The sequence below is a fragment of the Oreochromis niloticus genome, unplaced genomic scaffold, assembly GCF_001858045.2.
Source record: "Oreochromis niloticus isolate F11D_XX unplaced genomic scaffold, O_niloticus_UMD_NMBU tig00007819_pilon, whole genome shotgun sequence".
Taxonomy (NCBI): Eukaryota; Metazoa; Chordata; class Actinopteri; order Cichliformes; family Cichlidae; genus Oreochromis; species Oreochromis niloticus.
The window spans coordinates 25,477-97,565 of NW_020328784.1; the positions used below are offsets into that span (position 1 = coordinate 25,477).

A 72,089-nucleotide genomic window follows, 5' to 3' on the forward strand; every position below is an offset into this window, starting at 1 on the left:
AATCATACACTATGTTATAAGGGCAGTATTGCTCAAACCGCCTTGTTACTTTTCCCGTATTAATTCTTTTAATTTTCTCTTCTAATGAAAGTTACACAAATTCACTGTTTTCATTAATTAAAATGTCATCCAGCCACCAGAATTTACCATCGCACCTGTTCTCAACTGTCTTTTGTATTTTCTTGTCTTTCTTTGATCAAAAATTTCAGAAGACCCACTATTTCTTCTGAACTTCTTTCACCTACTCCCTCTCTTTTCTTTCCAGCTCCCCACATCCTCAGAAATTTCAGACCATATTCAAAGGTCCACACTATCTATTTGTCAGCTGGAGCCTCTCCGCACAGTCCCTGTTAAACATTGCTTCTAATCTCTCGTTGCTTCCATCAACAACACTTCTCTAAATACCAGAACAGTCTCCACATGCATGTGGAGACTGAAAAACCCGTGAGCCGATCGTGCCAACTTCGATTGTTTCCATACTATTTCTAATTTATTTTTAATTTCTCAATTATTGAAGAAAGAGTAATTATTCAACTTAATTTCTACTTGTCTCAGTTATGAACGGTTTCAGCCTGTTTTTTGTTCACTTCATAGTACAGAGACTGCACTCATAAAATTACCAGTGAACTTCTGATGGCAGCTGAATCTGTTTTGCTTAATATTCTCACTCTCGCTGATCATTGATCAGCCTTTAACACAATCCGGTTCCCTCCAGGTGCTCCAGCTGCCTCCCATAGTCCAAAGAGATGCAGTTAGTGAGGTTAGGTTAAATGGCCATTCAAAACTCACATCTAATCACCCCTCTCAACAGATTGTCCTCCACTGGTATCACTAAAACTCCATTCAACTCTTTAAACCTTACCTTTCAGACTACACTCACTTCGTTCAGCTGAAATTGTTCACATATCCGCTTGTCACTTCAGGTATGCCTGAGAGCTCTCCTCAGGTGCACCTTCTTTTTATATATTTTTCTTATTTTAATTTTGATATATCAATATCAATATCTTCAATATATATAACATAATTTTAAACTGCTACGTAGATGACGACCAGCTCTACATCACCAACAATCCTTCTTTGACCTTCTCATTTAGCCTGGAGAAATAGTTTGCTGCTTTATAAGAAAGCCCTCCGCAAAGCCAAAACATCTTACTATTCGTTACTGATTGAAGAAAATAAGAACAACCCCAGGTTTCTCTTCAGCACTGTAGCCAAGCTGACAAAAAGTCAGAGCTCTACTGAGCCAACCATCCCTTTAACGTTAACTAGTAATGACTTCATGAACTTCTTCACAAATAAAATTTTTATCATTACAGAAAAAATTACCAATAATCATCCCACAGATGTAATATTATCTACAGCTACTCTTAGTACCATTGATGTTAAGTTAGAAAGATCAATTGGAGAAAAAGAGTCTGAGTTAACTTCAATAATTAATTCCTCCAAACCATCAACATGTCTTTTAGACCCCATTCCTGCAAAACTGCTCAAAGAAGTCCTGCCATTAATTATTCTCCGATCTTAAATATGATCAACCTATCTCTAATAATCGGCTTTGTACCACAGGCCTTCAAGGTGGCTGTAGTTAAACCTTTACTCAAAAAGCCATCTCTAGACCCAGCTGTCTTAGCTAATTATAGGCCAATCTCCAACCTTCCTTTCATATCAAACATCCTTGAAAGAGTAGTTGTCAAACAGCTAACAGATCATCTGCAGAGGAATGGCTTATTTGAAGAGTTTCAGTCAGGTTTCAGAGCTCATCACAGCACAGAAACAGCTTTAGTGAAGGTTACAAATGATCTTCTTATGGCCTCTGACAGTGGACTCATCTCTGTGCTTGTCCTGCTAGATGTTAGAGCAGCGTTCGATACTGTCGACCATAATATCCTATTAGAGCGATTAGAACATGCTGTAGGTGTTACAGGTACTGCGCTGCAGTGGTTTGTATCATATCTATCTAATAGACTCCAATTTGTTCATGTAAATGGAGAGTCCTCTTCACACACTAAGGTCAATTATGGCGTTGCACAGGGTTCAGTGCTAGGACCAATTCTATTTACATTATACATGCTTCCCTTAGGCAGTATCATTAGAAGACATACCATAAATTTTCACTGCTATGCAGATGACCCCCAGCTCTATCTATCCATGAAGCCAGATAACACACACCAATTAGTTAAATTGCAGGAATGTCTTAAAGACATAAAGACCTGGATGGCCGCTAACTTTCTGCTTCTTAATTCAGATAAAACTGAGGTTATTGTACTCGGCCCTGAAAATCTTAGAAATATGGTATCTAACCAGATTCTTACTCTGGATGGCATTACCTTGGCCTCCAGTAATGCTGTGAGGAACCTTGGAGTCATTTTTGACCTGGATATATCCTTCAACGCACATATTAAACAAATATGTAAGACTGCTTTCTTCCTAAAATTAGAAATATCCTGTCTCAGAGTGATGCCGAAAAACTAGTTCATGCATTCATTACTTCCAGGCTGGACTACTGTAATTCATTATTATCAGGATGTCCTAAAAACTCGCCGGGGATTCCCATGATGCATTGAGTTTTTCCTTTCCAGTCACCTTTCTCACTCACTATGTGTTAATAGACCTCTCTGCATCGAATCATATCTGTTATTAATCTCTGTCTCTCTTCCACAGCATGTCTTTCATCCTGTTTTCCTTCTTTCACCCCAACCAGTCGCAGCAGATGGCCCCGCCCCTCCCTTAGCCTGGTTCTGCTGGAGGTTTCTTCCTGTTAAAAGGGAGCTTTTCCTTCCCACTGTCGCCAAAGTGCTTGCTCATAGCGGGTCATATGATTGTTGGGTTTTTCTCTGTATCTATTATTGTGCGATCTACTGTACAATATAAAGCACCTTGAGGCGACTTTTGTTGTGATTTGGTGCTATATAAATAAAATTGAATTGAATTTATGTACATTTGCACAATCCAATTTTGACATATTTCATATTTCTCTTTTTACTTGTTTTATGTTGATTTATTGCATGGTATCATGGCTGTTTCAGAGGAGCCTATAAATAAAAATGTATTATGATTATTAAAAAAATGTAGTTGTTGTACATGCACAGACCATAAATATGGAGTCCAGCTGTGTTTGATGCTGCTGGGCAGACTGACCACTGGGAACCTCTGAGCTCTCCTGGTCCACTCTGTGGAGGAACCATGAGGAATTGGTTGTCATTATATCACACTTACAGTGTGCTCAAGAAAAAACCCCCCACAAACATACACTTTGGTTGTTGAAATGTTCATTTGGCGGTTATAAGCTGTGGAGATTTTTGCTGCTTACCTTATTGAATTGAAATTTGTACGAGTTTCCCTGTCAGAGAGAAAAAATATCAATTATACAAATTATACTACAATGGCCTACTGCTTTTATTTTGTCACCTTAGACAACTAACCCAGAGGAACCTGAGCGGGTCAAGATGTGGGAAGAAAAATGTATTTTGCCCTTCTTCTGCACATCCTACAAGTCAGCTGTTAGATTTCAAGTTGAAGGAACATTTGGTAAAAGTTGAACCTCCTCTGGATGAATCCTGCACTCCTGTCAGATTTATCCAGAGAACAGCTGTCTGAAGATTACACGCATCACTCTGGTAGGAATGCTGCCAGAGTCCAAACTTCTTTCTTCAGATGGAAACTTCAGGGGTCTTCACTTTTTTCACTGCAGGAATCCACAACAAGAATCCAGAAACCTCCTTGAAGACAAAATTCTCAGCAGAACATGAAAGCAGCGCTCACGTGGAGTCACACTAACTAAACTATTCATGCTCCTCCATCCAGCAACACCTGAAACATGTAAGTGGAAATTCCTACCTACACTGTGTTTGAAGCAAAGCACAAAGGAGACACCTGCTGGAGCCGCTGCTACAGCTACATACCAGTTTATGTCATGTTTGATTAAAATGTTTATTACATTTTTAAATTCCTGTCCTTTGTTTACAAACCAAAGGCTTGTTTTTAAGAGACAGTTTAAATCGTATCGAAGGAATGCACTGCAGTTTATATCCAACAACATCAAGCAGTTAAATCAAAGAGTTCATGTTATTAACAGCTCACCTCTCTGCAGCAGACACAGGCTGGAGTTTAAAATTAATGGGACGATCTGCAGACGAGTCACTCTGTAAGGAAACAGAGCTGGGTCCAGGTTCAGGTCCAGCAGGTCTCCCATCGATCCTGTTAGAAGGAAAATGTGTTTTTCATTTGCAGCCATAGATACAGTGGCCCCTAGAGACAAAACAGGTACAAAATCCAAAACACATGCAAACTCCAAAACACTTGCAAACACCAAAACACGTACAAAATACAAAACACAGGCAAATTCCAAAACACATGCAAACTCCAAAACACATGCAAACTCCAAAAGACGTACAAAATCCAAAACACATGCAAACTCCAAAACACGTACAAAATCCAAAACACATGCAAAATCCAAAACACATACAAAATCCAAAACACATGCAAAATCCAAAACAGATGCAAACTCCAAAACAGATGCAAACTCCAAAACACAAAATCCAAAACACATGCAAACCCCAAAACACATGCAAACTCCAAATCACAACGGAAGTGCTCCAGGACGCTAGGGGCAGTGTTGAGCTTTTGATACCTAGTAACTACACAAGTCAGGAATTGCCAATGACCGGATTTGGGCTGTAACCCTGGGTCTGCAGCCTTAAAGGCCGTGACAGGCAGCATTTTAAGGCTGATTACGTCACAGCGACTTGACGAAGGCTGTCCCAATTCAAAGGCTGCTCGAAATGCGTCCTTCATTTCCCTGAATTTTAAGGATGGGTCGGCGTAGCCTTCATGGCCCAACATATCCCACACTTCATAGCGCAGTGGTGGTGTGGATAATTTTGCCGAAAAAAACGGTGGAAGCGGAGCGGCCGAAGAGTAAACTTTCAAAAGTAAGTACTGAATATTATGTCACTTATTTATGCGCAAATGTTTAATAATGAAGAACATTAAAACATTACTGTTGGCCACATGTCAGCAAAGTTATGTGACATTAGCGATGTTTGTACTAACTTGGTTTTAAAGCCTTTACTTCAAAATATACGCCGTTCAATAGTCGACCTTAATCTTACAGAGAATCTGATGATTTTGTGGATAATTAAAGTCAGTCATATATACGGTGGCCCTGAGAGGCCAAACGGACTGCAACTTCAGAAAACACTTGCAAAAAGAAAAATGCTGCAAAAAGAAAAATGCTGCAAAAGGAAAAACGCTGCAAAAAGAAAAACACTTGCAAAAAGAAAAATGCTGCAAAAAGAAAAATGCTGCAAAAAGAAAAATGCTGCAAAAAGAAAAACGCTGCAAAAAGAAAAACACTTGCAAAAAGAAAAATGCTGCAAAAAGAAAAACGCTGCAAAAAGAAAAACACTTGCAAAAAGAAAAATGCTGCAAAAAGAAAAATGCTGCAAAAAGAAAAACACTTGCAAAAAGAAAAATGCTGCAAAAAGAAAAATGCTGCAAAAGCACACAAAGGACAACGGAAATAGGAAAAAAGACAACGGAAATGTTTCTGGGGAGACAATACCCGGACGGACCAGTTGCACGAACCAAAACATGCTAACAAGTGCACTGGGAGACACTTCAAAGAAGTGGAGCGGCCAAAGAGTAAACTTTCAAAAGTAAGTTCTGAATATTATGTCACTTATTTATGTGCGAATGTTTAATAATGAGGAACATTAAAACATTACTGTTGGCCACATGCCGGCAAAGTTATGTGACATTAGCGATGTTTGTACTTTCAGCATTTACTTTGTTTTAAAGCCTTTACTTTATACGCCGTTAGATAGTCGACCTTAATCTTACAGAGAATCTGATGATTTTGTGGATAATTAAAGTCAGTCATATATCCACAAACACAACAAGCTGAAAGTCAGTGATGCTGCTCGGTTTGCAGTCCTGAATATGACGGCACAAGCAGGATTCACTGCACTGTTAATGTTAGCTATGTTATATTGCTGCCTCTGTTCGGTGGTGTCGAGCCAAACGGACTTTAACGTGTGTTTGAACGAGCTGACGGTTCACTCGTTAAGCTGAAAGAAAGATGCTTTAATCACAGGAGTCACACATGTGTCCACTGTACCATCTGGGAAATCTTCTTGTTTAGCACTCATAATAACACAAACACTAAATCCTCCTTCTCTTGTGCTGTTTTGTAGCAGTGTATACACCTGAGACTGTCACCTGTCTGTCTGTCCTGCACTCTCTCTCTGTTTCTTTCTCTCTGATTGTGGAATAAAAGTATGAACATGTATTTATAAGTTACACTTGTGTTTGAATCCTGCAGCTTATCACACATTTGATTTCCATGTGTGACGACTGCAAGTGTCCAGAGTGAGGACAGACTGAGGGACCCACTGCTGCACATCATCTGTGAGGCTTTGCACCCCTGATGAGCCACCAGGACAAACTCAGCAGTGTGTGAGGAAGAGGAGGAGGAAGAGCCAGCAGCAGCTGACAGATGGAGAGAATAGACAGACTGTTCCTGTTTGTGAAGGACTGCTAGAAAAGTTTAACATAACTAATTATCTGTCCTGAATCAGTCTTATTAGGTAATGTTCAAATAATATTATCATTCCAGTGTTTTCAGTGTGGGAGAAAGTACTCAGGGCCTTCAAGTTACACACTATGAAAGGCAGCAACAAGTTTAATGTTCAGAAACCTAAAGTATGTATCAGCAGCAGAATGGAGCTAAAAATAAATGTTTGTTTCAGTTCTATGAAGCTTTGAGTATTTTGGATTAGTAGCAGTTATGACATGGTCTGATTTTATCACCCAATAAAGGAATATTTAATATATCAGTCTACTCTTCATTCTATCAGAAACAGTTATCACAGCTCTTACATTTTCTTTTTACACATATATATAAGCATTGAGCCAAATTTAATAATGCCAACATATTGAAAGAACAACGTTTGTCTCTTATATATAATACATCTATATATACACTGTCAAAGATACTTGTCTTTGAGTGAAGATTTAAGGTGATAGGAAATATAAATAACTGCTACTTGCATCTTTGACCCAGAGCTCATATACAATACATATAATATTGTCCATATTATATTAACATTACCACAGTGAGATGACTTTAGTCTCATGAACAACATTAGCTAATTATTATTTACTAACTAATCTTGAAATGACTGTTCAGTACAGAAATGAAGCCCAACTATCATGTTTTACAGTCCTGTGGTCTCAACTAATCAAAGTGATGTCATGACAAAAATGAATGACCAACAAAACATTTTTTCTTCTTCATTTCTGTCACACAAAGCTGTATGAAACATTTCTCGCGGTTAGTATCATGGTTGCTAAGCGCGACGAAGGCTAGACCGTCCCATTTCACAAGCCTCTCACTTCCGCACTTCCCGTACGTAGTACGCGTAGTGTGCGTACTTCAAGCGTGCATACCCTGAATTGGGACACAGCCACTGTAACAGGTGGAGGAGAGGAAGCACAGGTGGATCCTCTGAGGAAGAGGAGCGTTCCTACAAAAACATGATCACATGACCAGAGGGGCGTGGCCTACAGTGGTACTAATAAAGGAACAGTCCACATGTTCCACTTTGAAGGCTCCAACAAAGCAGACCTGTGATCACTTTAACTCAGTATGATGGATTGTTTGGATTTGTCTTTGTTTCTCTGGCTTTTCTTGTGTGTCTGTGTGTCTTTGTATGTTGGATAGAGTCATGTGACCTGCCCAGGGACGACACATGAGCAGCTCAAATCTGGCAGGTTTCCATCTTCTGTTTTTATCCTGATGTCCATGAACATGAACTCTGTCCCTGTCAGATAAAAACAGCCGGTTACATTAAATCTGATCCAGTGTTGTTCTTCTTCTGTGGTGTTTGTGATGGAGCAGCTGCTCCTGATGTGTGTGAAGATGAAACCTGGGCTCCTGCAGCTTTCTTTGCTACAGAAAGTTACATTTAAGATGTTTAATGTCACATACAATGAAGTTTAGGACTCATTTAAACCAGCATGAACTAACAGTTGTATCAGGAAAGGGAAATAAATGAGATGTGAACACCAAGAAATGAGTGAAATGATGATGAAGAATGCAGAACTATAATTTAACCAAAACTAGATCCCCCAGAAACATCCTCAGAAATCCAAACCTTGTCTCTAAGACCCAGAAGTAACACAGTAACACTAGACTGTGGAAGCCACCACAGCCCTGCAGGACTGTTTGACAATATGGTCTGGAGTGTATTCACAGAAGGAACAGACTTGGAGGGCCACACATCTGCTGTACTCTCATACATCTGCACTGAGAGTGTAACAGCAACAAAGACTGTTAAAGTGTTCCCAAAGCAGAAGCCATGGCTCAACAGTGAGGTGCAAGCTCTACTGAGAGCAGCGCCTTCAGATCAGGAGACCAACAAACCTACAAAGAAGCGTCTGATCTAAAGGCATCAAAGAATCCAAACGCAGATTCAAACAGTGCATCGAGGAACACTTTAACACAAACCACTCCAGAAACATGTGGCAGGGATCAACACACTCACTGGCTACAAGGACAATCGCACACAAACAAACTCCCGCACATCACCTCACCTGACACCATGAAGCAGTTCTTCGCCCTCTTTGACCAACAAAACAGTGACACCAACACCTATCCTGCGTTACAGAGAGGGACGACGCCCCCATCCAGCTGGAGCAGCATCAGGTCAGAGCCACACTGACAGAGTCTATGCGAGGAAAGCAGCTGGTGCTGACGGTGCAGCCGGTGGAGAGCTTAAAGCATGTGCAGACCAACTAGCAGAGGTTTCACCACCATCTTCAACCTCTCACTGCTACAGTCTGTAGAAGGCAAACAGGTGGACAGAGGACGCCATAATTACAGCTCTTCACACAACCCTCACACATCTGGACAGTAGGAAACACGTACGTGAGAATGCTGTTTGTGGACTTTACCTTCAACACAGTTCAAGCCCACAAACTGGTTAATAAACTCAGCAACTTAGGACCCAGCAGCTCACTGTGCAGCTGGATACTGGACTTCCTGAGCAACACACCCCAGAACGTCAGGATGGGAGCCACACCTCCTCCACCCTCACCCTGAACATGTGTCCTCAGTCCCCTCTTATACTCACTTTTCACCCATGACTGTTCTCCAATCCACACCAGTAACACCATTATAAATGTGCTGATGACACCACCATCATAGGACTGATGGACAACAACGATGATTCAGCTACAGAGAGGAGGTTCAGCATCTGAAGCAATGGTGTGACGACAACAACCTGCATCTGAACACAGCCAAGACCAAGGACATGATAATCGCCTTCAGCAGAACAAAGCCATCTGAGCGCTCCACCCTCTACATTGATGGAGGAGGCAGAAAGGGTGGAGAGCTTCAAGTTCCTCGGAGTCCACATCTCGGCCGACCTTACCTGGTCCACAAACATCTCCCACCAGGTAGGGAAAGCACAACAAAGGCTGTACTTCCTCAGGAAGCAACGTCAAGCCCCAAAGCCTGCTAATTAATTTCTACTGCTCCACCATCGAGAGCCTTCTGACCTCCTGCTGCATATATATATTATGAGTGATTAAATATATATATTTAATGATCTCTCTCAACAAGGGCTCATTAAATTCATCCAACTTTCATCATTCATTAAAATTATAGGGACTTACTTGCAGAGACCCACGAGCTCCAAACTTGGTGCTTTATGATTGGTGCAGATGCTCTAAGCTACTATTAACCAATAAGAACCACGGGGTCAGGTGTCACTACAAGAACCTATCAGCCACCAACTTGTATATATAACTTTACTCACACTTGTAAAACTCTGTAAGTAGAATTCAATGGGGCAGAGTGACCTGAGCACAGGCCCACTCTGTGACACTCAGAGCTTTGTGGATATCATCTGCAGGTGCACGTACTGGGAGTATTGGACACAGTGCATGTGCAGCCAGCTTGCAGCCACGTTCCCACCACTTTAGGACAATGTTTACAGTAGACTGTAAAAAGGGGGCTGTCCACAGCCGCTCACTTCCTGACTACCCGTCCGTCTAAGGACACTACCTTGGGACGTAGGTAGGTAGTGTCCTTATGAGCGTCCTTCCCCTGAATTCGGACACAGCAAGAGTTTTCCATAAGATTTCTCCACCGTCAGGTCAGGGGTCAGCTCTGTCTCACACCCAGTACAAACCACCAGCATCACTCAGTCTGCAAGTGTCACATTAGTCGACTTTTTTAATTCGTATGCACTAACACAGACAGGTTTCAATATGTACACAAGGATCTCCACACAGAGCTACAGGAATTCATATGGACTGAAATACACACACAAAAACAGCTTTACTGCAATAACAGCTCCATAAGGTAACTCCCATTCCCAGCAACACACCCACTGTGTTTAAGGTGGACTGGATGAAGAGTTGCCAATAAGAACAGACAAACAGATGAAGGTGAACGAATGCTCAAACATGTGAGATAAAGGCTCTGTACTTGTGCTGGTAGATGTCTGGGTCTGGGCTGATGTGGTTCTGATGTACAGGTCATCCCATAGAGAGCCATGCAGCACCAAGTACCTCATCACGAAAATGATGAGGTACGTAGGGCGATCGTGGCTCAAGAGTTGGGAGTTCTCGGAAGGTTACCGGTTCAAGCCCCGGCTCGGACAGTCTCGGTCATTGTGTCCTTGGGCAAGACACTTCACCCGTTGCCTACTGGTGGTCAGAGTACCCGGTGGCGCCAGTGTCCGGCAGCCTCGCCTCTGTCAGTGCGCCCCAGGGTGGCTGTGGCTACAATCACCAGTATGTGAATGTGTGTGTGAATGGGTGAATGACTGAATATGTAAAGCGCTTTGGGGTCCTTAGGGACTAGTAAAAGCGCTATATAAATACAGGCCATTTACCATTTGATGCTGCTCCCTGATTGGACGGTTGGTTTCAGCTCTGCTCTCAGTCTTTGGTGAAGGTAGAAAGTGTGACTGGATCTATAGACTGGAAACAGAGAAACATGCTGAACATTTGAAGCTTTGCAGCAGAAATGTTCATGTTACAAATACAGCAGAGCTGATCTGGGATCAGTGTGTTCACACCTGCAGCTACAACAAGGTTTCAGGTCTTCACACGTCAGCATGTGAACTTTACTCTGACTCAGTCTGAGCAGTCAGACGGCATATTTTTAAAGTTAACACATCAACACACACAGCTGAGCCCCTCCCACCTGTGCTGAGCTTCAGGTGGAGCCCCGCCTCCTTCCAGGAAGCAGCTCACCTGTGTGTCCGTGTTTAGTGTCCAGGTGTGGAGTGGAGCTTGTTGTTGGTGTGTGAAGAAATTGTAAGTTTGCTTTGTTTCCTCCTTTAACAGTTTGTCTTTAGGAACTTTACTGTTTGTTCAGCTCATGTTTGAGTTCTTCACACAACAAACTGTGTGTGTTTATATTTCCGGTCTCTCCATTAAAGTCAGTGTGTAATGTTTTCCTGGCTAACATCAGCTGTTAGTTCAGCACAAATCTGCTGCTCCATAGTTCACGGTAACGGACTCACAGCTGGACCAACGAGGCCGAGTGTGTCCGCCACTCTGAGCTACGTTCGAGTTTGTGTACTTGTAGTTTGTACTTTGTGAGTTCACTCAGAGCACAGAGGACGCAGCGTACGTGATGACATCACAACTCAGCTGCAGTGTTTTACTGTCGCTGTGATTAATATTTACACACGACACCTGCAGAGCTCTGACGCTAAGCTAGCCAGACAGCATGCTAACGCTAAGCTAACGCTAAGCTAACGCTAAGCTAACGCTAAGCTAACGCTAAGAGCTCTTACAGACACAAGCAGGGGCGATTTTAGCCCATTTTTGGGGGTGCTTCAGCACCCCCAAAATGAATCAAAGCACCCCCAAAGATTTCTTACTTTTTTGACAATATTTGCTGTTTGTGGGACACACTACTAAAAATATAAAAAGCATACAGTACGTAATTGAAATGGAACATTTTAACAACAAAAGTATAGATAACCCCTCCCCCCTCCCAAAGTGGTTTGTTCCAGCTCGGCTCTCCTCTGCTCTTGGGGCCTGCTCTGGCTCTAGCGCGGCGCAGTTGCTGCCAGAGCGATGGTGGCTGAGACGCAGCGGAGCGGGGGTGGAGTGCCTGGATTAAAACAGGACATATTAGCAGCATTTAACCTTCAGTTACTCTTTATGTAGTTAGATAGGAGTCATGTTTGTTTTTAGCTGAAAAACCTTACACCCAGGTAACCTGCTGTGTTGAAAACGTGTTTCCCGACAATGTTTGCTACCCTACAATCCGTCCTACTCTGTAGTAACATCAGCGACATTTGACCGTCCTGTTGCTCCCATTTAAATGTATGTAGCCAATGTTAATCTAAAACTTAACATTGTCCGTAGCCTGCTGTTGTTACCACTGTCCTGTTTGAAATGTAATGAGAGAAACTGGATATTTTGTCCTATGTACAAGGTACTAACTAGCTAACTGGCTGGATGCCCATTAACCTTATAACTCCCGTTGTGTGTGTGTACAGAGAGACAGCCAGGTTCATATTGGATATGAGGAAGTTTTTTCAAAAAAAGAAGCCACATTCAGGTAAAAGTGTAAGATCAAATTATCCATCAATAAAGGATAATGTTGGATAAGTGTTTCAATATTTATATCCTTTATTAGATGTACATGCGGTTTGGTTATTTGCCTTTTGGTTGAAAGTACACTGAGAGAGGACTTTTTTTATTAGTGATCTTAATAGTATTTTTTTTAATCTAATTGAATACAATCTATTTGTGTGTGATTGTCAGTCCAAAGGGGGAGAGAGGAAAGAGGAGAACATGAGGAGAAAGTACAAGGTCAGGAAGAACCAGGTAAGAAAACAGACAGGGAACAGTGACAGGCACAACAGAAACTGTTAAACTGGCAAAGAAAAAACCCAACTAATTTTACTCATACAATCTGGAAGTTGTGTTCTCCCTATATTAAAGCTGCTATACAGAATCTGCAAAACAAACTGGGTTGTCAGCCTGGCACTGCATTACCATATTGAACTTCAGTCAGAGGAAGTCACGGTTGCCAAAAACTTTTTGAAGCTCATGAGTGAGGCTGGTGCCATTCCAGATATGTTAACATTGTACAATCTTCTGGATAATCAGATCTTCCCCACACTGAAAACTGTTATTCAGGTTGCCCTAACAAACCCAGTTAGCAGCTGTAGCTGTGAAAGGTCTTTTAGTGTCTTGAGTCAGCTCCATACCTGGCTTAGAAGGACCATGGGTCAAAGCAGACTCCAGCACCTGGCTGTGATGTCAGTTGAGAAAGAGATGCTTGAGAGACTTGACCACCAAAATGTGAGAGATTTACCAACCTCAAGGTGAGGTGACATAGGTTAAAAGAAAAGAAAAAATCTGCAGAGCCATAGTAGTATCTGCAGTAAAGATCTTTTCATACATTGTATATATTGTACCATAGGCCAAGGTGTCTCCATTTTTTTAATTTTGTAATAATATTTTGTACATTTCAAGGACTCTTCTATTTTTGGAGTGTATTTTTATGTATCTGTATTATATTATACATACACTTTGTGGGGCGACCGTGGCTCAGGGGGTTGGGAAGGGCACCTGTAACCAGAAGGTCGCCGGCTCGATCCCCGGCCTCTCTGTGCTGGTCGTTGTGTCCTTGGGCAAGACACTTTACCCTACCGCCTACTGGTGTCGGCCAGAGGGGCCGATGGCGCGATATGGCAGCCTCGCTTCTGTCAGTCTGCCCCAGGGCAGCTGTGGCTACAGCTGTAGCTTGCCTCCACCAGTGTGTGAATGTGAGCGTGAATGAATAATGTCATTGTAAAGCACTTTGGGTGCCTTGAAAAGCGCTATATAAATCCAATGCATTATTATTATTACTTTAAAAGTGAATCTCTGTCCAAAAAATGCACTCAGTTTACGTTTTACTCACTATGAGCATCATTCATTATTCTCCCGCAGTAATTAAGGTTAGGATATGTTTTTTTTTTTTAAATTCCAATCCATTCTTCTTTGGCAGTAGTAGTCTTTAGCAGCATTTATATAACCTTTATCAGATCTGATGGTTTTGTTACAGACTTTTCAAAAAAGTGTTTTGCTTTTCTTTCACAAATATGGGGATTAAATTGTGTTAAAATGTACAAAACAGTGATGTCATGTTTTGTCACGAGGACCCAGGCACAGAGAGACTTGATGAATTTAAGAATCTTATGACTTAATAAAGAAATTTGCAGACTTGCACAGAGAGGGTAAAATTATGATGTCTGATAATGGAGATGAAGACAACAGACGACGAGGACAGGGAGGAACAGGTTTAAATGCACCAAGGAGACAGTCAGAGAGAACTCAGGACAACTGGAGACATTTAAGGATGGAGGGACTGACAGAGACAGGGAAGAAGTCTCATCGTGACGAGTAAAGTTTACCTTGCCTGGATGGGCAGCTCTCTGGGTGCTCAGCACCCCCAAAGCTCTGATCCTAGAATCGCCCCTGGACACAAGTTAAAAATGTAATTGAGCACTTTGTGAATGAGAGCAGCAACAACAGCACAGAGTTAGTTGATGGTCAGATGGTTACAGAAAGAGCAGCAGACTTTGCAAATGATTATTTATTCCAGCTGTAACTTGACATGTAAACAGACTGTTGGCTCTCCTCAAACAGGAAGTGATGCTTCACTTTCAGCCTTCTGTGGATTTTCTTCAGTAAAAGCTGAAGTCAAACTGTCAACATGTCAGCACACAAGCTCACACAGGACAGCTTCATCAACATGGAGCTCTGAGTGTTTATTAAAGGATCATTGTGTGAAAGACGCTCTAACACAGCTGACTGCAGACTTTAGCTGTGAGCACACAGTGTCTCACATTTATATTCACTTTACTGTCAAATACACTCAGTAACTTTAAACAGCTGCTGTTATCAAGTGAAAATAGCAAAGATTTCAGGGCTGAGCCCCAGTGTTTCTACATCCTAGTGCAGGGGTCGGCAACCCGCGGCTCTTTAGTCCTTATTTTGCGGCTCCGGGTGGTTTGGGAAAATAGAAGAAGTATTTAGCTGAAGTGCATTTTATTTGTGTTTAGTTCTTTTTTTTAACTTGTAGTTCTAAATTGGAAGATTATTGTGATTTTGAAATATAAAAATAAAATTATGTCTCATTATTTTTTTTCATCACTCAAAATAAGCGTCATACTCGCGGAAGCCGGTGTACCCGCCGAAACGCCGTGCATTTATCGAGACTTTCAACCCCAGATAGGCCAATTATGGATCTTCAAATTCACATTATGTCGGCAGCTGTTCTCAACCGTGAACTATGTTAAAAACAAACACCGCTCACGCCTCACAGATGACAGCTTACAGTCCTGCGTAACGATGAAAGCCCCGATTTGCAGGTGCTGTGCGCCGAGGTTCGGGACCAGAAGTCTCATTGTAAACATATCACGGCAGACCCGACGATGTTTGCATGAACACGCTTTTCAGCATCTCTTTATTGACCAATTTTCACACATGGTTGCTGTACGCATAGCTTTTCAGCTCACAGCCCGACAACACAACAGCAGAGAGAGCTCACAACAGTTTTTGTTTGCTACATGGATCATTTTAGTTCAGCTGGGTGTCTTTCCTTTTGTTTTATTTCTTTAAGAGTTCAAAATGTGTTAATTACATAAATAAAATGTAATTTTCTCTGTAGCACTTCATGGATTTCATAAGCAACACACCTTAGTTGCTCTGTGGATTCTTTTAAAAAGCAGTTAAAAACCTTTCTGTTCAAACAAGCCTTTTGTTGATCTACGTATTTTATATTCTTTACATTATTTACATTTGATCTTTTACATTGTGTATAATGTCTATTGATTGTATTGTTTATTTTAATATTTGTGTACAGCACTTTGTGACTGCCTGTCTGTGAAAAGCGCTTAATAAATAAACTTTACTTACTTTAGTTGTCCGCACAAAGCACAAAAAACAATATATACAGTGTTATCTTCATTTTAGATTGCAAAAAGTATTTGCGGCTCCCAGTGTTTTCTTTTGCGTGGAAACCGGGTCCAAGTGGCTCTTTGGGTGTTAAAGGTTGCTGACCCCTGCTCTAGTGACACCTCAGAGAGTCACAACTCATCAAAGCTTCTCATTATCATCAGGACAGATTTAGGTCAACATCATTTCACATTTCTGAGTCATCATCCATCAAATGTTGACACATAGTGGGTTTGTCATTCTCTCAGCTGACACTGAGATGAAGCAGGAAAGAAGCAGCTGATATTTGGACAGCAACATGATGGAAAGGAGGATTTCAGCTGATGTGCACATGAATGATTTGTGTTTCCTCTGCAGGTGAAGGTAGAAAGTGTGTGTGAGCTGAATTGAGCAGCATGGATCAGTGTGAGGACAGAGAGGAGGGAGTCCCTCCCTCTAAAAGCACTCTGTGTGGGGAACATGAGAGCCAGACCAAAGGTCAGAGGTGAGATGACCATCTCTAACTGTCCATGACTCTTCTCCATGTCACAGCTGAGCACTCACATCACTGCTCCATCATTATTCACAGGAAGAAACGAGGAACTAAATGCAAACATGAACCTGAACCCAGCTCTGTGTCTTTAAAGAGTGACACGTCTAAAGATTGGCCACTTCGTTTTAAAGTCCAGCCTGTGTCTGCTGCAGAGAGGTGAGCTGTTAGCAACATGAAATATTTAATTTAACTGCTTGATGTTGTTGGATATAAACTGCAGTGCAAACATGTGTAAGTCAAACTCAAATCAATTTGACACTCGCCTCATTCACACATTTATACAAGTGTGTTTACTCTTTTCTTGTGAGTTTCTATATAAATGATAACACACTGTTAGTCGCTCACACTGCATCTTTCATTGTTAATCTCACCTTCAGTGTCACACAGACAGGATCTGATGAGCTTCTTGTTCCTATAATGAAGTGACTGATAAAGCTCCTTTCAAACATGAAGCAGTGATCAAGCTGCTGCCGACCACAGTGATGAATCTGCAGACAGCTGGATCAAATCAGAGGAGTTTACTACACCTTACTGACTGTGCTGATCTCACAGTGACAGCAAGTTTGTTCCACAGTGTTGATGCTGAAACAGTGAAACACAGTCCTGTGTTTGAACCCTGACCTTTGACCCTGTAACAGTCATTTATTCTCTGGTCTGAGGGTCTCAGCTTGAAGCTGCTGAGATATAAAGTGCAGCTGTAACATGTAGAGATTTGATTCAACTGGATTCTGCAGTGAACGTGAAGCTGCTGCAGTGGTGTGTTCACTGTCCTCAGTGTGTGTAGGAGCTTTGCTGCTGTGTGTTGTACTGACTGTAGACGAGACACTGCTGCATCATTTAGGCCTGAACACACTGAGCTGCAATCATGTGATCAGGAGGAAATGATGGTGTGGATCAGCTGATCAGGAGCATTGATCGCACTCTAGAAACCTTTGTAACCTGTACAAATGAGACTGAACTAGACTTCTGTTTGCTGCTTAACATTCACATGCTGATCAAAGATGAGCTCAGATTTCTATCAGAGTGTTTTCACTCAGTTGTTCAAGGAGGAGAGATGAGATTAAAATGTGATCAGGACCAACAAATACTCTTTTGTGTTCTTGGCAGAGATGGCACCACTTTTTTATCTACTGATATCATAAATTTGGATATCTGCCGAGTCTGATATAGTCTATTTTATAATCACTAAAACTGCTTTCTTAAAAATATATCTTGCTGCATTTTGTAGTCAAATAAAAAAACAAAACACTAAAGCTATTCTGTTATTCCTGTATGCAAAAACTACACTGCACCCAAAATATTTCACAGTTCAGCAACACTGATCTTTTTATATAAACTGTTAGCAAAACAAAGTCTAAGTATTTAAAGTAATATTCAAAAACTCTTTAAAAATGCAATTATATGCAGAGTCAACAACTCCTTGATTCTGAAAAAAAAGTGCAATATCAGCACGAAATAATAATAATAATTAAATTAATGGATGCATTTATATAGCGCTTTTCGAAGCCCTCAAAGAGCTTTACAATTCCACTATTCAATCACTCTCACACTCACACACTGGTGGAGGCAGCTACAGTTGTAGCCACAGCTGCCCTGGGGCAGAGTGACAGAAGCACCATCGGCCCCTCAGGCCAACACCAGTAGGCAGTAGGTGAAGTGTCTTGCCCAAGGACACAACGACCGAGACTCTCCGAGCCGGTTACAAGACGAACTGCCAACTCTTTGAGCCATGATCGCCCACGAAATAATAATATTCAACAAGTACACAAAAACAGGTTGTAGAATGGACCCTTTTATACATAAAGCAGAAAATAATAGACATTCAAGGTGGAAAGCAGTGCAAATAAATGCCAACACGGTTTTCCGGCATTCATCTTTTATCAGGATGGATGTCAGTGTGAGCTGCTTCTATCACATTTAACCTGACACTGAATGTTGCGTCATTTCTATACAAAACAACACAAGTATGAAAAAAAGTGTGTTTCACAGTTTTACTTGGAAAAAAAAAATCAAACTGTGCTGCAGGTAAACAGTTTGGTGGTTGGAATTAACAAACAAACAGACTCAGCAATGACAACACAGATGTCCGAGCTTCATATATCGGTTGTTAAGCTTAACAAAGGAACGCTTCACAAATATTCAGAGGTAAACTTACACACTTGGCTTAATATGTACTTTGAATGGAAAGGTACTTGATCTGTGAATGATGACGTATCACAAGTACATTTACTGAGAAACGGCTTTAATTTTAGAATCAAAGTTCAGTTTGAAAAACATTGAAGTCATTCAGGGAATTATGATCTTTGTGTTTTTACAGAGTTTAAAACCCAACAAAGAAGTGTCAGTGATCAGGAGTGGAAGGACTCTGGAGTATCATTTGTATTATTGTACTATTTGTACTACAAATACAGATGCAACAAGGGAAGCAGCAAAAGTGACTGAACACAGCTTTTAGAGGCTAAACTCACATTTCAATAATCAAAGTGGCCTCGTGTGTGTGTGTGTGTGTGTGCTCCACAGAGTGGACCAGCAGAGCTCAGAGGTTCCCAGTGGTCAGTCTGCCCAGCAGCATCAAACACAGCTGGACTCCATATTTATGGTCTGTACATGTACAACAACTACTTTATTATTAATATTAATAATAATACATTTGTTTATAGGTCCCTTTCAGGACACCAAGGACTCTGTGGACTAAATGACCAAAAGAAAACAAACTTTGAAATCAGACGGTGCAAATGTGATCACAGGGAAACGTTTTAAACATCGAGGCTTTAAACAAAAACCAAAGTGAAACAGGTTGTAGTCGAGATCAGTGGGAATGAAGCTGAATAACTGTTTCTACAATAACTTTGTCAATGACAGATATGATGGAAATTAGCAGCATTAGCACTTACTAATGATGTGAGTTGACACTGGGCTGTATTGAGATGACCACCTTAGGTGGTCCTCAACTGTAATGGAAACCAGTGGATCCAGTCCAGTGTGGCGACCTGTGGTGAGTCGATCTGAGCAGCTACTAATGGAAACGGGGCCATAGATGTGTTTGTGCTTAATAACAATGAATCACAGGATTTTTACATTACTGTTAAAATCTCATGTTGTTTGTTAAAGTGTGCAGTTCAGGGTGTGTTACTAAAACTGTGGTTTGCTCACTTTCCAAAGACCCAGCCCCCATAAAAAGCAGCCAATCAGCTTCTAAGAGTTACACACCCACACATATCAAGTTAACTCTGGTCTAACACACTTGGATTTAGCTTGAAGAAGGTTCCTGTACGAGGACTGAAAATGATTTAAAAAGCAGCCAAAGAACAACTCTGACACACCTTCATAAAGCCTGCAGAGCAAAAGAAAAACTAGCTGAAAGTCTGGCTGCTCTTATGAAAAGTACAGAGAAATTATGGGTCGCTCAACACTTTTGCACAATATAAGAGTTTAAATAAATCTAAAGAACAACTCAAAATCCTACAATCATACTGAGAAAATCATCTACAGCTAACTATCCAAGTGGATTTGTTTAAAGACAGCTCCATCTGCTGGTGGCCCTCTGCAGGTGCATGAAAGGGGCGTGTTTATAGTGAAAGTAGTAGAGAAAGTAAACCCCATGGGAAGGAGGAGGACTCTCAGCAGCTTCCAGCTCATATTCAGACATTTGACTTCTCACTGAAAGCAGCAAGTTTGAGTGTCTGTACCTTAATTAGAAGAGATAAAATGGCCATAGTAATTAGAGTTGATTGAGCAATGCTGTCCTTGTAATGTAGTTTATGATTTTGGACAAGTCCAGTTTTTCTATAGAGCCTCTCAAGTTGGTGACAGCAGTCAAAGTTCACGTGTAAACCAGAGCAGCAAATCAGGTCCAAATGTGTTGTTCACAGTGAGTGGGATCATCATTGGCTGCTATGTTAACATCCTGCAGCAGGATGTGTTTGGTCAGAGAATGGATAGATCACTAAGTCATTGTTGAGTTTAGGGGGATGGTAGACAGCTGGAGTAGGTTCAGCCAGTTGACACACAGTAGATAAAAATAACTGAAGGCAGGAGCAGACACCTGTATGACTTTCCACCTCTCACATAGATTATTGTCCCTGGGCAGAGCCACAGGGCTGGTAGATGTAAACAAACCTGGAGGAGAGGATTTATTCAACTGAGAAAAGTCACAGAGTTGTGTCTTGATGCTCAATCATCCAGGTAAGTAAATCCCAAAAAGGTTGATTCTGTTCATCTGGACGTTTTCAGTGGGAGAAACGTTTGATCATCATCAGGTGACGTCTTCAGTCTCAGCTGACTGCAGGTTTCCAGCCTTATAAACAGGACATTTGTATAATGACTGAAACCAGCAGCACTGAAAGAACAATGGACTGTGAGGTCAGTTCCTTAATCATTGGTACGCTGCAATCACAGCATTGTAAGATGGTGAGAGATGCACCCTTAGGCCCCTCCTCCATTCAGAGATGGTCTTTCCCTTTTCATATGAATGGCCTCCTTGACTCCGCCCTCAAACCAGCATTCATATTTACTCAGGACCCTCTGGATGTGAAGTTCTTCTGCTTCCCTGGCTGCTGTGTCTGTGGGGATGGTGTTTGTTCTGTGTTGTAGCGTCCTGATGACACCCAGTTTATGCTCCAGTGGATGGTGAGAGTCAAACCTTAAACACTGATCTGTATGTGTAAACAGAGTGAACCTTTAAGACCAGTTGGCTGTATGATCATCTCAGTCACTTATAACATCTCCAGGTTTCTGGCTTCGATCATCAACCTGTTGGTAGTTCAGCTCTGAACACCAGTGAAATGTTTCTCCCACTGAAATCGCTGCATTCATATGAACAGAATCAACATTTTGGGATCATGGAGTTGTGGACAAAGTCTCAGTTAATCAGATAAAGTCAAACTTATAATTGGTGACGCGATCATGGATGATATGCTCCTTGATCATAAAGAAGTGGATGTTGTGGAGACTGAAGTTCAGAGTGGTGGCTCATTCATAAAGTATCCTGTTCCAGCTGCTGGAGGACAACATCATCACTTTTGTGAAGACCGAGCTGAAGAAGATCCAGAAGGCTCTGAATCCAAATAAGCCTCAGTGCTTGGAGTTTCAGAGGGAGGATGATGAGCAGAGGAGCAGCAGAGAGGCATTTGTGAAGATCACAGTGGACTTCCTGAGGAGAATGAAGCAGCAGGAGCTGGCTGACCGTCTGCAGAGACGTAAGAGGATTTATCTAAAGATTTAAACTTTTGGATGAACATTTACTAATGTCAAAAGAGATGGAGAAACATGTTTTAAAGATTCATTCTTTTTGGATACTTAAGGTTTTAACCTGTTAGATAAATGAGACACTTATGACACCAGTGTGTTCAGTCATTTCTCAGTGGGTCAGAAAATGTCATCAGCATTTTGTAAAATATGATTGTTGAAGTTGTACTTTTATTATTATTATTCAGAACTTCCAGCTGCTGTTTGTCATCGTAACCTTAAATCCACCCTGAAGAAGAAGTTCGAGTGTGTGTTTGAGGGGATCGCTAAAGCAGGAAACCCAACCCTTCTGAATCAGATCTACACAGAGCTCTACATCACAGAGGGAGGGACTGCAGAGGTCAATGATGAACATGAGGTCAGACAGATTGAAACAGCATCCAGGAAACCAGACAGACCAGAAACAACCATCAGACAAGAAGACATCTTTAAAGCCTCACCTGGAAGAGATGAACCAATCAGAACAGTGCTGACAAAGGGAGTGGCTGGCATTGGGAAAACAGTCTTAACACAGAAATACACCCTGGACTGGGCTGAAGACAAAGCCAACCAGGACATCCAGTTCATATTTCCATTCACTTTCAGAGAGCTGAATGTGCTGAAAGAGGAAAAGTTCAGCTTGGTGGAACTTGTTCATCACTTCTTTACTGAAACCAAAGAAGCAGGAATCTGCAGCTTTGAAGACTTCCAGGTTGTGTTCATCTTTGATGGTCTGGATGAGTGTCGACTTCCTCTGGACTTCCACAAAACTACAATCCTAACTGACCCTAGAAAGTCCACCTCAGTGGATGTGCTGCTGATAAACCTCATCAGAGGGAACCTCCTTCCCTCTGCTCGCCTCTGGATAACCACACGGCCTGCAGCAGCCAATCAGATCCCTCCACAGTGTGTTGGCATGGTGACAGAGGTCAGAGGGTTCACTGACCCACAGAAGGAGGAGTACTTCAGGAAGAGATTCAGAGATGAGAAGCAGGCCAGCAGGATCATCTCCCACATCAAGACATCACGAAGCCTCCACATCATGTGCCACATCCCAGTCTTCTGCTGGATCACTGCTACAGTTCTGGAGGATGTGCTGGAAACCAGAGAGGGAGGACAGCTGCCCAAGACCCTGACTGAGATGTACATCCACTTCCTCGTGGTTCAGGCCAAAGTGAAGAAGGTCAAGTATGATGGAGGAGCTGAGACAGATCCACACTGGAGTCCAGAGAGCAGGAAGATGATGGAGTCTCTGGGAAAACTGGCTTTTGATCAGCTGCAGAAAGGAAACCTGATCTTCTATGAATCAGACCTGACAGAGTGTGGCATTGATATCAGAGCAGCCTCAGTGTACTCAGGAGTGTTCACACAGATCTTTAAAGAGGAGAGAGGACTGTACCAGGACAAGGTGTTCTGCTTCATCCATCTGAGTGTTCAGGAGTTTCTGGCTGCTCTTCATGTCCATCTGACCTTCATCAACTCTGGACTCAATCTGCTGGAAGAACAAAAAACTTCCCAGAAATCTAAAACAATAGATCCTACATTTTTCTACCAGAGTGCTGTGAACAAAACCTTACAGAGTTCAAATGGACACCTGGACTTGTTCCTCCGCTTCCTCCTCGGTCTTTCACTGCAGACCAATCAGACTCTCCTACGAGGCCTGCTGACACATACAAGAAGTAGCTCACTGACCAATCAGGAAACTGTTCAGTACATCAAGAAGAAGCTCCATGAGAATCTGTCTGCAGAGAAAAGCATCAATCTGCTCCACTGTCTGAATGAACTGAATGATCGTTCTCTAGTGGAGGAGATCCAACAATACAGGACTTCAGGAAGTCTCTCCACAGGTAAACTGTCTCCTGCTCAGTGTTCAGCTCTGACCTTCATCTTACTGTCATCAGAAGAACATCTGGATGAGTTTGACTTGAAGAAATACTCTGCTTCTGAGGAGGCTCTTCTGAGAATGCTGCCAGTGGTCAAAGCCTCCAACAAAGCTCTGTGAGTACATTTTAACTTATATGCTTGTTGGTAAAAAGCAAGTGCGATCAACTAAAAAAACTAACAAAATAACCCCCAAAATACAGTCATGAGTGCTGGTGTCTGAAAAGTCTATAAAGCTATTAAGTGATAATCAGTAGTCACTTTGTTCAACACTGAATACATGTCGGCATTTCTGAAATTTTTCTGGGTGGTTATTGATGTAAGTTTTAATCATGAACTCTTCTGAAACGATTACAAAATAAAGAAATTTGACACATTTTGTTGATACCAAAAATGTGTCAAATTTGAACTATCCAGTGTTCTTTTACTGCTCTGTTCTCTCTTCACTTCTCTCTTCTCTCTCTGATTGTCTCCACATGTTGCTCATTACTTTCCAGACAAAAAGAGAATGGAATATTCCTAAATGTTATATAATCTCATTACACTTGATCAAAAGTATTTTTTTTAATTGTTTTGCTGTTATTTTTCAGACTGAGTCTCTGTAACCTGTCAGAGAGAAGTTGTGAAGCTCTGTCCTCAGGTCTCAGCTCTCAGTCCTCTAATCTGAGAGAGCTAGACCTGAGTAACAATGACCTGCAGGATTCAGGCGTGAAGTTTCTGTCTGAAGGACTGAAGAATCCACACTGGAAACTGGAAACTCTCAGGTGAGATCAAACATTTTTTAATCAACTGGCAGAAATAGCAAATTAATAATAAGGTAATCCTTTAATAAGAGGAGATGTGGAGGTGTTCTGATGTGCAACATACTCTTATGTTGAAAGATTCTAAAACAAGAAGTAGTTCCTGGGAACTGCTTTCTGTTTTGTTGCTGTCTAAGTAGAAACTTGATGATGAAAATAGTGATGAGTTTGCAGAGTTGAATCCACAGCACACAACACAAATATTCTCACGCCTGACAATATGTACATAGTCATGGTGTTGGGTGCTGAAGATCATAATTAGAAATTTAATTGTAAACTTGGTGCTTTTAAGGGAAGCAATTTTAATTCAGTGTTTTCGTTAGTCTTAATTTTATGCATCTACTACCACTAAGAAGAGAACGGACATGGGTATCACTTTATCCAGCTTCTAATTCATAAATTCTGCACTCAGCTTTGCCGTCTCCAGTATCACTGAAATTCAGCCAGATGCTGCTCATTTTGTGTTTTCACTTTGTCCTGACACGCTTGCATTTAAACCTGTGTCTGTGTGTACCTGGCCTGTACCACTATGCTTGCTTTCTTCTGAACGTTTGCCCCCATCCCTTTCTTTAAATAGTGGCATGATCCCAGTCTGTCTCTTAATGTGATTGGCGACATAATGTGTCCATCAGAATAAAGTCCCAGCCCTGTTGGCATGGAATATCAGCAAGCCTGAAAATACTGTAATAACTGACATATCAAATTATCTCAGGGGCCGAATTTGGCCGACGGGCCATATGTTTGACACCCCTGGTTTAGACAGTTTAGCATTCTATCTTCTACTGAGTTAACTCCAAGCTAAGTATCAAACCAGCTAACTGCAGCCACAAGCTGCGACTGGTTTTCATTGTGGATGATGATGTATTCTCACACTGATCCTTCATGGTGATGCCGCCATCCACCCACTGGATTCACATCTTCACAGTGTTGGGAAGGTCACTTTTAAAATGTTTTCCACTACAGATTAGAGAATACATGCCCCAAAATGTATTTTGTAATGCATTCTGTTACGTTACTCTCACTGAGTAACGTAACAGAATACTTTGGATTACTTAATATATTATCATGCTTTTTACAGCTACATGAATGTACTATTGCTGTGTGATTTATTACTATTATGAAGGTTACTCACCATACCAATTCCAACTAGATGTTTAAATCTTAATATAAAATGAGTAACAGTAGGGAGGACATTAGGTAAGGCTGCACTTTTTGCAGCGATCTCGTATAGAAAACTATTCTGTGCATATATAAAAGACATCTGCGGGTCCGAACCGTAGCAAAGGGACCTCTGGCTAATATGTCGGGTTCATGTCGGGCTCGTAGCCGAAAACTAGCTTCACTTTGTTGTCTGGGTCAACTTTGCTTGCGAGAGAGAGGCGTTGAAAGGCTGCTCCAACTGAACTTATTGTTTCAGAGGAAAACACAAACACAGTGTACAGTCGAGTCTTAATAGCTTACTTACAACTGGGCTCATCAGGCACTCTTTTTGGCTGCAGTGGTTATTATTATATTTACATGCTTCCAGCTCCCGTTTCTGCTCGGTGACAACTCTTACTTTTCCAGTCCCCTTTTTCTCCCTCCTCTTGCTCACAGACACATAACGTGTATGGCTGTCCATTCTCCCTACAGCACGGACTACATTGCCATCAGCTCTCATTAGTTTTAGTTACTGTTTGTATTTTTGAGTTTATTTACTTCCGTCAGTGCTCCACTACATCCCTTTACTAGGTTCACTCAGGTGTTCCCCTCATGGTTGTTATTAACTTCCTGTTTTATTTTGGTAGTTATCATCTCTGGTGTCAAAGGTTTAGTTTTACTTCCTCCCCTGACATTGTCTACATGAGTTTTAGCTGTACAAGGTTTTATTGAGTGTTTATTGATTTGTCGCTTCTTTTTATTTAACTATTATTCTTGACTTATAAACAATTGATAAAAAGTATTTTCATTGAAATATCAAATAATTTTTTACAGAAACATTTCTACTAAAAAACATACTAAAAAGTAGAAATGTTTCTGTTTGGCTCTAATGCTGAGTCTCTTTTACAAAGATGGAACTGCAGCTAATCATGCTCATGTAGCCAGTTAGTAAAAAACCAAGTCACCTTCAGACACAGCAGACATTTAGTGATGATCTCACTGTATGTGGTCTTTTAGCGCCTCTTAGTGGTGAACTTGTGGAGTGGTGTTAGTCTGGGTGACGAGTGTAACTGTTGAGTGAGACACACCGAGCCTGCATGCTGGTAGCACCTTAGCCACAGCTCAGGTGGAGAAGCTCTCTTTGTTACATGTTATTGCGACAAAGAGAAAACGATTGTTGACAGATGGATTGTTGTTTTGTGTGTCTGCAGTCTGTCAGGCTGTCTGATCACAGAGGAAGGCTGTACTTCTCTGGCCTCAGCTCTGAGCTCCAACCCCTCCCATCTGAGAGAGCTGGACCTGAGCTACAATCATCCAGGAGACTCAGGAATGAAGCTGCTGTCGGCTGGACTGAAGGAACCAGGCTGGAGACTGGACACTCTCAGGTATGGAGAGAATGTCTGATAGAGGAGGAAGAGCTGGAAACATGTCCTGTGTCCTTCACTCACTTCCTGTTTGTTTCCTGCAGATGAGACATGAACAATTACACATGCAGGTAGTGCTGGGCGATATGACGATATATATCGTGTGGAGGATAGAAAAGTGTCTATCGTGCCATTTGTCTTCTGTCGTTTATATCGTACTAACCCAAATTTGATAAATTATTACATAAACTATATAATTAACCCTTTACAACCAGTCGGAGCAGGCACACTCTGTTTTACCTAACTATTTTTAAATCCCTGTAGAACTGTAGCCACGTAAGGTAGCGCAATAATTTTATTTGCATGTGAAACCGGAGGACTTGTACTTACATCTTATGCCATTAGCTTGTCCTAGGTCATGGTTTCCTTCCACATATAACTGCACATGTAACTTGCAAAAATTGCATAAGAAGCACTTGCAGCAACAAAAACATAATATTCCAAACTTGCAGCAACAAAAAGATAATATTCCAGAAACACGCTTTGCCGACGTTCATAAGACTTCCTACGTTGGCATATATGTCAGCGTGAACTAACTGTCCGCCATTACCTGCCCAAAACTGGAAGTGACGTCATTTTTGCAAAAAGCCTATGTTGGTGTTTTTAAAAGTCATGTTTTACTTTGTGCTTTCCTGTATCATTTCTGGGATGCTTAGAACTCAAATTACGCTGTTGGAAATACTTTATTTTGATGCATTATAATATTTATGTACATTTTTCCTGTAGTATATAAAAATTAGTGTATCTCAAAAATAAAACTATGAAGACACTCAAAATAAATTTCTCGTGGTTGGAAACTTTTGTATTTACAGTTTTGAGGAATACACCTCTTAAATTTTTTTTAACTAGAAATATATATAAAAACCAAAACAACAAGTTTTTGCAATTTATGAAGTTACTATTTACTTAATGTCTACATATTATTAAAATTTGGGCTATAACGGTTGTAAATATATATGGAAACTTGAAATACTCCCACAAATGGCACTACAGCATGTAAAAACAGAAAGATAAGCTCTGGCGGTCTTGGTTCTATGGTAGGTCTTAAAGGGTTAAATAGCCTGTGGCAAATATATTAGTGTTGTCTTCTAACTGTACATGCTCTTAACTTTATGCAAGAAAAAATAAAGTATTAAAAAAAATGATATTTTTCGTGAAGAAATTCCGTCTTGTGGTTTGCGAGCTGGTGCTGCTGTCCGTGCACCCGGATTTGCGACATACTTTATGGTAACTCCAAACAAAGACTGCACCCTCGGCACTCGCTGTTTACAGACTGCGTACTTTCTAGATGACCACGGGTCAGGTGGTATATCGTGATATATATCGTTATTGTGATATAAAATAATTCATATCGTGATAAATATTTTTTCCATACTGCCCAGCACTACATGCAGGAATATTTTCAGGGATAGACACACTAGTCTAGCTGGATAGTACATGGATATTTATGTACGGGGTCTCCAAGGAGCATTAATGATAACTGATAAGTCATGTTGAGAGTTTCATTAAAAGTGGACCTACAGTTAGGTCCATAAATATTTGGAAAGAGACAACATTTTGTAACTTTAGATACACTTTATTAGGTCACAGGTGTACCTGAGATAGTGGTCACTGTGTACCTATTAATGTGTCAGCCATGTGTATGTTTCCCATGCTGTATCTCCACAGTCACAGTGGCAGTCAGAATGATGAAACAATCTGTGAATCATTTCAGTCTGTGTGTGTGACAAAGAGACAGACAGGAGCAGCTAACATTTGGAAATGGAAGCTTAAATACTGGAAACTCTACATTCGCAGCTGAATTCACAATAAATTTGTTCTCAAGTGCACATTTAGCAGCTAATGCTAATACTGTTTTCCCTTGCTTTCTACAACTTGAGCAGCTATTGCTAAGTAGGCCACTTTGCTCTGCTAAGGATTTGTGTGACCATGATGAAAACTCTGATAAGCTAATGCTGCTAAGCTAATGCTGTTTAGCATTAACGTCACATCATTATAACGCAAGAGAAAAGGGTATTAGCATTAGCTACTAGTGCTTATTCACCCCAAATTACCTTTAGCTGCTAATGGCAGCCTACTTAGCATTAACCCCTTACTAATATAATGCTAATTTACATCAAATTAGCATTAGCTGCTCAAGTTGTTATAAGAAAAGAGAAAACGGTATTAGCATTAGCTGCTAATAATTATTCACCCCTAATTAGAATAAGCCGCTAAAGGCAGCCTACTTAGCATTAACTTCTCACTTCGTTGTTACCCAACAGAAAAGAGTATTAATATTAGCTACTATCATTTTTAATAAGTAAGAGAAAACATTGAGTGGCTAATTCTAAGTACGCTGTTGTAAATAGCTAATGCTAATTTGATGTGAGTTAGCATTATTGGATAATGCTAACTCACATCAAATTAGCATTAGCTATTTAAAAAGTGAAAGTAGTGTTAGCATTAGCTGCTGATATTGTTAAAAAGTAATAAAAAGTAAGATAAAACATTGCTATCAGTAGCGGATAATGCTAACACACATCAAATTAGCATGACCTAATAATGGTAGCCTTCTTAGCATTAACTGCTCATATTGTTATAATGCAAGGGAAAAGAGTTGGCAAAAACATTGTTAGCATTAGTGGATAATGCTAATTCACCTAAATTAGCATTAGCTAAGAAAATAGCATTAGCAAGAAAATATGGTATTAGCATTAGCTTCTAATGCATATTTCATCTAAAATTAGAATTAGCCACTAATGGTAGCCTATTTAGCATTAACTCTTCACATTGCAGGGGAAAAGTTAAGATTGAATTAAAAAAGTGTTCACATTAGGTCTTGTATTGTTACTTGAACAGTTTAGCCTTATTTCTGGCTATAAGCTGAATCTCACCAAGAGTGAACTGTTCCCCCTGAATGCTGCTGCACAGAAATATCAGTGTACAACACTGCCTTTTCGAGCTGTATCGGACAACTTTACATATTTAGGGGTTAAAATTACAAATCAATTTCATGCTCTTTTCAAGCTTAATTTTGACCCACTTGTGAAGAAAGGCAGGATTTAGACAGATGGTCTCTACTCCATCTGTCTGTAGCAGGGCGCATAAATACAATTAAAATGAATATCCTCCCAAGATTTTCTTTTCTTTTTCAGTGTGTCCCTGTATTTATCCCAATTTCCTTTTTTGTTAAATTAGACAAGATTCTCTCTGGGTTCATTTGGAACAAAAAAACCCCTAGAATACGCAAGACATATCTTCAAAGACCGAAAAAGATGGGAGGGATGGCTTTACCAAACCTTATGTTCTATTATTGGGCATGTAATATTCGTATTCTCAGGTACTGGCTACAGGGGGAAGGCATGAATAATGCCCCGGCGTGGCTGAGCTTGGAGATTTCCTCTTGTGCCTTATCCTCTTTACCAGCCCTGATTTATGCCCAAAAGCAGCCTCCGAGTGCAGGTTTTTATAATAACTCTATTGTCAAAGTTACCTTGAAAATATGGTATCAATTTCGTCGTTATTTTAAGTTGATCTTTTTTTCCCTTCAGTCACCTATTTTGAAAAATCCCTCTTTTCAGCCTTCGTTAGTTGATGGTGCTTTTTATTTGTGGTCCTCTTTGGGTATCAGGTCTTTTTCTGATCTGTATATTCAGAATACATTTGCCTCCTTTGAACAGCTATCTTTGAAATTTGGCCTTCCAAAAAGTCACTTTTTTCGCTACTTACAAATCCGGAGTTTTGTTAAAGAGAAATCCTCTCAGTTCCCATCTAGATCTCCTTGTCATGACTTTGATAACCTTCTATCACCTCCCCCTCCATCACAGAGCCTGATTTCCTGTCTGTATGGGAGAATATGTTCCTTTGGCAACTTCTCAACCTCAGCTATTAAAAAGGCATGGGAGCAGGATTTGGGGTGTGTGATTCAGGATGACTCTTGGGATAAAATTCTTTACCGGGTCCATGGCTCCTCACTATGTGCCAAACACGGGTTGATTCAATGTAAGATTTTGCACCGCGTACACTGGACTAAAGCCAGATTAGCTCAAATATACCCCAACCTTAGCCCTGATTGCGACCGTTGTCATCAAACACCTGCCTCTCTAATACATATGTTTTGGTCATGTCCATCCCTCAAACAATACTGGATTAATATTTTTCTGACTTTATCAAAGATCATCCAGCTAACCCTCCAACCTGTGCCCTTAACTGCTTTGTTTGGGGTTCTTCCCGATACAGTTGTCTTGCCGACGCCCCAAGCGGATTTGGTAGCATTTCTCACCTTATTGGCAAGACGCAGATTATTGTTATGTTGGAAATCCCCTTCTCCCCCATCCTGGGAAATCTGGATCAGAGACGCTTTGCATTTTAGCAAACTCGAAAAGGTCTTGTATTGTTAAAAAGTAAGAAAATACATTGTTAGCATAAGTGGATAATGCTAATTCACCTCAAATTAGTATTAGCTAATAACGGCAACCTACTTAACATTTGCTGGTCACATTGTTATATATAGCAAGAAAATATGGTATTAGCATTAGCTGCTAGCATCAGCCTACCTAGCACTAGCTGCTCACATTGTTAAAGGGAAGGGAAAACAATATTAGCAGTAGCAGGCAATAATAATTCACCCCTAATTAGAATTAGCCACTAATGGCAGCAGTCTATTTAGCTGTAGCTGCTCACATTGCTATAAAGCAAAGGAAAACGATATGAGCATTAGGTTTTGCTAGGGAAAAGAGTGTTAGCATTAGCAGTTCACATTGTTAAAAAGTTAAGGGAAATAGTGTTAGCATTAGCTACTCACATTGTTAAAAAGTAAGTGTTAACATTAGTGCATAATAGAGATGGCACGATACCACTTTTTTATGTCCGATACCGATACCGATATCATAAATTTGGATATCTGCCGATACCGGTATGAATCCGATATAGTGTATTTTTCAATGAATAAAACTGTTTTTTTAATATCTTGCTGGATTTTGTATAAGTTTATCCTCAAGTTTAAATAAACAACAACACTAAAGCTATTCTGTTATACCTGTATGTAAAAAATACATTGCACCCAAAATATTTCGTAGTTCAGCAACACTGATCAATCTAATAAACTTAAACCTACTCCATCCTCCCTATTCTGGTATTTTAAAGAGTACTTAGCAGAAATATTAAGCAACCTAACTAATAGGGTTGCAAACTCCCAGCAAAAAAAAAAAAATAGGGAACCACCCCCACCCTCCACCTCATGATGCTTAATCGATGTAATCAACTTTAATTTGATGCAGTGTGAAAAAAAAATGCACAGAAATAAATTATTTTTCAAGAAAAATTAAATAGATTCAACATCTTTCTTCTACAGAATTGCAGACTGCACAGATGGTACCTTCCCAAAGGAAAAAGTACTATAGCTTACTAGGGTATATTAGACTTAACAGTTACTATATACAGTAATGGACTTCTATATATTTTACACAAGATTAAAACTTTGGGTGTAAGATTCAGATAATTATTTATTAAAAGCTAGACATTTTAAATGAGAATAAGAAAGAAAAGTATGTCTTTGTGCCCCCTTTTCCCTGTTCATGCCCTATCGGCCCCCCTGGCTAAACTTTGCTAGATCCGCCCCTGCACAGTTACCAGCCGTCAGCTACGTAGAAAAAGATCCTGGTCTAGAAAGTAATATTAAATAAATTCTAACGACAGCTTATGAAGGTTAAACGTGCTGCTGTTGTTCAGCTGCTGGTTTCCTCTTTCTGGTGCAAAGTGGGCCAAAAACAAAGAAGAGAGACGGACTCGCGACAGAAAAGCCGATCAGCTGATCATTAAGCAGTTTCATGACTAAAGTAGCAGCAGGAGACGGAGGGAGAGAGAGGCAGTCGCTCCATATATCGGTTGTTAAGCTTAACGTGGGAATGCTTTACAAACATTCAGAGATGAACTTCTCTCTGGGATAACTTCCTCGGAGATGAAATGCCGGATTGCTATCGAGGCTACAAATACACACAGCCGCTCTATCACGTGAGCACACTGCTCCGACGTGCTACGGTTATGAGCCGAGTTACGCCGTGTCGCAAGTTTTGTGAGGTGCTTTGTTGATATTTAATGGATCGGATTACATTTTTTATTTCTCTCCGATATCCGATCCAGTAATTTACGTCAGTATCGGACCGATACTGATACGTAATATCGGATCGGTCCATCTCTAGTGCATAATGCTAATTCACGTCAAGTTAGCATTAGTTAATAACGGCAACCTATTTAGCACTAGCAGATAATGTTGACCTTGGCCCACTGGAAAAGTTCAGAACTAAAGATTTAGGAGTGTTTCTCGATAGCTCTTTCTCATTTGAGAAACAAATAAATTCTGCTTTTAAAACCAGCTGTAAGGTTTATATTGTTGATTGTCATTTATGCTTAGAAATATTTACTCATATATGGTTAGAGTTTTATAATTGATTGCATAATGATAGAGGTTTGATCCTTAGTAGTCTGTAAAGACTCTGTGTGCCTTCCAGAGTGCTCTGGCATGCACACACAACTTGGGGTCATGAGAGAGGTCGTACCTTCTCTTACTCATTTATGGTTTAGGACAGGGGTCGGCAACCTGCGGCTCCACATGCGGCTCTTTAGTCCTTTTAGTGCGGCTCTGCGTGGTTTGGGAAAATAAATTAGTTTTTTAAGTAATTAGCTGAAGTGTGTTTTACTCATGTTAGTTCTTTTTTAACTTGTATTTCGAAATTGGAAGATTATTGTGATATTGAAATATAAATATAAAATTATATTCTATTATTTTTTGATCACTCATAATAAGCGTCACACTCGCGGAAGCCGGTGTACCCGCCGAAACACCGTGCATTTATCGAGACTTTCAACCCCAGGTAGGCCAATTATGGATCTTCGGATCCACATTATGTCAGCAGCTGTTCTCCACCGTGAACTATGGCAAAAACAAAAACGCTCACGCCTCACAGATGACAGCTTACAGTCCTGCATAAAGAGGAAAGTGACTTCGTACAGCCCTGATCTGCAGACGCTGTGAGCAGAGGTTCGGGACCAGAAGTCCCATTGTAAACATATCACGGCAGACCCGACGATGTTTGCATGAACATGCTTTTCAGCATCTCTTTATTGACATTTTTCACACACGGTTGCTGTACGCATACAGCCGGCTGTAGCTTTGCAGCTCACAGCCCGACACACACCAACACAACAGCAGAGAGAGCACAGACTTTAAGGCGGCGAGGCGTGATTGCGGGTGCCGCTCAGGTGCATCCGCCTCCCCTGCAGCGGCACTGCAGACCACGCCCCACCACACACATTAACCAGGTAAAATACATATTTAGGCAGAATTTTGCAAATATCTATTTTTCATCTTTCAGCAGCATAGAGCTTTTTTCCAATTATTTTTATAAGTCAGGTCAAGGCTCCAAAAGCCCAAAGGTGATATGAGGGTGGCGGCTCACAACAGTTTTTGTTTGCTGGATCATTTTAGTTCAGCTGGGTGTCTTTCCTTTTGTTATATTTCTTTAAGAGTTCAAAATGTGTTAATTACATAAATAGAATGTAATTTTCTCTCTAGCACTTCATGGATTTCATAAGCAACACACCTTAGTTGTTCACACAAAGGTAAAAAACAATATATACAGTGTTATCTTCATTTTAGATGTCAAAAAGTATTTGTGGCTCCCAGAGTTTTCTTTTGCGTGGAAATCGCGTCTAAATGGCTCTTTGGGTGTTAAAGGTTGCTGAGCCCTGGTATAGGAGGACACCTACTCTGTGTCTGCTTAAGTATAAGAGCCCTTTGTTAGGGGGACCGCTGGACTCTTAGCACCAGCTTTGGGGTCACAGGGTCACATCTGGAACACACACACACACACACACACACACACACACACACACATATACCTGCACTATGCACAGACTGGTACTCTTTGTTCATACCTGTGTAAGATGTCATATTTTAATGAACTTATGCATATTCATGTAACCTCATAAAGAGCAGTGTTACGAGGGAGCAGACGAGAGCGACTGAGGTCAAGCGAAGGAACGGCGCTGTCACAGTTCTCTCTCAAACTATGATCTCGAGATCATAGTTTGATCTCGTGCATGAGATCAAAGAGCTCTGCTTGGTGCTTTTTGCTGTTGTAGTAGAATTGTCTGGTTCCAGCGGTGGGTCTGTGCTAGATGACCCATCACCAGCTTTTTCCAGCTTTTTCCACTGGTTACCAGTACGTCGTAGAATCCACTTCCAGATCTTGTTGTTTGTCTTTAAGTCTCTGAATGGATTGGCTCCATCTTATCTCTCTTTAACAAAAATAATCCAAGTCGAGCCCTCAGGTCTGCAGATAAGCAGCTTCTGACCAGAACTAGACGTAAAAACAGAGGTGAGCTTTATCGATCGCTGCAGCCAAACTCTGGAACAGTCGCCCTTCACATCAGGTCGTCACCAACACTCGACATTTTTAAAGCCCGGTTGGAAACACATTTGTACTCTGTAGCTTTCAATTCTGATGAGTCTTTATAGTAATTACTGTGTATGTTTCCTATTTTATCTCTACTCTGTGCAGCACTTTGGCTCAACCTGTTTTTAAATGTGCTGATAAATAAATGTAGATTTCTTTGAATAAAACAGTGGAGCCGAGCTTTGAGCCGTCCTCAGTGTGTAACAGTGTGTGTATGAGAGCCATGTAATGTCCATGTGTGCATGCTGACTGTGCTGCTCTGACCCCCCTCCTCCTTTCAGGGTGGAGCCTGCTGGAGTCCGATGGTTGAGACCAGGTCTGAGGAAGTGTAAGTGTGTTTTTAATGGGATTCATGAAAACAAAGCAGCACACATTCAACCATCTTCATCATGTCAGGAGTCATCATCAAAGTGTCAATCAATGAACAGATGATGGATCAATAACTGCAGCTGGATTGTGTTTGTTCTCTCCATCAGATTCCTGTCAACTCACAATCGACACAAACACAGTGAACACAAAGCTCCAACTGTCTGACAACAACAGGAAGGTGACACGTGTGAAGGAGATTCAGTCATATCCTGATCATCCAGACAGATTTGATGTTTGTCAGCTGCTGTGTAGAAATGGTCTGACTGGTCGCTGTTACTGGGAGGTCGAGTGGAGAGGACACGTTTATATATCAGTGAGTTACAGAAGCATCAGAAGGAAAGGAAACAGTTATGACTGTTTGTTTGGATACAATGATCAGTCCTGGAGTCTGTGGTGCACTGAAGATGGTCCTTATTCTGTCTGGCACAATAAGAGACAAACACTCATCTCCTCCTCCTCCTCTGTCTCTAACAGAGTAGCAGTGTATGTGGACTGTCCTGCTGGCACTCTGTCCTTCTACAGAGTCTCCTCTGACACTCTGATCCACCTCCACACCTTCAACACCACATTCACTCAAACTCTTTATCCTGGGTTTTGGGTGGGTCGTGGTGCCTCAGTGTCCCTGTGCTGAGTGGAGTGTAAAGAGTGTCTCCTGTTAGAGAAACACTCTGACTGTTGAACAGATAGTTCAGTCTGTACATGTCTGTCTCTTTCACTCACAAACACGTTTTCAGATTCATGGATTCAATCAGTGGATGTTTGAAACTCTTCTAAATGATTCCTTGTAAACTTCTTCCTCTTCAGTCACAAACAAACAGGAAGTGATGTCACATGTGTTCCTGTCCACACAGCAGAATGAGTCTATTGCTGACAATCAGTGATGTACAAACAGAGTGAGCATTTCTGAGGCCCAAAATAAACTGAGTAGTTCACTGAATGAACAATGGACTGTGAGCTCAGTTCCTTCATCATTAGTGTGGATTATATATGTATATGTATTATATTAGTATCATATATATCAGGTGCTGCTGCTGCTGGTTTCAGTCATTGTGCAAATGTGCTGTTTGTAAGGTTGTAAAGCTGCAGTCAGCTGAGACTGAAGAAGTCACCTGATCAGTGAGCAAACGTTTCTGAAAACGTCCAGATGAACAGAATCAACCTTTTGGGATCAGCCAGCAATGCAGCATCATTGTTGTTCAGGTTCAGAGGTTTGCAGGAATGAACTGATGACCAGAAACAGCTGCAGTCCAATAAAATGCCAGCTGGAGTTCAGCTGCATTTGAAGAAGTCAAAGAAAAGTAAGGATGGCAAAGGGCGATGTTTTCTTCCAAAGAACTGAAAACATGGTCGACGCCTCATTAGAAGAATAATCTGGACATTTGTGAGGAACTCTAACCAAGAAAGCAACACAAGAAAGCAACGTCACACAGATCCAACAGACAGTTTCCATGACTGGAAGTGTTCAGTGTAAAAATGCTACATTGCATTATTGCATCCTCTCACCACAGGAGGCGCTGTTGGCACCACTGATTGCTGATCAGCTGTTCTCTGATGATCTGATTGATACTGTGAATAACGGGACTCACTGAACTCTGTGACACAGTGAAGATTACAGAGTTTAACATCTGACTGACGTCACACAGACAGAAGGATGAACCAGTGAGGCACAGAACACAGTTACTGGAGATACTGGATCAGCTCCATGTACAGTGGCCCAGTCTGACCTCTGACCCTTTGCTGCAGGTCTTCTGTGTTATCTCCACTTTCATGTCTGATCTTCTGCTGTATCGTCCAAAATAAACATCTGAATCATTTCCAACACTTCAGCAGATCTTTAGTTTGGGCGGTACAGTAAAAAATAACACATATTGTACTATACTGCCCACTTCCTGATCTTATTGGATCTGTGTGTGAGGTTGGTGAAGGAAACACATGTTTACTGAGTGAATCGCTGCCATTAGGAACTAGTTTTCATATCACAGCCTAGAAATCACACAGGACCATTTCTGCAAGTGAAAAGTCGTCATTGGAGGAAAATAATTGTGTAGTTTGTGCGATTGTTGTTTGTAAATGAAGAATTGTCCCAACTACATGTGCTGCTGACCTTTGACCTTTTCTTTAGGTGCACAGAGGAGTCTGTGGAAACATCCAGAGCTGAGGCAGTGCTACAGATGTCTTCAAATAAAGTGGTGTATTATCCATGTTTTCTATGGATCACATCAATATCCTGATCTAACAAGCCCCCTTTTTGTGGATTTTAGAGCCTCTGACTTTTGCTGCTTCTGCGTCTCATTTCAAGCACAAGAGCAAGAAGTGGATGAAGAAATGGGGCGAGTGGGGTCAGTGTGGTGCATGTCAGCTGTGCTCATGCTTTCACAAAGAACATGTGTATTCATTGGCAGCATTAAGCTGCACTTTAGTCTTCATAATAATAAAGTATTGTGACTTTATTATTGTGAATCCTCACAGTCATGTTGCAGCTCTGCTTTGCTTTAAGAAAATGTTCTACCAGGATGTTACTTTCCTAAACGTGTTCTCCAAATGTTCCCAAAGACTTTGTTCTAAGTAGTTCTACATGATGAAACATTCACACTAAGTTTAAGAAGGACACACAAACACCATCTGTGCTTTCATCATGTGTACAAACGTGTTCAGATGTCAAATGTACCGTGAATGGATGCAAATGTGGATCGTTCCAATAAAATGAGACAGTTTTGTAAGTGGATCCCAGTTTGAAGTTCATTGAAACCTATAAGAACATGTTATTCAAACCAACTTTATCCAACAGGAAGAAGCATCAGGGGAACAGGAAACATTCAAACATGTTTACTGTAAGAACTGCACAAAGGTTGGAAACACAATCCTACACACGACCACTTTAAAATGGACATTTAGCTTTTCAAACATCAGGGAGTGCTGCAATAACAACACTGTGCCCATTCTGATCAAATTGAAAGATTTGTAGAGATTTATCCATGTGCTGGAAAAGGATTTGATATCAACATATATGCAGATTAGTAGGAGCATTTTCTTCATATTGATTTAGAGTTCAGTACTAGGAATATGTAGAATTAACATCTGTGTACATGACGAGTGATGAAAATTCAAACTTTCAAAGGACGTCAGAATTGGTGTCTCTATCTGTGACTGTCCCAGAGGAACCTACCTGAGGGAGCTGTCATAAACATGTCATATTTACATGTATAGATCATTAAATTATTTATATTCAATAGTAAATAGTCAATTTCATATGTTAAAACAACAGTTCTAAACATTAGCTAAGTTTTGCTACCCTTACCATCAATTGACAAATCAACCGTTTGGTTGAGCATGTTTTTAAAAAAATATTATGGATTTATTACAGCTATTTTCTGGTATCAAATGACATAATCATGTTCAGTAAAGACTCTGACATGTTTATACTGCAGAAAAATGTACTTACCTTTAAAAGTTTACAAGGAATCATTTAGAAGAGTTTCAAACATCAATTGATTGAATCCATGAATCTGAAACGTGTTTGTGAGTGAAAGAGACAGACATGTACAGACTGAACTATCTGTTCAACAGTCAGAGTGTTTCTCTAACAGGAGACACTCTTTACACTCCACTCAGCACAGGGACACTGAGGAACCAGGAGACCAGAGACTAAACCCAGGATAAAGAGTTTGAGTGAATGTGGTGTTGAAGGTGTGGAGGTGGATCAGAGTGTCAGAGGAGACTCTGTAGAAGGACAGAGTGCCAGCAGGACAGTCCACATACACTGCTGCTCTGTTAGAGACAGAGGAGGAGGAGGAGGAGGAGATGGATGTTTGTCTCTTATTGTGAAGGACAGAACGAGGACCATTATAATCACACTCCAGACTCCAGGACTGATCATTGTGTCCAAACCAACAGTCATTACTGCCTCCTTTCCTTCTGATGCTTCTGTAACTCACTGATATCTCAACATATCCTCGCCACTTGACCTCCCAGTAACAGCGACCAGTCAGACCATTTCTACACAGCAGCTGAGGTTGAGCATCAAATCTGTCTGGATGATCAGGATATGACTGAACCTTCCACACACGTGTCACCTTCCTGTTGTTGTCAGACAGTTGGAGCTCTGTGTTCACTGTGTTTGTGTCGATTGTGAGTTGACAGGAATCTGATGGAGAGAACAAACACAATCCAGCTGCAGTTATTGATCCATCATCTGTTCATTGATTGACACTTTGATGATGACTCCTGACATGATGAAGATGGTTGAATGTGTGCTGCTTTGTTTTCATGAATCCCATTAAAAACACACTTACACTTCCTCAGACCTGGTCTCAACCATCGGACTCCAGCAGGCTCCACCCTGAAAGGAGGAGGGGGGTCAGAGCAGCACAGTCAGCATGCACACATGGACATTACATGGCTCTCATACACACACTGTTACACACTGAGGACGGCTCAAAGCTCGGCTCCACTGTTTTATTCAAAGAAATCTACATTTATTTATCAGCACATTTAAAAACAGGTTGAGCCAAAGTGCTGCACAGAGTAGAGATAAAATAGGAAACATACACAGTAATTACTATAAAGACTCGTCAGAATTGAAAGCTACACAGTACAAATGTGTTTCCAACCGGGTTTTAAAAATGTCGAGTGTTGGTGACGACCTGATGTGAAGGGCGACTGTTCCAGAGTTTGGCTGCAGCGATCGATAAAGCTCACCTCTGTTTTTACGTCTAGTTCTGGTCAGAAGCTGCTTATCTGCAGACCTGAGGGCTCTGCTTGGATTATTTTTGTTAAAGAGAGATAAGATGGAGCCAATCCATTCAGAGACTTCAAGACAAACAACAGGATCTGGAAGTGGATTCTACGACGTACTGGTAACCAGTGGAAAAAGCTGGTGATGGGTCACAGAGCCACTGCTGGAACCAGACAATTCATGAGAGAGAGAACTGTGACAGCGCCGTTCCTTCACTTGACCTCAGTCGCTCTGCTCCCTCGTAACACTGCTCTTTATTGAGGTTACATGAATATGCATAAGTTCATTAACATATGACGTCTTACACAGGTATGAACAAAGAGGACCAGTCTGTGCATAGTGTGTGTGTGTGTGTGTGTTCCAGATGTGACCCTGTGACCCCAAAGCTGGTGCTAAGACTCCAGTGGTCCCCCTAACAAAGGGCTCTTATACTTAACCAGACACAGAGTAGGTGTCCTCCTACACCATAAATCAGTAAGAGAAGGTACGACCTCTCTCATGACCCCAAGCTGTGTGTGCATGCCAGAGCACTCTGGAAGGCACACAGAGTCTTTGCAGACTACTAAGGATCAAACCTCTATCATTATGCAATCGATTATCAAACTCTAAGCATATATGAGTAAATTTTTCTAACCATAAATACCAATCAACAATATAAACCTTACAGTTGGTTTTAATGACAGAATTTATTTGTTTCTCAAATGAGAAAGAGCTATCGAGAAACACTCCTAAATCTTTAGTTCTGAACTTTTCCAGTGGGCCAAAGTCAACATTATTCAATAATGCTAATTCTTTTCTTTTTCTACCATTAGTGGCTAATTCTAATTAGGGGTGAATAATTATTACCAGCTAATGCTAATATCGTTTTCTCTTCCCTTTTAACAATGTGAGCATCTAGTGCTAGGTAGGCTGATGCTAGCAGCTAATGCTAATTTGATGTGAATTAGCATTATATCAGTGAGGAGTTAATGCTAAGTGGACTGCCTAATGCTAATACCATATTTTCTTGCTTTATAACAATATCAGTAGCTAATGCTAACACTACATTCCTTTCAATTAACCCTATTTAGCATTAATTAACTTCATTTAGCATTAAGAAGTTAATGCTAAATAGGCTACCATTGGTGGCTAATGCTAATTTTCGGTAAATAAGCATTCGCAGCTAATGCTAATACCATATTCTCTTCCATTATAACAATGTGAGCAGCTAATGCTAGGTACGTTGCCATTATTAGCCAATGCTAATTTGAGGTGAATTAGCATCATCTGCTAATGCTAACAATGTTTTTGCTAACTCTTTTCCCTTGCATTATAACAATCTGAGCAGGTAATGCTAAGAAGGCTGCCTTTATTAGCTAATGCTAATTTGATGTGTGTTAGCATTATCCGCTACTGCTAACAAAGTTTTTTCTTACTTTTTAATAATATGAGTAGCTAATGCTTATACTATTTTTCCTTCAATTTTAACAATGTGAGCAGCTAATAATGAGTAGGTTACCGTTATTAACTATTGCTAATTTTATGTGAATTAGCATTATGAAATAATGCTAACTATTTTCCCTTGCGTTATAACGATATGAGGAGTTAATGCTAAGGAGGCTGCGATTACTAGCTAATGCTAATTTGATGTGAATTAGCATCATCTGTTAATGCTAACTCTTTTCCCTTGCATTATAACAATGTGAGAAACTAATGCTAAGAAAGCTGCTATTATTATCTAATGCTAATTTGATGTGAGTTAGCATTATCCGATAATGCTGTCACTTTTCATTTGCATTATAACGATGTGAGGAGTTAATGCCAAGTATACTGCCATTAGCGGCTAATTCTAATTAGGAGTGAATAATTATTACCAGCTAATGCTAATACCGTTTTTCTCTTTCCTTATAACAACTTGAGCAGCTAATGATAATTTGATGTGAATTAGCATTATATTAGTGAGCAGTTAATGCTAAGTAGGCTACCGTTATTGACTCCTTGTCACCTTGTCCCTGTGTATGAGCCCTTAGTGCGCAGGGAGCTACCAGCCACCCGCACAGTACAGAGATGGTCGGAGGAGAGAGAGGAGGCTCTTAAGGATTGTTTTGAGTCGACTGTGTGGGAGGTGATCTGTGACGACCACGGAGAGGACATCGACAGCCTTACTACCTGCATTACTAACTATATTAATTTCTGTGTGGATAACACCGTACCTACCAGGACTGTACGGTGTTTCTCCAACAACAAACCTTGGATTACCCCAGAAATTAAAGCCGTCCTCAAGCAGAAGAGGAGGGCCTTCAAATCCAGAGACAAAGAGGAGTTGAAAAGGGTACAGAGAGAGCTGAGGGGACTGATAAGGAATGGGAAGGACAGCTACAGGCAGAAGATGGAGAACCAGCTTCAGCAAAACAACATTGGTGAAGTCTGGAGAGGCCTCAGAACCATCTCAGGCCACAAACATCAGAACTCTCTGCCTGGGAGGGATGTGAGGTGGGCAAATGAACTGAATCATTTCTTCAACAGATTTGATTCAGCCATGAGGCAGTCTCCAACATCGGCTGCAGACTCACCCACCCCCACTGCTGCTGCTCCACCTCTGACACCTCAGACACTTCACACCTCCTCTATTCACCCTGCTCACGCCTCCCCACCCCCAACAACAGCATCCAATACACACTCATCACAAGGCTCCAGCCTGTCTCTCTCAACCACCCAGGTTAGGAGGGAACTGAGGAGGATTAATGGCAAGAAGGCAGCGGGCCCAGATGGCATCAGCTCAAGGGTCATCAGGTCCTGTGCAGACCAACTGTGTGGGGTGATGGAGCACCTCTTCAACCTGAGCCTGAGGCTGGGAAGAGTCCCACAGCTCTGGAAAACCTCCTGTGTTGTTCCAGTGCCAAAGACTTCACGCCTCAAGGACCTCAACGGCTACAGGCCGGTGGCTCTGACATCCCACCTGATGAAGACCCTGGAGCGGCTGGTCCTGCCTCAGCTTCGGCACCTGGTGAGCTCATCACTGGACCCACTTCAATTTGCCTACCAGCCTGGCATTGGAGCGGATGATGCCATCATTCACCTCCTACATCGTTCCCTCGCTCACCTGGAGACCGCTGGGAGCACTGTGAGAATCATGTTCTTTGATTTCTCCAGTGCCTTCAACACTATTCTTCCCTCGGTTCTGAAGGACAAGCTGGAGAACTCTGGAGTGGACCATCACCTCACTACCTGGATTTTGGACTACCTCACCGACCGACCACAGTATGTGAGGACTCAGGGCTGTGTGTCGGACAGGGTCTTCTGCAGTACGGGGGCCCCACAGGGAACGGTTCTGGCTCCGTTCCTCTTCACCATCTACACTGCAGACTTCTCCCACAACTCCACCCAGTGCTTCCTGCAGAAGTTCTCTGATGACTCTGCAATAGTCGGCCTCATCACTGATGGGGACGACAAGGAGTACAGAGGACTGACTCAAGACTTTGTGGACTGGTGCCAGCTGAACTACCTCCAGATCAATGCCAGTAAAACCAAGGAGCTGGTGGTAGACTTCCGCAGGCACAAACATCCTCCACTGCAACCACTGAACATTCAAGGTATGGACATCGAGGCTGTGGACAGCTACAGGTAACTTGGTGTTCATCTGAACAACAAACTGGACTGGACTCATAACTCAGACGCCCTCTACAGGAAAGGGCAGAGCAGGCTGTACCTGCTGCGGAGACTCAGGTCGTTTGGAGTGGAGGGCCCACTCCTGAAGACCTTCTATGACTCTGTGGTGGCCTCAGCCATCTTTTACGGTGTGGTCTGCTGGGGCGGCAGCATCTCTGCTGGGGACAGGAAGAGACTGAACAGGCTGATCCGAAGGGCCAGCTCTGTTCTAGGATGCCCTCTAGACCCAGTGGAGGTGGTGAGTGACAGGAGAATGGTGGCTAAGCTGTCATCCCTGTTGGACAACATCTCCTACCCCATGCAGGAGACTCTGACAGCCCTGAGCAGCTCCTTCAGTGGCTGCGGCACCCACGGTGTGGGACGGAGAGATTTCACAGGTCTTTCCTCCCCACTGCTGTCAGACTGCACAACAAAGACTTCCACTCATGTGCAATAACACCAAGTGCTATAATCTTTTCTGGCATCATTGTATTTTTACTCAGTTGTATATAGCATTTGTATTCTATTTTTATCCTATTGTATATTTTATTCTATTTTATTTTACTGTATATAGTATTTTATTTTATTCTATTCTGTACAGTTGTGTATGGTATTTATTCTTATTGTATTCTAATTTTTGCTATACAACTTTTGCACTGTCCACTTCCTGCTGTGACAAAACAAATTTCCCACGTGTGGGACTAATAAAGGTTATCTTATCTTATCTTATCTTATCTTATCTTATCTTATCTTTTTTTTTAACTGGACGCCATTTTTCTATGTTTTTGTGTCTAAGCTACAGCTACAGCTGTTAAGAGGGAGCTGGAACAAATTACTCTTGCTATCTTTACCATCAAAAGAGCTGATGCCAGCACTCCTCCAGCCGATGTGGGTATAACCATCTAGGGTGTTCTGCATGACCTGGAAGACATGGCCTCTGCATGTGCACTCTTAATGGGTGGGATATATGCACTGAATCTCAGTTAACCTCGAGACTGAAAGCTTTCTTTGAAGTACTTCAGAAGTAAGAGACAATCAAAAGTATTGAGATTTAAAGGATTTAATTGAGAGATAATAGTTCACCAGAAATGTTGAAGGGTGGTGTGTATATTAGCGTTCAAGGTATATTGTTATGAGGTGGAAATATGTTCATATTCTGTTTGTGTTACATTGTGTGCATTGTAAAGGTAATTGCAACACATACTAAGAATAAGGGTAAGGTAGGAATGCAGGATGAATGTATATTTTGCAATTGTTTCCATGTTAAAATGTTAAAATGTTTACAACCCAAGATTTTTGCCCAAACAGTCAATAGCAGTCAAAGTCAAAGTCAGTTTTATTTGTCAATTTCTTCAGATGTACTTGCCATACAAAGGAATTGAAATTACGTTTCACACTGTCCCATGCGTAGACATAGACAACAATAAAGTGCAGATGCACAACATTTAGGTAACATACAGGATATAACAAGACAGGACCTAACATATAATAAAGTGTTCCAACAGTGTGCCCTGGAAAGTAGTGTACTAGTCTACTTGAGGTAGTCCCAGGTTGTGGTTGGTAAGTGTTTTTGTTTTAATGCAGCATAGACTGTAGCAGCAGTAATAGTAATATAAATAATATAAATAGTGCTAAAAAAAAATACTAAAAATATATAGCAGCAGGTGTGTGCAATTGTAATGCAGAGGTAGTTGTTTTCAGTCAGGAATGTTTTCCAGTTCTTGGTTCAGAGAGTGTTTCCTTGTTGTGGAGTGTGTGTATGTGTGTGTGTGTGTGTGTGTGTGTGTGGGGGGGGGGGGGGGGGGTGTAGAGTCCAGTCTGTCTTCCTATAGTTCTGCCAATCTGGTGGTTCTGCTGGCTGGGAGCCGGGAGGGGAGAGAGTTCAGCAGTCTCACAGCCTGGTGGATGAAGCTGTTGGTGAGCCTGGTAGTGCGGGAGCGGAGACTTCTGTATCTTTTCCCGGAGGGCAGGAGGCTGAACAGACAGTGCGCGGGGTGGGTTGCATCGTTGACAATTGTGATGGCTTTGCGGGTGAGGCGGGTGGTGTAGATGTCTTGCAGGGAGGACATCTACACCAGTCAATGCTAGTACTGTTTTCTCTTTCCTTATAATAATATGAGCAGTTAATGCTAATTTGATGTGAATTAGCATTATATTAATGAGGAGTTAATGCTAAGTAGGCTACCATTAGCAGCTAATGCTAATACTGTTTTCCCTTGCTTTCTACAACTTGAGCAGCTATTGCTAAGTAGGCCACTTTGCTCTGCTAAGGATTTGTGTGACCATGATGGAAACTCTGATAAGCTAATGCTGCTAAGCTAATGCTGTTTATAGGCTCTGTTAGAATCAATATTTCATTCTCATTCTGTTGTTTGAGAACAATAACAGAAAAATGTAAACTTGAGAACAAATTTATTGTGAATTCAGCTGTGAATGTAGAGTTTGTCATTATTTAAGCTTCCATTTCCAAATGTTAGCTGCTCCTGTCTGCCTCTTTGTGAACACACAGATTGAAATGATTCACATCCTTGTTTCATCCTTCTGTCACTGTGGACATACAGCATGGGAAACATACACATGGCTGACACTTTATTAGGTACACAGTGGCATCTATCTCAGGTACACCTGTGACCTAAATGTTCCTGCAAACAGACTCCTTGGAGACCCCCTACATACATATCCATGTACTATCCAGCTGACTAGTGTGTCTGTCCCTGAAAATATTCCTGCATGTGTGATTGTTTATGTGTCATCTGCACGAAACAAACAGGAAGTGACTGAAGGACACAGGAAATGTTTCCAGCTCTTCCTCCTCTATCAGACATTCTCTCCATACCTGAGAGTGTCCAGTCTCCAGCCTGGTTCCTTCAGTCCAGCTGACAGCAGCTTCATTCCTGAGTCTCCTGGATGATTGTAGCTCAGGTCCAGCTCTCTCAGATGGGAGGGGTTGGAGCTCAGAGCTGAGGCCAGAGAAGTACAGCCTTCCTCTGTGATCAGACAGCCTGACAGACTGCAGACACACAAAACAACAATCCATCTGTTATTCATCTCTATGGCAGCATAACTAAGGGATGGTTCAGGGTCACCTGATCCAGCTCTAACTATAAGCTTTATCAAAAAGGAAAGTTTGAAGCTGATCTTCAAAGTAGAGAGGGTGTCTGTCTCCTGAACTCAAACTAGGAGCTGCTTCCACACCCAGTCAAACATAGCCAGGCTTTCTTTGCTGCTTGACAAAACCTCAAATCCCAGTCAGAGATGATGAGCATCATCACAGTGATGATCATTTCTCTGTTAACCCAGGCTTTCTGCTTCAGGATCTGTGCACGCTCACAGAACAGAGAACTGGTGCCAGAGATCATAAAGAACATCAAACAGACAAATTCAACACTTTTAATGGAAATATGAGATTAATGCTGCAGACAATCATGAACCTGCTGAATTCATGAACATCAAGAACGCAGCGAGTAGTAAAATAAAGATTTGACCTCAGTGTTTCTGTCTATTCTTAACATATTCCTAACATGATAGCTGCACTTTAGAGCTCTAAAACTGGAACTGACACATATTTAAACACTGAGTGTTACTCAGTACATTCAGTTCTGACACTTGCCCACAGTCCAACAAAGGAAACATGGAGATCACATCAGTTTGTGACCAAAGTCTAATTATTAGTGCAAGTTAACCTGTTATTATCTCGTTAACTCATTAATTGATTAACACAACAATTATTTTATTGCACATTAACAGAGTTTTAAAAATCATGATTATTGTGAAAGTGCTCACTGGCTCTGAATATAAAAGCCATGGGTCACAGGAGGGATGTTGATCAGTGCTGGCTTGAAATGGGCGTCATTATGCGTCTCAACCAATGAGAGCATTGAGGGTGGGCCTAATACTACTGCAGCGCTCACATGACCCAGGACAGAAAGAAAGGGGCGGGGACAGAAACATGGAGACAGGTACAGATCTTTGACATGTTCATTTTAAACTGTTCCAGAGGGCAGTGTTGATACAACTAAAGTTATTTGGAAGTAAAGTTGAGTTTTTTATCGTTGGAGTACTTCAAGTCTGAAGTATCACTTAAATGCATTACACGCTGTTGATGGCAGAAAACAAACCACCCAAACAAACAGAGGTGGGAGGCTTGGGCAGACTATGTTGGATCAGTTTGTGGGAGGAGTCTAGATAAACTAAAGAAAGACAAGCTAACAAACACCATAGTGAAGTGAGTAGCTACAAACTGCAGGCCGATTAGTGTTGTTGAAGAAGTCGGTCTGAGGAACGTTCTTAGGATCAACAAATGATGGCATGTATGAGGCTCAAGACGCACCATCACAAGAAGAACACATGACCTTGTGGGCCACTTTAAACACAGTCCAGCAAACGCTGCAGAATTAGAACAGCAACAAACTGAACGTGGACAAAAGAAAGAGTCACTGATACAAGACAGTCCAACCAGATGGACTTCACTCTGGACATGATTCAAAAGGATCGGCAGAAACGAGCAGCCGCTCAGGGACGCCCCCTACACACAACACCAAGGTTGCCATGGCAACTACAGCTGACACGGACAGAGTGCAGAGGTTGGAAACACAGCTGGAAGTCTGCAGGTATATTTAACATGATGTATTTCTCAGTGTCTGTGTGTGAGAGACAAACAACCTCTGTATGTGTGTGTAAATACAGCATGAATATGTAGAGGACATGTTTGTGTATATAAGTAAATGAATGCTCTACGTCATTTGAAGCTTTGATTCTTGTTCCTGTAGCAGGTCTGTGACTGAACTTCTGGGAGGAGAAAAGTTGGTTTCATGCTCTGTGATTCTGCCTGTGTTTTGTCATCTCTCTCAGGTGATGGAGAGCTCAGATGATGACCCCGCCTACGTGGTCAAATTCAAGTCTGTATTCAGAACAGACCTGGAGACACGCAAACAAAATGCCAACATTGTATATGTGAAAACTGCTGCTGCACCGGAGCCAGATTCAAGGAGCTCAAGTGTTTACCCAGATCTGAGGGGCTGAAGTTCGGGCCTCAGCCACCAACTTACTGAAGGAACAGAGGGTTGTTGGAGGGAAATCTGTGTACAGTTCCAGCCACACTCAAGTACATCTTTGTTGGTTGTAGGACCAGCCTTACTGAGGGCAGATACACATGGAGACACAACCAGGTTCTCAGGTGTCTAGCCGAGAAAGTTGAGTGCAAAAGGAAATCCATCAACGCTCAAATCTTTCAAGAACCAAGAGGAGCGTCAGTTTTCATCAGCATTTGTCCGGGAAGGAGACAAGCCGAGGACAAGCCCCTCAAACCCAGAACTGGGCCCGCTAAAGGCCGCCCAGGGATTGGCAGATGCAGGTGGACTTGGATCTGAGGCAGAAGACAGAGGAAGATCAAGGTACGCCAGGTGGAAGTGGGGTGCAGGGGCTTTGTTTCCAGTGCAACAGCGAAGCTGCTTAGAGAGATCGGGATCAGAGGACAGGCGCAACGGCAGGCTATAAGAGAATGTAAGGGAATGAGGTGTTATTTTTCTGCCATTTTTATTATTTCATTTTACTATTTCTAGTTTCATTATTTTGTTATTGCTATTGCATCATAATCATATAACAAGCATTTGCATTGACGCATTTATTAATAGTGATATTGCATTTAGATGTTTAAACATATTGGCACCCAATTAAGCTTTTATTACAGGTGCAGTTATAACCACTTTAAACTGTTGAGTTGAATTTATAATCTTAAATGTTTATATGCAGACTGCATGGTGAAAGAGTAACTCTGTGCCAAAATAAGACAGGAAGTTACATGTTTTTGAAGTTACATGCTTTGCAGGAAGTGAAACTGAAACCAGAGTCTGAGTAAAAGTTAGTCTGAGGAGCAGTTTCGATGATGCTATTATCTTTTATACTTTTATATTTTTTGATTAAGCTTTTAGTAGAGGTTCTTGATTAAAACATTTATTCAGTAGAGTACACATACATAGTTTCGGTTCGGTTATTACATACACGAGAGCGGCTCACCTCTGTCTGGGGAGAGGTCAGGAGCTAGTCGGCGAGGTGAAATAGGGTGCGATTGTGGTTAGCACATAGACACACACGTAACCACACACACACACACACACACACACACACACACACTTAGTTAGAGGGAATAATTTATAAGTGAAAGTTTAATCATGTTTTGCTTGTGGCTGAAAATTGTGCCTGCGTACGTGACAGTTTGTTCCAGACGATAAGCGAGTGTCCGGAAGTGACAGGAAGCACCTGGCTTCGAGGCGAAGAGAATGATCTTTTTAAACTGTGTTAAAAGTCATTGTGGTTTTGATTTGACGTATGCATGTAATTTACGCAAGAGGGGGCGTTCTAATACCCCGATGTATAAAACTGTGTTCTGAAGTTTTGGAGATGAGATCTGATGCTGTCTGGGTACAGATCTCCCACGCTGCGTGTGTTTCATTAAAATCTTCGTTGACTCCACCTGACAGGGTCAGTGTGTTATTCCGATCTCCACCATCTCTCTCTCCTCAAAATGAACCTTAACAAGAACTAGCTAACACTGCTGAGAGGACCAGTCACTGGCTATGGCTAAAAAGGGCTGACATCACTTGGGCAGTGTCCGGAGTGGTAAAATATTATGCTGCTATTATTTGCTGCTATTTTTATAATCATCATTACCATTTCATTATTAAGAGTGAGGTTGCATTCAGATGCATTCAGATGTTCAAATATATTGGTATTAGATTAGTCTGTATTATAGGTCCACTAAGAACCACTTTAAACTGTTGAGTTGAATCTATAATTTTAAAGGCTTTTGAATGTTTTTATATTCTTATACATAGTCTTCAGTGGGGGAGAAACGGAGCTGCAGCAACAGGAAGTTACATGCTTTTGAAGTTGCAGGCTTCTGCAGAAGTGAAACCGAAAGCAGAGTCTGAGTGCAAGCTAAAGAGTAGGGTATTTGATTATGCATTTATCGCTGATTAAGCTTTAAGTAGTTGTGTTAGATTGAAACAGTTGTTTTATATATTTTACATGTAAGTCAAGATCATTACACACAGGATGGCCTTAGCCTGGTTGCCTAAGTTGAGGTCAACTAAGGTTCAGAGAGCACATGGAAACTCTGCACGCACAGACATATACATACACATATTGTGATAGACTCCTTTGAGTAGGTGAGAAGTCGGGGGTGCGTACGTGTTAGTCTGTTCCAGGAAGTACACCAGATGTCCCAGAGATAAGTGACAGCGGAGACGAGCTGAGGGGAAGCACCTGCCTTCGACGCGAAGATGATGTTCTGTTTAAAACTATGTTAAAGGTTGTTGACAGAACATTTTTGAGTTGACGTATGCTGTATTGTGTCTGAGAGGGGGGGGGGGGGGGGAGCAGTATCACCCCCAACCCTATAAAACCTTTGTTTGACTATTGTAAAGTAGTTCGACGCTGAAATCTGCACAGCGTTCGGACTCACACATGTGTTCATTAAAATGTCGTCTAATTGCACCCGGCTGGATCTGTGGTTATTTTTAGATTCCCCCTCAATATTTTTGAACCTTAACAGCAGCTAAGGCAGTCAGCTAACCACGAGAGAAAAGAAATATTCCACTCTTCTCCCCTCTGCTCTTCTTCCCCTTTCTGGGAGGCAGTGGGGAGGTAGAGCGAACAGCCCGATTCGGCGGAAGGTGTGGGAAGCCAGACCAGACGCTCCCCTTCCGGCTCTCCTCTCTCCTCTCTTGTCCCTTTTGTCTTACTTGTCTCTATCACCTTTTCTATCCCTTTGAAGAAATGAGGCTCCATAAATGCTAAAGTGGTAAGTATTATTTCTCAGTTGCAGTGAATGGAAAATAAACTGTAGGAAACTAAACAGAAGAAGAAGGGAAATAACAATTTAACATAAACCAGTGACACACTCAGGGGCCTGATCAACCCTGGCAGGGGTGTCTAGTGTCTAGAGCAGGGGTCTGCAACCTTTTACACCCAAACAGCCATTTGGACCCGGTTTCCACGCAAAAGAAAACACTGGGAGCCGCAAATACTTTTTGACATCTAAAATGAAGATAACACTGTATATATTGTTTTTTATCTTTATGCTTTGTGTGAACAACTAAGGTGTGCTGCTTATGAAATCCATGAAGTGCAACAAAGAAAATTAAATTATATTTATGTAATCAACACATTTTGAACTCTTAAAGAAATATAACAAAAGGAAAGACACCAACCTGAACTAAAATGATCCATGTAGCAAACAAAAACTGTTGTCACCCGCCACCCTTATATCACCTTTGGGCTGTTGGAGCCTTGACCTGACTCTTAAAAAATAATTGGAAAAAAGCTCTATGCTGCTGAAAACTGGATATTTGCAAAATTCTGCCTAAATATGTATTTTACCTGGTTAATGCGTGCGGCGGGGCGTGGTTTGCAGCGCCGCTGCAGGGGAGGCGGACGCACCTGAGCGACACCCGCAATCACGCCTCGCTGCCTTTACGTCTGCGCTATCTGTGCTGTTGTGTTGTTGGTGGTGTGTGTCGGGCTGTGAGCTGAAAAGCTACAGCCAGCTGTATGCGTACAGCAATCGTGTGTGAAAAGTGCTCAATATAGAGATGCTCAAAAGCATGCTGATGGAAACATCGTCGGGTCTGCCGTGATTTGTTTACAATGGGACTTCTGCTGCTGAACCTCTGCGCACAGAGTCCGCAAATCGGGGCTATACGAAGTCAGTTTACGCAGGACTGTAAGCTGTCATCTGTCAGGCGTGAACAGTGTTTGTCTTTAACATAGTTCACGGTGGAGAACAGCTGCTGACATAATGTGGATACGAAGATCCATAATTGGCCTACCTGGGGTTTAAAGTCTCGATAAATGCACGGTGTTTCCTTCCGCGAGTGTGACTCTTATTTTGAGCGATGAAAAAATAATAGAATATAATTTTATTTTTATATTTCAATATCACAATAATCTTCCAATTTAGAACTACGAGTTAAAAAGAACTAACATAAATAAAATACACTTCAGCTAAATACTTCTAATTTATTTGCCCAAACCACGCGGAGCCACACTATAAGGACTAAAGAGCCGCACGCGGCTCCGGAGCCGCAGGTTGCCGACCCCTGGTCTAGAGGGTGTCTAGTGATAATGGCCGAAACACCTGATGAATCCAAGGTCCACTACTGACGATGTGTCCCAAATTTAAAATGATAATCTAGATCGATCTCTAATCCCTAAACCTAACCAAGGAAGGAAAATGGCAGATTAGCCTGGGTAAAAGACTGAAAGTTGAGGCACACAACGATGTGTGCTGCTGGCAACGTTTCTGGGCTTTCCTCATAACAGCCATCCCTCAAGAGTCTCTCCATCTAAAGCAATGCATTATCAGGGACTGTAACATCTAGTCCTTTTAACTGAATCAGTACAAACACACACTTCACACACTCTAAGTCCCAACACAGTAAATGAGCTGATGAGCGTTTGTGCTGCTACCTGATAACAGAAAAATAGTTCGGCTGGTTCCTGTTCTGAAAACACACATTTATAAATGTTCACTTGCTGCTGATCAAAGGTGCCTGTTTTAATGTTATGATGGTGGCTCCGGACTGTGAGGGGAACTTTGTTTGGACCAAACTAGATCAAATGTTAACGTCCTGGCAAAGAACTTTAATTTGATATTTGATTTGATTAGATTCATGTTTCAGCTCAGAGTGACAGAAATACTTGAACTGCTACTGTGTTAAAGGGAATACTGCTGTTAGAAAGCACCTGATTTGTTTCTGCACACTGAATGTTGCACTTCTCATACTGCAGTACTATTAAAATAAGTACACAATACACTACTTTTGAACTCATGATTGAATGTTGCTGTAACAATGCCATTAATGGTCATTCAAAGTGTTCATGGTTGCCCAGCACTACAAATGATTGTACAAGTGTGACTGATCCACTTTCTAATGTGTGTGTAGCCCACACTGTGTGTCACTGTGTCACAGGTGAGTCTGTGTATCCAGGTTCTATGAGGAGAACAGGATATAGTGACTGAGTCCAGCAGCTTAAAGTCTGACTCCATCCTCCATTTAAATAACTCACAGCAACAACTGAATAGCTTTGCCTTTGTGCAGCTGACACTTCATTTTAATGTCCTTCTATTCTGGTTCATCTGGTTTCAGTTTCTATAAGCACACAGGTTTCATCAGTGACTCTATGACCTCAGTAATCTTTGCTGGGCCTTAATGCTCTGAACAAAGCTGCACATCACAAGACTAAATAGAAATGAATCAGTCTTTCATTTCTCACTTCTGTTTGACTTCAGCTCTCAATGTCCCACCGTAACCCATGGAAAGAATTACTGTCCATCCAGGCTCCTGAACATGAAGCTGATGAAGGTGGAGTATTGTGAGGGCTGATGGAGATGATGATGAGGAATCCAGGAGCAGTGGATGAAAGGCAGCATCACCATGAAGGATCAGTGTGAGAATACATCATCGTCCACAAAGAAAACCAGTCTGAGTGTCTGACGCTCTTGTTAGAAAGACGCAGTCGCAGCTTGTGGCTGCAGTTAGCTGGTATACTAGTTAGCTGGGAGCTAACTCACTAGATCATTTGATGCTAAACTGTCTAAACTGTGTGAGCAGCTTTCATGGCTGCTCTGTGTTACCCTCAGCCTCTCTTTAACTCAGTTTTTCCTCCTTACAAACTAGAATACCTTCTTTTTTAGCTTCTCCACACCCAAGCTGTGGCTAAGCTACCAGCATGCAGGCTCGGTGTGTCTCACCCAACAATTACACTCGTCACCCAGACGAACACCACTCCACAAGTTCACAACTAGGAGGCACTAAAAGACCACATACAGTGAGATTATCACTAAATGTCTGCTGTGTCTGACGGTGACTTGGATTTTTCCTAACTGGCTACATGAACACGATTAGCTACAGTTCCATCTTTGTAAAAGAGACTCAGCAGCAGATTAGAACCAAACAGAAACATTTCTACTTTTTCTGCAACACCAGCTGAATGTATGGAGCCTAAACTCCAGTGACAATGAGACACATACAGTGTGACTGCTGTGACTTTACAGCTGGGCCTCATTCACTGACATTAGTCAGATATGACTGAATCTATATCATACTTAAAGCTTTCTGTGAATGAAAGAATCAGTGAAAACGAGGCACTTCAGTTGATTTTAAACACAAACTCTGAACATAACCTGATCCAGACCAGGTTATAGGCTCAGCATCAGTAACCATGGTGATGTAGCCAGGTAAACACCGAGCTAGGACAGAGACAGACAAACATTTATGCTCACAATCACTCCAGTTAACCCAGCATACATGTTTTTGGACTGTGGGAGGAAGCAGAGAACCTGAAGACAACCCACACAGGTCACACTATCACCCTTATTTAGACATTAATAATAAATTAATTGATAACGTGATAAATTATTTAATATTTTAAGGAAAACAAAAAAACAAGAAGTCTAAACTACAAAAAACACCAAACCTGCGACCGTGACATATTCAGTCTATTCAAATGTCCAGCATGCATATATGAAGAATGTAACACTGCAGTGAAATGGAGCCCTGCTGATGCAGACGCTCTTCTGGTCTCATACTGACCACCTGCTGAAGCTAACAGGCTAACACTAGCATCACTGCATGTAGCCCCACTCTTCTCACAGCAACATACAGCTGTCATGGCTCGACTTTTCACTGATTGGCTCAGGTTAACTTGTAAAATATAAAGTCCCAGCAGTACTAGCTGTTTTATATGCTGTTTATAATAAGCTAAATGTTCTGATAATGTGCAAATAGAGCCTGAAGCAGCTAGCACTGTTAGCATCAACACCAAGCCCTGTTACATTTACACAGTGTTAGAGCAATGGCTCCAAACAGCTCTGTAAAAGCCTTCAGAATATAGGCAGGAATCGAACTGGAAGGTTTGGTCAATGAAGTGCTGCTGAAATAAAGCTTTTTGACTGAGAAAATCAGATTTGTCATTTAATTTCAAATGAAAAACAAGAACCTCTCCGTGAATCGCTACCTTATCGTGGTGGAGGGGTTTGTGTGTCCCAGGGATCCCAGGGGCTATGTTGTCTGGGGGCTTTTGCCCCCTGGTAGGGTCTCCCATGGCAAATTGGTCCTGGCTGAGGGACCAGACAAAGAGCGATTCAGAAGACCCTTATGAAGAGAATATCGAGGGAACAGTTTACCCTGCCCGGGATAGGGTTACCGGGGCCCCGCCCTGGAGCCAGGCCCGGGGAGGGTGCCCGAGGGCGAGCGTCTGGTGGCCGGGCCTTAGTCCATGGGGCCCGGCCGGGCACAGCCCGAAGAGGAGACATGGGCCCATCCTCCCGCAGGCCCACCACCCGCAGGAGGTGCCATAGGGGTCGGGTGCATTGTGTGCTGGGCGGCGGCCAGGAGCGGAGGCCCTGGTGGACTGATCCCCGGCTGCCAAGACTGGCAATAGGGACATGCAATGTCACCTCTCTGGTGGGGAAGGAGCCTGAGTTAGTGCGTGAGGTTGAGAGGTACCGGCTAGATATAGTCGGGCTCACCTCTACGCATGGCTTGGGCTCTGGAACCAGTCTCCTGGAGAGGGGCTTTCTGTCTCAGTCTGGAGTTGCCCCTGGTGAGAGGCGTCGGGCTGGGGTGGGTATTCTAATATCCCCTCGGCTTGCTGCCGGTACGTTGGGGTTTTTCCCGGTGGATGAGAGGGTTTGTTCCCTGCACCTTAGGGTCGGGGAACGGGTCCTGACTGTCATCTGCGCTTATGCGCCGAGTGGCAGTTCAGAGTACCCAGCCTTCTTAGAGTCCCTGGGGGGGGTGTGCTGGAAGGTGCCCCATCTGGAGACTCTGTTGTCCTGCTGGGAGACTTCAATGCTCACGTGGGTAACAACAGCGAGACCTGGAGGGGCGTGATTGGGAGGAACGGCCTCCCTGATCTGAATCCGAGCGGTATTTTGTTATTGGACTTCTGTGCAAATCACAGTTTGGCCATAACGAACACCTTGTTCGAACATAAGAGTGTCCATAAGTGCACGTGGCACCAGGACGCTCTAGGCCGCAGGTCGATGATCGATTTTGTAATCGTATCACCAGACCTGCGACCATATGTTCTGGACACTCAGGTAAAGAGAGGGGCTGAGCTGTCAACTGATCACCACCTGGTGGTGAGTTGGATCAGGTGGCGGGGGAGGACGCTGGACAGACCCGGTGCACCTAAACGTGTAGTGAGGGTGTGCTGGGAACGTCTAGCAGAGGCCCCAGTCCGTGAGATCTTCAACGCACACCTCCGGCAGAGCTTCAACAGCATTCCGAGGGAGACTGGGGACATTGAGTCCGAATGGACCATGTTCAGCGTCTCCATCGCCGAAGCTGCTGCAGTGAGCTGTGGCCGCAAGGTGGTTGGTGCCTGCCGTGGTGGTAACCCCCGAACCAAATGGTGGACACCAGAGGTGAAGGGAGCCACCAGGCTGAAGAAGGAGTCCTATCGGGCTTGATTAGCCTATGGGACTCCGGAGGCAGCCGACAGGTATCGACAGGCCAAGCGGAATGCGGCTCGGGCAGTGGCTGAAGCAAAAACTCGGGTGTGGGAGGAGTTCGGAGAGGCCATGGAAAAAGACTTTTGGACTGCCTTGAAGAGATTCTGGCAAACCGTCAGGCGTCTCAGGAGGGGAAAGCGGTGCTCTACCTGCATTGTGTATAGTGCTGGCGGAGCGCTGCTGACGTCGACTGAGAAACTTGTCAGGCGGTGGAAGGAATACTTCGAGGACCTCCTTAATCCCACTGACACGTCTTCCGAGGAGGAAGCAGAGTCTGGGGATGAGGGGAATGACCCGCCAATTTCTGGGGGCGAGGTCACTGAGGCAGTTAAACAACTCCTTGGTGGCAGAGCCCCTGGTGTTGATGAGGTCCGCCCCGAGTTCCTGAAGGCTCTGGACGTTGTAGGGCTGTCCTGGTTGACACGCCTGTACAATGTTGCGTGGAGATCAGGGGCAGTACCCCTGGACTGGCAGACCGGGGTGGTGGTCCCCATCTTTAAGAAGGGAGACCGGAGGGTATGTTCCAACTACAGGGGGATCACACTCCTCAGCCTCCCTGGGAAAGTCTATGCCAGGGTGCTGGAAAGGAGAGTTCGTCCGCTAGTCGAACCTCGGATACAGGAGGAACAATGCGGTTTTCGTCCTGGTCGCGGAACACTGGACCAGCTCTTTATCCTCTCAAGGATACTTGAGGGTGCATGGGAGTTTGCCCAACCAGTCTACATGTGTTTTGTGGACCTGGAGAAGGCATTCGACCGTGTCCCTCGGGGTGTCCTGTGGGAGGTGTTGCGGGAGTATGGGGTGTCTGGCCCATTGCTACAGGCCATTCGATCCCTATACAACCGTTGCAAGAGTTTGGTTCGCATTGCCGGCAATAAGTCGGACTCGTTCCCGGTGGGTGATGGGCTCCGCCAGGGCTGCCCTTTGTCACCGGTTCTGTTCATAATTTTTATGGACAGGATTTCTAGGCGCAGCCAAGTGGCGGAGGGCTTTCGCTTCGGTGGCCTCAGAATCTCATCTCTGCTTTTTGCGGATGATGTGGTTCTGTTGGCTTCATCAGGTGAGGGCCTCCAGCTCACACTGGAACGGTTCGGAGCCGAGTGTGAAGCAGCGGGAATGAGGATCAGCACCTCCAAATCTGAGGCCATGGTTCTCAGCCGGAAAAGGGTGGAGTGCCCACTCCGGGTCGGGGATGAGTTCCTGCCCCAAGTGGAGGAGTTCAAGTATCTCGGGGTCTTGTTCGCGAGTGATGGGAGAAAATGCTGAAAAATGCTTTTGCCATGATGTAATCTGTAATTTCCACAAAGTAGGCTGATCAGTGTAATTTTCAATGATTGAACTGTAGTAGAGACGAGCAAACATATTGGTAGATCTGAGAAGAGAGAACTTTTGTTATGAAAATGATTTTAATCTTTTAAACATGATTGCATTTGAGCTTATTAAAGAGCTGTGGCTCCTGGTCAAGTGAAGGTCAGAAACTCTTGGCAGGCGTTAAGGATCAGCCAATACACGGTGAGGAGGACAGGAGCTCTGAAAGGAATGGCAACACACCTGCTTACATACGCCTGGAGTGATTTTTTTATCTTTTATTACTTATATTCTTTAGAGTTAAGATTTAAGTTTTTATCATTTATACCTTATATCTTTTGAGTAAGTTTTAAGTTTCAATTCAGGTTGAGTAAGTTTCCTTCATGGTTCGAGTGTGACATTTACCCTAGAAATCACACAGAGTTCAGCTGTGTAGGTGCGCAGGCCCTATGTCTGGCTAAGACGAGCAGTGTGAGGTTAGCAAAGGTGCAGACGGGGTCATGACACATACATAGCCTACACAGCAGGCGCCCACACATACACACACACTCACACACACACACACACACACCATAACAGATCTATTTTGGTAGGTAAGAAGTGGAGATGTGTTTTTGCTGCAATTGCAAATTGTGCCGGCAGATTGTCAGATGCTTACAGGAAGTATACCTGATCTACGGGAAGATAAGGAAGCGTACGCGGGGCGACACCGGGAGGGAGATGAGACGTGATGTTCTTTAAAATATGTTAAAGTAGCAGGAACATTTTGTGGTTTAAGTGATGTAAGCTGTACTTTGTCTATTTTTGCAAAAGAGGGGGGCTTTGTTATTGTACCCATATAAAACCTTTGTCTAATCATCGTGAGTTCAGTTCGATTGCTGACTTTGCCCAGCTTTGGACTCCACGCGTGTTATCAATAAATCTTTGTTTTGATCACATCTACCGGACCAGAGTTGTTATTTGCTTGTGAGCCCTCCGTACTCCTTTTCTCCAACTTTTGAACCTTAACAGAAGTAAACAAAAATCCCTAATTACCCCAGAAACTGATTATTTACATTAAGACATTTTTATCAAGTTAATGTTTGTGCAGCAATATAAATCAGGTTTGAAATGATCAACAATAGAAAAATGTAAATGCTGACCTGAGAGTTTCCATTTTACAGTGTGGACTCTTCACTCCAGCAGACAGAAGCTTCACTCCTGAATCCTGCAGGTCAGAGTTACTCAGGTCCAGCTCTCTCAGACTAGAGGACTGGGAGCTGAGAGCTGAGGACAGAGATGCATGGCCTCTCTCTGAGAACTGACAGTGACTAAGTCTGAAAAATGGAAGATAAACATTTAACAAACACTGTTGTTAAAGTGCAGTGAGGGTGCACTGAAGAGTTATTAGATTTAGCAATTAATCCTGTTTTTATTTTTTATTTTTAGAAATCCTTCATTCATATTAAGATACAACAAATGGATGACACTGACATTTACTGACTAAAATATACTGCTCAAAGAAACAACAACAGCAAAAGGGCAACATGGTAGTCACACAATGGTTAATTAATTCTGGTATTCTATTGCAAATACCAATTGGGCTCCATGTGCCAGGCAGTGAGGGTAGCGCATTAACACCAAAGTAGCTGACACATTGATCAACATTGATCAATAACTCTCTCTGCTCATTAAATTATCATAAAACTATTGCAGAAGTTTTTTTTCCAAGTAGTGGATTGTTATTGGTTAATCCTGTCAACTGATGAAAAGCACAACATAACTTGATCTCGCCTCAGAGTATTCAGTTTACAGTGTGGACTTCTCAGTCCTGCAGAAAGAAACGTCAATGCTGAATGATACAGGTTGTTGTTACTCAGGTCCAGCTCTCTCAAACTGGAGGATTGGGAGCTGAGAACTGAGGACAGAGCATCACAGCCTCTCTCTGAGAGGTCAGGAACACTCAGCCTGAAAAACAAACACAAAATAAAAACATAATTTGAAAAATTGTTATTTGATAATAATGTTTGTGATTAATTTAAATTACTTCTTATGTTGAACCTGTACATCAAAGACAAATGTCAGTGTGCATTAATATTTATGGTTAACTAAAAAATGTTTTAGTTTTAAAAATGTTCCCTGTTCAAATATAAAGACCTGGAACTTGTTCATTGAAGGCAACGCTAAACAAAAACAAGTGATGAGTCCTCATTCTGTGAACAGATGATGAGTGTGTAAGCATTCAGCAATGAGAGGGAAGGCTGGCTCACATCCTGGTGAGTGAGGGCTTGTCAAGATATGATCGAGAGATTCTGGGAGACTGAACCAGTGAACTTTTCATGGAAATTATTTCTACTAAAGCAGATATAGTGATTAGTCCTCCCATCAGTCGTCCACAAAGCAGTGAGATAAAGTCTCAAGTCTCATTCTGCACAGTGTAAATGTCAGTGTCCTCTGGGTCCTCACTGATCATTGTATTCTGTCACAAACTGTCATGGTTCACAGACTGCATAAAGTCGGAAATCAAAGTGATGACATAGGAGAGATTGAAAAAAAAATCAAGCAAATAAATCTGTCAACAAGAAACGTGAAGAAACACGATGAATCTGATTGAATCTGCCAGCAGCTGCAGATCCTGGGAACTGTACTGGTGAGGCTGATTGTAACATATAGAAGTTAACTCATCTCCAGCTGAGCAATAAGACCAGAGGAGGAATGAGGAAGTTGATGATTATCACCTATGGCTCCATCACAGTCTTTGGACGTCTTCAGTCAGTGGAGAATGATGCTGCTCGGCTTTTAACCAGCACATGAAATAGACTGGACATTACTCCAGTTTAATCTCTTTACACTGGTAACCAGTTCATGTTAGAATTCATTTAAAATTTCAGTCCTTACTTTTAGAGCCCGGTGGGGTCAAGTCCCAGTCTATATTTCTGACCTTCTAGAACCCTACACCTCTTCTCACAGTCTGAGATCTTCCAGTCAAAGGCTGTTAATGGTCCCACTAACTCATTTGTTCAGACTCTAGTATTCAAATTGGCCTTTAACTAGTTTTAGGCCGTATGATGTTCAGTGTTTGCAGTTTAATGTGTTTTTATTGCCTGTTTCCATTGTAAAGCACTTTGTGTTTTTTCACCTGTGAAAGCTGCGGTATAAAGTTTACTTACAGGATGATTCTGGATATGACTTTGATAAAAACTGAAACCGAGAAATATTTAAGACCCTCTGACATTTACTGCTGCTATCAAACATTAAATAAAACCTACTTTATTTAGTGCTGATGATCATTTAATTAAATATGTTTAAAATTTTAAGCAGCCATCACACATGACACTGTTTATGTTATAAATAAAAGACTGATCACATATTTACTCACAGAGCTTTGTTGGAGGCTTTGACCACTGGCAGCAGCCTCAGAAGAGCCTCCTCTGAAGCAGAGTATTTCTTCAGGTCAAACACATCCAGATCTTTTTCTGATGACAGTAAGATGAAGACCAGAGCTGACCACTGAGCAGGAGACAGTTTATCTGTGGAGAGACTTCCTGATCTCAGGGACTGTTGGATCTCCTCCACTAGAGAACGATCATTCAGTTCATTCAGACAGTGGAACAGATTGATGCTTTTCTCTGCAGACAGATTCTCACTGAGCTTCTCCTTAATGTACTGGACTGTTTCCTGATTGGTCTGTGAGCTACTTCCTGTCTGTGTCAGCAGACCTCGTAGGAGAGTCTGATTGGTCTGCAGTGAAAGACCCAGGAGGAAGCGGAGGAACAAGTCCAGGTGTCCATTTGGACTCTGTAAGGCCTTGTTCACAGCACTCTGGTGGAGAGAGGTTAAACTCTTTTTAAATAACTTAGACCACATGGAGGTTGTTTGTTGTTCTTCCAGCAGATTGAGTCCAGACTTGATGAAGGTCCGATGGACATGAAGAGCAGCCAGAAACTCCTGAACACTCAGATGGATGAAGCAGAACACCTTGTCCTGGTACAGTCCTCTCTCCTCTTTAAAGATCTGTGTGAACACTCCTGAGTACACTGAGGCTGCTCTGATATCGATGCCACACTCTGTCAGGTCTGATTTATAGAAGATCAGGTTTCCTTTCTGCAGCTGATCAAATGCCAGTTTTCCCAGAGACTCAATCATCTTCCTGCTCTCTGGACTCCAGTGTGGATCTGTCTCAGCTCCTCCATCATACTTGACCTTCTTCACTTTGGCCTGAACCACCAGGAAGTGGATGTACATCTCAGTCAGGGTTTTGGGCAGCTGTCTTCCCTCTCTGGTTTCCAGCACATCCTCCAGAACTGTAGCAGTGATCCAGCAGAAGACTGGGATGTGGCACATGATGTGGAGGCTTCGTGATGTCTTGATGTGGGAGATGATCCTGCTGGCCTGCTCCTTATCTCTGGATCTCTTCCTGAAGTACTCCTCCTTCTGTGGGTCAGTGAACCCTCTGACCTCTGTCACCATGCCAACACAGTCAGGAGGGATCTGATTGGCTGCAGCAGGTCGTGTGGTTATCCAGAGGCGACCAGAGGGAAGCAGTTTCCCCCTGATGAGGTTTATCAGCAGCACATCCACTGAGGTGGACTTTCTAGGGTCAGTTAGGATTGTAGTTTTGTGGAAGTCCAGAGGAAGTCGACACTCATCCAGACCATCAAAGATGAACACAACCTGGAAGTCTTCAAAGCTGCAGATTCCTGCTTCTTTGGTTTCAGTAAAGAAGTGATGAACAAGTTCCACCAAGCTGAACTTTTCCTCTTTCAGCACATTCAGCTCTCTGAAAGTGAATGGAAATATGAACTGGATGTCCTGGTTGGCTTTGTCTTCAGCCCAGTCCAGGGTGTATTTCTGTGTTAAGACTGTTTTCCCAATGCCAGCCACTCCCTTTGTCAGCACTGTTCTGATTGGTTCATCTCTTCCAGGTGAGGCTTTAAAGAGGTCTTCTTGTCTGATTGTTGTTTCTGGTCTGTCTGGTTTCCTGGATGCTGTTTCAATCTGTCTGATCTCATGTTCATCATTGACCTCTGCAGTCCCTCCCTCTGTGATGTAGAGCTCTGTGTAGATCTGATTCAGAAGGGTTGGGTTTCCTGCTTTAGCGATCCCCTCAAACACACACTGAAACTTCTTCTTCAGGGTGGATTTAAGGTTACAATGACAAACTGCAGCTTGAAGTTCTGAATGAGAAGAAATATAAACACTCAATTCCAAAAAGAATGAATCTTTAAAACATGTTGCTCCATCTCATAAGACATCAGTAAATGTCTCATTTATCCAGCAGCTTAAATCTTTACAGAAATCCTCTTACGTCTCTGCAGACGGTCAGCCAGCTCCTCCTGCTTCATTCTCCTCAGGAAGTCCACTGTGATCTTCATAAATGCCTCTCTGCTGCTGCTCCTCTGACTCTCTAAGCATTCTGGGTAATCTGAACTCAGAACCTTCTGGATCTTCTTCAGCTCGTTCTTCACAAAAGTGATGATGTTGTCCTCCAGCAGCTGGAACAGAATATTTATGAATGAGCCAATCAGACTGAAATCATGGAGCCAAACATCAGATCCATGTTGGACACACTGACAATCCACTGGTCTACAAAGAGCAGCATGTAGATGACTGTGGACAGAGTAGATGTAACAGTAGTTGTTGTACATGTACAGACCATAAATATGGAGTCCAGCGGTGTTTGATGCTGCTGGGCAGACTGACCACTGGGAACCTCTGAGCTCTGCTGGTCCACTCTGTGGAGGAACCATGGAGAATTAGTTCAACACAGGATAAAGATCCAGGAGTTTCTGCTCAAATAACTTCATCTGAATCAAGTCTGTCAAGTTTTAAACTCTCAGATTGTGAACATATCAGTAATGTTCAGTCTGTTTTTATGGACGTCCTTTCAGTGGTGATGTCAGGGATGATTTTTGAAGAAGCTCATTAAACTGAACCATCAGCAGATCACTGCTCCAAAACCAGAACATGATCCGAGGTCTCTCCACCACCAGAACACCAGCTTTACTAACGTGGTAGATCAGTGTAGTACAGATCAATAACTGATGAGTCATTTGATCAAAATCACTGAGTGCTTCACATCTGACCCTCTGATGTTTCTGCAGACATTTTGCATATTTAATGAATGTGTGAAAGTTTTACATTCATTCTATGAATACAGTGGAAATGTTGTGTTATTGTCACCATGTTTTTTCCACCATCATAAATTCTTAAGTTCAGAAAATTTGATTCTTTTTTCACAGCTGAAAAACAACAACATTTATTCTCTATTGAAATCTGCATCGTCCACTCCAAAGGTCACAATCTGAAGCAGAGGCGGAGGCAGACATTTGAAACACCCGGGGCTTAGCCCTAAAGGGTAGTATGCATGTGGGATTCCGGGGGGGGGGGCAACCAGACCCAGAAATGATCCAGAATTAAAACAGTTCAAAATCAGGACTACTTAGGGCTTAACCAAGACAGAACCAGAATCAGAACTAGATGATAGTAGCACTAAAAATCATCATAGACCTGCACTACACTTATTTTTTAATTCTACCAAAGTACACTATTTAGAAAAGTTTATATAATTATTTAGCCTTGTTGTGCAAACAAGCCTGCATAACTAAATAAATATAGAAGTTGAAAACTAACAAACCTAAAAAGAAACACTAGGTACGAGATACATGAGTACCTATGATACGGTGATACTTTTGGTAAACAACCATTTGACTAACATGTCTGTCTCACCTGCTCTTGTTCCTCTCTCTCCCTCTCTGTGCTGACAATCATCAAATATACAGTTGAAACCAGATATTTACACACTCTTCAGATCAAAACACAAACACTTTTTTAATTGTAACATCAAATCAGACTAAATGTTTATTTTTTTAGACTGATAAATAAAAAAAACATATTTGTTAACTTTAAGAGTAAAGAGAGAAACTATCTGTATTTCTTAATTGTAAACGGCACCAAATTGTATTCAAAATTGAGCCACACTTATGGAGCTCCACAATTCTTTTCCTGGTGTTTTGGTTGACATCTCTTGATTTTCCCATTTCAAAGAAACAGGCTCTGTGTTTTGCCTTATATGCATCCACAGGTGTGCCACCAATTTACTCACATGGACTCTACTAACCTATCAGAAGCTTCTTCAGACCTCTGACCTCTGAAGACACAAACATGATTGGAGAAGCTGTGATCACACAGACTGCAGATAATGCCGCTGTTTCCTGTCAGTAACATCCTCTTAGATTAGAGTTCAGCTTTTTACAGGAAAACAAATGTCCCTGAATGCAACAGTGAGAAACAGTCTGCCTCTGTGGCTGTGACAGCTGCCGTTAGGAGCGTTCATGTGTTTGCAGTTAGACCAGATGTTACCATCATGGAGATGTTAAAAAATCCTGCAGCATCATGTGGCACAAACACTTTGTTCACTGTGTTCATGTCATCTGCGAGCAACAGGAAGTTCATTAATAAAGGCGAGATGGAGACGTGACATCCAGCTGTTACACACATCTTGGCTCACACGACGAAACTTTGTCTAATAAAGCAGCTGCTCTCTGAACACTTTTTGCATTTTAGAGACGATGAAACATCAAAATCATTTAAATCAGAGAGTTCATGTTACTAACAGCTCACCTCTGTGCAGCAGAGACTTTAAAATCAATGATGTGACCAGCAGACCAGTCACTGTGTAAGGACACAGAGCTGGGTGGAGGTCCAGGTGGGTTCCTGTAAATAATGATGGAGCAGTGATGTGAGTGCTGAGCTGTGACATGGAGAAGAGTCATGGACAGTTAGAGATGGTCATCTCACCTCTGAGCTTTGGTCTGGCTCTCATGTTCCCCACACAGAGTGCTTTTAGAGGGAGGGACTCCCTCCTCTCTGTCCTCACACTGATCCATGCTGCTCAATTCACATCAGCTCACACACACTTTCTACCTTCACCTGCAGAGGAAACACAAATCATTCATGTGCACATCAACTGAAATCCTCCTTTCCATCATGTGTGCTGTCCAAATATCAGCTGCTTCTTTCCTGCTTCATCTCAGTGTCAGCTGAATGCAGTCAGACAGCAGTGTGAGGCAGAGGAAGCTGCCATCAGCTGCTCTACTATCAGTCCACTAGATGGAGCCGTGAAGCACACACGATGCATTCACTGACACACACTGATTCACTGTAACTGGAAGCTTCAGTGGGAACAACATTTTAAACATTTCAGCTGATCCATGATTCAAAGAGGATCAGCAGAGTTAAAGCTTCACACTAATTATTCCTGCTGAGTTTGCAGAGAACTGTACACACACTGATTTACTGTTTGGGAAACTAGAAAAATGTTAGTCTTGAACTGGATGTGTAATGCAGACAGGGTAGGACCCGAATATAACGGTGAAACACACGGCCCCCTTATATACAAAGTGTATAAACTCAAAATGCACATTTCACTTAAAAATTAAAATGTGAAAATGTGAACAAATCAACTTGTTAGAGAGATTCTTCTCCTGTTGAAAAAAAACAAAAAAAGAAAGAAGTCTTCTCATCAGATACTGATGCTTCCTTCCTGTGTGACAAAAAATAGGAGACAGATGTTTGTTGTTTGTTTTTTAAGTTAATTCCCAATAAAACTGTTTTGTTGCTAACTACATTGCTGTCTGTATTATTGCTGAAGTCCTAAATGATCATGTTTAAAGTGTTTGTGCTAATAACATCAAGTCAGACAGGCATGGAGAACAGCACTGACTGATTAAGTAGTTTAATGTGTAGGTGCTGACCATAAACACATTTTGAATGAAAGCCGGGGAACTTTGGTAGCACAGAAACAAGTGGCTATTCTTTGTGACAATATGGATCACTCATATTACCATTATTTCACCCAAAGGCACCAAATTAATACTCAAAAAAGCTGCAGCAATACACAGAAATATAAACAGTACTTGATGACAACTTTGCTTTTAGCCTTTAACCCTCTGGGGTCCAGGGTATAATTGGCTGTTTTTGACTACTTTTGATTTGGCCTCTATATTTCACCTTTAAAAACTGTTCGTCTTGATAATCTGTTATTTACTTATTTTGACATAATGTGTCAGCACAATTTATCTAAATTCAGACAAAATTTAAAATACTAGTAGAGAGTGATATTTTTGACTGTAAAAACCACAAGCATGTTTAAGGAATCATTTTCATAACTTGAAATGCAAATAGAAATTGGACATTTTTAAAAAATATTTTGCAAACAATAAAATTACATTGGTACTATTTACCTAAAAATGCAGCCAAGGCTCAGACGTTTTTTATATAACCATTTAAAACTATTTACAGAACAATCAGGTGTTCTGCATCAAATAAGAAGGCACACAAATTATTTATGCAACTCCAAAAAATAGTTTGTGTCCACTGTAACAGATGAGAACAGCACAGGGATAAACCTGCAGGTCTGACAGCAGGTGTGTCACTCAGCGTTTACACTGCAAACTGCCTATAGTTGCTTTTTAGCATAATACTACAAAAAATGGTAAATCTGTGATATATGATTGATAAACGTAAAGTTAACTGTATAAACATGTTCAATGACTTTGTTACTTTTAATGATTGGAGAGCACCTGCTTCAATTCGCACTCAATTCAAACTTTAAGTTGCACGCTCACTTAACTTGCGTTTGCACCTTTTGTCCACACGTAAACTGCGTTTCCGTTAACTGAAAACTGAGATTTTTAAAGACACCTGCCAAGGTGGATATTTTCGAAAACTCCGTTTTAGCATTTACGTGTGGACGAGGAAAACAGAGAAAATGCAGAGTCAAAGGTGTGCGCCTTTTTTGATGCCACACTGTGCTATTAATTATTATTTAGTTCAGTCAATAGATCAAGTTTTGTAGTGACTATGAAATATATTGTAATTATCTGTTTCCTGTTTATCCTAGACAGGGCAAAAAAGACTCCAAATTAAAAAAAGATGAAAATGACAGACTGGTGCATTGTGCAGTTCAGCACTGGTGGTACAGAAATAGTCCCTAGTTCATGAATAAATGGGGAGAAATTGTCATGGCCTCCATATCCTCCGCAAGACACATTCAGGATCCACGCCGCAGTAAAGAGGAGAGTTCATCCTGGTGCAATATGGCTCACCTATGCACCAGTGCGACTTCTAATAAGCCATGGTGGGTATCATCTGGATTGGTGTTGTATAAATGTAACAATAAGAAGTTTTTTGTGTCCTAATTTTTGTCTGGCCGTACATTGTGTTTGTACTTCCAGACACATTTCACGAAGCAGAACGCAGTCTTCAGAAATATCTAAGTGAACACTGTGATACGTCTGACCTTCAGTCCGAAGCTGAAACTCAGACCAGTCATAAAAGAAAGCACAAGTAAAACTTTTTTTATTCACAAACATATCCTTGATTGCTTAAAATTTACGATCTTGTCTTTTGTACATATCTGTGGTGCTTGCATACTGAAATATCACCACATAATATATTCCAAAAAGTGGAAGTTTCTAAACTTTTTAAAACTGCAAAGCCGTGCACACTTGTGCACTTCAAAAATTCCTTGTATACTGTACCTTCTTGCACATCTCCGTTTCCTGTGTGTGTGTTATTATAAATCAAACTGTAACTTTAGGAAAAAATATTCCAAAAGCACATTTGTAATTACTTATGACCGTTTTCAACTTATTTCTTTAGACCAAATCCCCTGTACACATATAGTGACTCACAGGATGAGCAGCCCACAAAAGAATGGTTTCCCCAGGCACCTCCAGTGAAAATACCAGGTAATAAAATACTGTCTAGTGTCTTTGTACATGTGTGACACACGGAAACTCTTTTGCCAAGTTGTCTGTATTCCTAAATACACCTTTCACCACTCTGGCAGAACACACAAAACCACACAGCTTTGCGATCTCCCCAGCATGCAGAGTCTGATGTTGAGGCCTTCCCTATAGATGGTATGCTTTTAAAGTTGTTTTAAAGCTGAATCACAATGTCATTGTGCACTTATCTTCAAAACACCAGTTTATACTCCTGAATGTCATCTTGTTGTGATTTGTTTTCCTGTAGATTCCAGAGACTCTGTGAGGCACTATTACAAGGCAAGTTTGAAAATCTTGGAATTTCAGATTTTACATGGTATAAATAGTAAATTGCCTATATTTGTACATTGCTTTAACTAGTCCCTAAGGACCCCAAAGCACTTTACACATTCAGTCATCCACCCATTCACACACAATTCAAACACTGGTGATGGCAGCTACATATACAAATATCAAATATATGTGACAGGCAAAAACTAGCAAACACTTTTAGCAGTTAGAACAACTTATACTTGAATGCAGAATGTTACACCATCACTTATGGATATATTAGTTTTTCGCCTCTCACTGCTTAAGCCATTAATCTTTCTGGAATTGTTCTTTGAAACAGATGCAACCTCACAAAAGATATTAACTATGCTGTCAGACCTGACGAGATCTCTTAACGAACTCCGTGAGAAGGTCAGAGCCATCCGCAATACCAGCTCCAATGAATCGGTAGATGCTGGGGTACTGCCTCTGGATTTGCCCTTGCACAACATTGAGGAGCTAAACAATGCAGAGGCAGCTCTTCAATCACAAGAGGCAAATAAGGCAATGGTAAGTATATAAAGCTTATGTACACTTTGTAACTATAAAGTGTAATAGCTGTCAGATGTGATTTAAATGCATAACGACGGCATGTTGATTAAACATACAAGCACTTGCATAAACATTTAAGACATGAGACACGCTAATTCCATCTCTTAAAATGTGTCTATAGGTGAGACGCTTTGCCTTGATTGGAGGGACCACACTGGAGGTGCGAGTCCGCCGTGTAATGGCTTATGCCATCACAAACGAGCTGGCCTCAGTACTCAACTGGGCAGGGAAAAAAACAAAGGACCAGACGAAGGAAAAAAGGGCATTTAAAGAGACAGCGCTGTGCAGATGCATATTTGGTAAGTTTTACCATTTATTGTAGTTTTATGAGCCTAAAGTGAACAAGAAAGGGATCGATTGATGTGCTTGGTGTGTTTCACATTTCCTATGTCCAGTTTTTGCTATATTACTTTGTCTTTTTAATAACAAGACTTTCATATCCGGTTAATCTGGAGATGGAGTCTTTGGTCTTTGGCTTGTTTAGTCCCCATGTTTATTTTGTTTTAAAGGATGCACGGCACACCATGCTAAGACTTATCACTTTTTCCACTCATAGCTCTTTGGGAATCAAATGCGGCAGTTTCCAGATTTACGCCTGGTGACTTTCATGTTTATCAGCCTGGGAGTTTACATACTTTCTCCCTGCTGAAGACAGATAACAAGAGCTTATTCATGTGCTCTAATTCACTTTTTTTGTTTGTGTGTGTGTGTATTTTTGTCCTAGATGGCCTGACACAGCAGTTAGGGGCAAACTCTATGTCAGAGTTTGTCTTTGCACAGGCAGTGCAGAAATGGCTCCGATACGCCCCAGATCGTATGGGTGGCGCAGGACGCACATCATCCGTCCCCATCCCGGAGTAAAAAGTAAAAACTTATGTGAAACATATAAATTTAAATAGGAAAATGTCTTTTAATAAAGTATTTGGCAAACGAAACATGTCTATTGACCTTTTTTTGTTTAGTTTTTTTCTTCTCTGTTACATCACATGCAATGCTTTCTGATTTTAGGATATTAATATTGACATGATACATTGTGAAACATTTGATTTTTTTAAAGGGTGTCCAATTTGAGGAATAAATACAATTATGTGTTTAGGTGGTTTAAGTATTGATGGAAACATGCAGTAGTTTAGTATTGGTTAAAATAACTATAAAGAAAGATAGATTTCCAGTCATGATTTAACTGTTGTTTTAATGAAAAACAACTGTGCGAAAGAGGTGGAAAATCAACACCATAGCTCAACAGTGTTTCAATATCAGAATCTGACATTGTTTCAATGTCAACAGTATTAGAAAATATAACGTTGAATCAATGTCAGGTTTCAACATTGACTCAACATCAAAACGTTGATGACGTTGTTTCAACGTTAAACAAGGGTGCAAGAGTGACGTTAGGTCAACGTCACACTTCAACGTTGATTCAGTGACATCGCCTGATATTGCCTCAACGTTGTTTCAATGTTTCTGTTAGAA

At 41.8% G+C, this 72,089-nt stretch overlaps 1 protein-coding gene and 2 long non-coding RNA genes across 6 annotated transcripts in view; 2 read left to right on the top strand and 1 right to left on the bottom strand.

Annotated features, from left to right (window-relative positions):
* The first annotated feature begins 16,412 nt into the window (after nt 1-16,412).
* LOC112845543 (uncharacterized) lies at nt 16,413-19,038 on the top strand. 2 transcript variants are annotated; one of them, XR_003218383.1, is made up of 3 exons: nt 16,413-16,468; nt 16,553-16,672; nt 18,834-19,038. It is a non-coding gene; the product is annotated as an uncharacterized LOC112845543 (long non-coding RNA). The 2 variants fall into 2 exon arrangements; XR_003218382.1 differs by lacking the exon at nt 18,834-19,038 and adding an exon at nt 16,894-17,915.
* Nucleotides 19,039-23,688: 4,650 nt separating this feature from the next.
* LOC109201572 (ribonuclease inhibitor-like) lies at nt 23,689-27,394 on the top strand. The gene is made up of 3 exons (XM_019357345.2): nt 23,689-23,740; nt 24,214-24,387; nt 26,775-27,394. The coding sequence occupies exons 1-3, from the start codon at nt 23,706-23,708 to the stop codon at nt 26,965-26,967; spliced, it is 402 nt and encodes a 133-aa protein (XP_019212890.2). The 5' UTR covers nt 23,689-23,705; the 3' UTR covers nt 26,968-27,394.
* A 39,466-nt stretch (nt 27,395-66,860) lies between these two features.
* LOC109201584 (uncharacterized) overlaps nt 66,861-72,089 on the bottom strand; it is an 8,264-nt gene continuing 3,035 nt past the window's right edge. For all 3 annotated transcript variants that reach the window (XR_002061635.2, XR_002061634.2, XR_003218380.1), the window contains one exon: nt 66,861-66,894. This is a non-coding gene — a long non-coding RNA (uncharacterized LOC109201584). The remainder of the gene's footprint in view (nt 66,895-72,089) is intronic.

Coding starts and splice junctions, on each gene's coding strand:
- LOC109201572 (XM_019357345.2), top strand. CDS start 23,706: ATGCTGCCAGTGGTCAAAGCCTCCAACAAAGCTCT. Junction 23,741..24,213: donor AAAGCCTCCAACAAAGCTCT/GTGAGTACATTT, acceptor GTTATTTTTCAG/ACTGAGTCTCTGTAACCTGT. Junction 24,388..26,774: donor TGGAAACTGGAAACTCTCAG/GTGAGATCAAAC, acceptor GTGTGTCTGCAG/TCTGTCAGGCTGTCTGATCA.